General features: G+C 40.0%; 2 protein-coding genes and 1 long non-coding RNA gene across 3 annotated transcripts; all 3 read left to right on the top strand.

The window, feature by feature from the left end:
• Nucleotides 120–6,245, top strand: LOC109231397 (protein DAMAGED DNA-BINDING 2). Its single transcript, XM_019397052.1, has 11 exons — nucleotides 120–437; nucleotides 525–615; nucleotides 887–1,014; nucleotides 1,676–1,798; nucleotides 1,963–2,051; nucleotides 2,170–2,290; nucleotides 2,851–2,942; nucleotides 4,338–4,467; nucleotides 4,635–4,883; nucleotides 4,998–5,194; nucleotides 5,759–6,245. The coding sequence occupies exons 1-11, from the start codon at nucleotides 222–224 to the stop codon at nucleotides 5,982–5,984; spliced, it is 1,662 nt and encodes a 553-aa protein (XP_019252597.1). The 5' UTR covers nucleotides 120–221; the 3' UTR covers nucleotides 5,985–6,245.
• On the top strand, nucleotides 8,176–10,352 carry LOC109231396. Its single transcript, XR_002068808.1, has 2 exons — nucleotides 8,176–9,653; nucleotides 9,905–10,352. It is a non-coding gene; the product is annotated as an uncharacterized LOC109231396 (long non-coding RNA).
• LOC109231395 lies at nucleotides 32,031–32,891 on the top strand. Its single transcript, XM_019397051.1, has one exon. The coding sequence runs from the start codon at nucleotides 32,131–32,133 to the stop codon at nucleotides 32,767–32,769; it is 639 nt and encodes a 212-aa protein (XP_019252596.1). The 5' UTR covers nucleotides 32,031–32,130; the 3' UTR covers nucleotides 32,770–32,891.

Genomic DNA, 72,089 nt, shown 5'->3' with positions numbered 1-72,089 from the left:
CCTTAACGGCTAAGGACATACCACGTAGCCTCCCGCCAATAAAGAGAAACACTAACGTCGGGAAAAAGACGGAAAACTCCTCAACTGACCTAGGTAATTGAAATTCTTCGAATTTCCCCCTTTGTAAAGTCGGTGTGGTTAACCGCTGGCTTTCTATTCCTATTTTCTGGCCCCCCAAATTCAAATCAGTATCTCTACTCCTAAGTGTAACTGTGTCCAAAATGCCTCCACAAACCAGAAGAAGTTCGTTTCCGAAAGTGGTGATCGAAAGAGACACCGAGTCCGAGGAAAGCTCGTCCGAGGATGAGGCTATTGAAGAAGAAGAAGAAGAAGAAGCTAATGTAGTTGTACCTGAAGAGACAATAGAAGAAGAGGCGTCGGAGTCGAAGAAGAAAGGGAAAACACCCATCACTATTACTCTCAAGAAAGTTTGCAAAGTATATGCCGACCCCCTTTTCTTCTTTTTCAGATTCATGCTCTTTCGGCTTGCGGAATAGTGGGATTTTCATCCATTTTTTTCCCAGGTTTGCAAGAAAACGGGTCATGAAGCAGGGTTTAGGGGTGCCACTTACATTGATTGCCCAATGAAACCATGTTTTCTCTGCAAAATGCCTGGTAATTTCTGAAGGTTTTAGTTAAGACTCTGTGTACAAGTATTTAGGTAGCTTGTATTTTTCTCTTTGTAACTTATTCTAGTTAGTTCTGCTAAAATATTATCACTGTTTCTGCTCGTCTTATGTTAATATATTTTTTCTTATTTATTCCGTTGCATATCTCCTGAATATAATAGTTGTCTGTTTCATGTTTTTTGTGATACTTTACACGAAAATCTTAAATTTTGTTTTGTTTATCTCTCTCTCTTTTTTTTTTTGGGTGGGGGTTGAAGGGCACACCACAATGACTTGCCCTCACCGAGTAGCTACAGAATATGGAATAGTCCCAGCGCCACGCAAGAACACAACTACTTCTTTGGAATTTGTTTTCCAACGCCAGCTTCAACCACGGCTTCCTCCAGTAAGCTTTCTCTTACTGTGCAAAAGATTTCCATAGTTATTGGAGGTGCTATCCTGACATATAATTCCATCTTGGATGTTGTGTCTCAAAACTAATCTCCTGTAGTATCTAATTAACGGTAGAGGTATTGTTGTTTGTCATTAGACATGAATGTTCATACTTCATTGGCATTATTCAGAGATTCATGGATAATAGTAGTTTGTGAGTAAGCTTTACAGTTTGACTAGAAGGTTTCTGTTTCTGTTTTGGGTTATATACTTATCTTACAGATACTAGATTGATATTCTAGCTGCCGGTGATGTACTTTTATCTCATTTGGAACATGGTTCTATTCATTTATACTCCTTCTGTGCTGTTTTTGTTGCATTCTTTCCTTTTTAGTATGTTCCAAAAAATTAGACACCTTTCTATATTTAGAAACATTTAACTTTAGACTTCCTATTTTGCAATGTGTTCATGGTTATTATTTTTCATACACAAAATTTATTTTCTACCTTGGTCTATGGTTATAGGGTAATCTTTCATTGTCACTCCTTGTAAGCTTAAAGAATCAAATTCTTGTTTACTATTGTGCAACATTTTCTCTTCAAGTAGTAGATGTCCAAAATCTGTATCTTCAGTAAAGCTGCTTCATATTTTGCTGATTTGGTTTCTTTAATAGATCAAGCCAGCTTATGTGATCCCAGATCAAGTCCACTGTGCAGTTATCAGGTACCACAGTAGGCGAGTCACATGCTTGGAGTTTCATCCTACAAACAACAATATTCTTTTATCTGGTGATAAGGTGCGGGTTCTTTCTGCGATATAGCTGAAAAGTGTGACTATGAATTGAGGTCACTGTTGCAAGGGTCACATAAATTTCTGGAGGTTAATGCAATATTACTTTATTTTACAGACCCCATTAGTGGGATTTCACTGGGTCGTTGTTGTTGTTGTTGTTGTTTACAGAAAGGCCAACTTGGTATCTGGGATTTTGGTAAAGTACATGAAAAGACAATATATGGGAACATACACAATTGTATACTCAACAACATGAAGTGAGTATTTATCTCTCTTGTTGCATCTTTTGATTCTTTAATGTTTGCAGCTACTTATAGATTTCACCTGCATTACTATGTCCTCAATCAATAAATGAGTTACTTTTAACTCGTGTAGGTTCAACCCGACAAATGGTGGTTCAATATATTCTGCTTCATCAGATGGGACAATAAGTTGCACTGACCTGGAGACTGGGATTTCCTTGTCACTAATGAACCTTAATCCAAATGGGTGGGAGGTGATTTTTCGAATAGAAGCTGTTGTGTGAATTGATTATCTGTTATTTCTGATATTGTGCTTGGACGAGCCTATGGCACATTTTTGAACTACTGTGTCCCCTTTTAGGGCGTGTAGATACTTTTCAGCTTCAAGGACACAGATCATTTCAGGAAATTTCAGCCTTGCTGATATACAGAAAACATATCACATTTACAAATTTGATTCATTTTTACTCTCAAGTTCCGTCTTCCTCTTTGGTTTCCAGTTAGGCTTGTTGTTTAAACCAGCTTGAGTTTTCGCCTGTACTTTAGCTGAATACTTTGAATCGATAAATACATGAGATTAAGTGTGTTCCCTGACTGTGGGTCAAGGTAAACGACATCTTGATGCACCGATTGTGTTTCTAAAAATGCTATCGATGAGATTCTAGGTTCTCGCTAATTACATCACTGAATCTATTGCTTTCAGTTGGGGATAGCAAAGAAAAGGAGAGTGAAATACATGTCGCCAACAAGTAGATTATCGTGAAGTGGTTATATGGTTCTATTGGAGTTTGAGTTACAGATGATTTTTCTGTAGGGACCAAGCCGTTGGAGGATGCTTTATGGGTTGGATGTTAACTCAGATAAAAGTGTTGTCCTTGTTGCTGATAATTTTGGATATCTGTACATGTAAGTGTCTTTTGAACTTTCTGGGGAGGTCAATGTTTATGCTAGTATTGAAGATTAGAATTTCTTTCCCTAAAAAGTTCTGTAGAAATGAAATTCTGTTTTCTTATTTCTCAAAATGACTGGTTTGATGATACTTTGTCATGTGCATTAGGTTAATGTACGTCTCATATATCAGTAACAGAAAATTTTGACCTGATTTTCTGGGCAGCTGGAAATTATTAAGGATTGTTTACTTGTCCTTTGAAAAAATAATTTTCATTAGGTTAGCTGTCACAGTAATTCAAGCAGACTTTTGTGCAGTGTGATTATCATTTGGGCTGTAGCCTTAAAAATTATGTTAATCCTGATTCTTTTACTATATTTGAGGCGGAAAGGATTTTTTTTTGGGGTGGGTGGGGGGGGGGGGGTTTGGTGGGAGGGTGGGGGTTCTGGGGATGAACGGGTAATTGGATAAAAAGATAAGGTTTTCTTATGGGGTAAAGATGATAATGCCGCACTTCTTTTTGCTGAATGCTGCTTTCTGAACTGAGTTATTTTCAGTTCATGTGACAACAACAACAAAAAACCCGGTGAAATCCCACAAGTGGGGGTCTAGGGAGGGTGAGATGTACGCAGCCTTACCCCTACCTTGGAAGGCAGAGAGGCTGTTTCCGGAAAACCCTCGGCTAAAGAAAAAATAAAAAGAAGCAATGGCAACAAGTCTAAACAACAATAAGATAAAAAGAGGACCGAAACCAAGGTAGCAAATAAACGGTAGTAATAGCAATCTAAGAATAAATGGATAACAAACTAACACTAATGCTATGAACTGAGTAAGACAAAGGGAGATACTCGACTACCTATTAATCTTCTACCCTAATCCTCGACCTCCACACCATCCTATCAAGGGTCACGTCCTTTCAGTTCATGTGAATATTATAGAATAATTAAGTAGTATTTAAAATGACCAACAACTACAGATAAATGGTGCTATAAGACACGTCAAGTTTTAAGCTGAATTCGTATGTATAGACTTCTATTGAGTGTTGAATCGTTTACATGGAATATCTGCACAGTGTGGTTCATCTTTTAATTCCAAGTCCTTTGGCAAAAGTAATTTTGTTATCTTTCAGTTGCATACTGTTTGCAATTGAACTTTGAAAACATTTACTGGAAAACTAAGTAAAATTTCAGCCTAGAGGATCAAAAGTAGAAATGTTTGAGGAGAGTTGGTTGTTTGGAAGAAAGATTCTAATTGATGGAACTTCTGTTCCATTTCCTACAACATTGCTTGTCAAAGCAAGAACAGACTTTGCTTTGACTGTATTCCACTACCTACACCATCTTTTTATGTGTTTGATCCCATTATGGTTTTGTATTTGGTTGCATTTGTTTTTATTTGGTGCACATGTACAGGGCTGATATGCGGAGCAATAACATAATAAGCAAACCTACTTTGATTCACAAGAAAGGAACTAAAGTTGTTGGTCTGAACTGCAATCCTCTTCAACCAGATCTATTTCTGAGCTGTGGGAATGATCACTTTGTAAGTTACATTTACTTGATCAGTCTATATGATCTGGCACTTGATTTTCATTTTTGATTCATGTAAATAGCATAAGAGCTCGTTGCAGAAAATACCTCTATTCCTTCTTTATATGCGTTAAATCAGTGGTGATAATTTTTATCAAGTGAAATATTTTGATGCCACAGGCTCGAATATGGGATATGCGCCGCTTGGAAGCTGGGTCTTCTCTTTACAATCTTGAACATAAACGTGTTGTTAGTTCTGCATATTTTTCTCCACAAAGTGGCAGCAAAATACTTACTACTTCGCTCGATAATCGGATCCGTGTGTGGGATTCAATCTTTGGCAACCTTGATTATCCAAGCCGAGAAATTGTTCACAGTCACGATTTTAACCGATATCTTACAGCATTCCGAGCAGAATGGGATCCAAAGGTAAGCATGTGCAGAACTAATTTGTTAATTGCAGAATTCACCATTTAATTCCTGATTGATTTCAAAGTAGAAAAAGTGGAGCAGGTCTATATCAATGAATATTACTTTGTGCAGGACTCATCAGAGTCTCTTGTTGTCATCGGGCGTTACATTAGTGAAAATTATGATGGAGCTGCTTTGCATCCCATTGACTTTATCAACATCAGTACTGGGCAGTTGGTTGCCGAGGTTATGGACCCAAATATAACAACTATTAGTCCGGTGAACAAGCTACATCCACGTGAAGATATTCTGGCATCTGGTAGTTCAAGGTTTGAACAATGATCATATTTATGTGTCTTATGCGGTGATAACTACAAGTAGTGAACGTACTGTTTTGGTTGTTTGTGGCATATGGATGCCACTTTGCTTATATAGAATTATATTATGACTGTTCTCTGTTAAACAACAATAAATTGACCCTTTCCCTGATTGAAATCTTCCTACTGTTTGAAGCATGTTAACGCAGAACATGATTCAAGGTTGATGTGTTGCCGAATATCTTTTCAGATTCTCACATCTTGTTACTATACTTTGCACCCAACATAGTAATTTAAGGTTTCTAACAATTACTTTTCCCATCAATCACTTTGATCCTTCCAATGTTGCATGCTCTATTGTCAATAGACATCCCATTGTCAGTTATTTGAAAGGAGCCCCTTCAACAATCTAACTGCGGTTTTCGTAGTTTACTTTGATTTGGATTAGATTTCACTAGCTATTTGTAAGGGAATATGAGGGATTGTGTATTTGGCCTGCCTTGTGATATATACCTCTGTTGGCTTCTCATTCTAGTAAGCATTTAATATGTACTATTGATTATTTTTGTATTTCAGGTCTCTTTTCATTTGGAGGCCTAAGAAGCTGTCTAACATTGCACAACCTAGAGAAGAAAAGAGAATTTTGTTATGCGGGGAGGCCAGTAAGAAACATACCAAGAAGCATGATCATAACAGTGATGATGATTCTGACAATGATATATTTAGAGGCAAGAATAAGGGCCTCAAGCAGAAGAAACTTCCATTAAAATTGTCTTCATATAGTTCCCGGAAAAGCCGTTGACTTTTGGAACCGAATGACACCTCTGCCAACGATTAAGCGCATTTTTGCGTCCTTTAACTGTGCTATAGTGTTGGAGTACGACGCAGTATCTCGCTGTCCATGTCCCCTTTTGGTTTGTGTAATTCCCGTCCATGCTCCTCGAAACAGCTAATGTTTTTGATTAGTTTAGAGTGTGTGATTGCTGATCTAGTGTCTGTAAGTAGTACTGCAAATGTGATCCGTCGGAATTGGAAATCGCCTTTTTTGGGGTTCTTTCGCGTAGATGTAATTCATGTCAACCAATGAGGGCTGACTAGTGTTTTACGTCGGTTTTTGCTTATAAACCATCACAGTGAACTAGTGTTTGAAAAGGCGGGTGTATGAGGTGGGGCTTTTTACTTAAGCGAGGCGAGGCGTAAGCCCTGAGATGTGCGGCGTAAGCCTCACATATCTTTAAATTTTTTTATTAATTAATTAATAAGGAGAGGAACCTTGGCGTAACTGGTAAAGTTGCTGTCATGTGACTAGGAGGTCACGGATCGAGTCGTGGAAATAGCCTCTTGCAGAAATGAAGGGCAAGGCTGCGTACGATAGTCCTTGTGGTCCGACCTTCCCTGGGTGAGCTTAGAGAACCGGAATGCCCTTTTAATTTATTAATTAATAAATTAACGTAATAACTCAAAAAAGTAAAAAATATATTACTCCCTCTGTTCCAGTTTATGTGAACCTATTTCCTTTTTGGTCCGTTCCAAAAAGAATGAATCCTTTCTAAATTTGGTAACAATTTAGCTTAAACTTACAACTCTACCCTTAATGAGAAGCTTTTATAACCACAGAAATACTCTGGGTCCTATTTGGACTTGTTTAGGACCACAAGTTCCAAAAGTCTTTATTTTTTTTTTAAACTCCGTGCCCAGTCAAAGAGGTTCACATAAATTGAAACAGAGGGAGTACAAGTTTGAGAAAATTAAAAGGATCAAAGAAACTTATAGAAAATAAACTATCTAGTATGGTTTTGCAAGTATAATAAAGTTATTATGAGATAGAACTCAACTATCATATCTTAACTTTCAAATAATTAAAAGACCACAATCTTTTAAAAAAACATATATTGTCAAGCTATATCCTTAAAAGTAAATAATTAATAAATTCTATCTATATTACAATTTAAAGGTCACTCTTTCATGAATAAATAAAAAATTACTTTTAAATAACTCAGCAAAATAATAACATTTAGATAATTTTGAGAGACATAGAACTAAGGCATGAAGACCAGTAGCAATTGAAGATATAGATTTCGACTATTTATTTTCAGAAGAGATATTCAAATGATATTCACCCTCACAATATTCTCAATTGTTAATTAGATATGTAACACTATTGTTAATTGAATTAAGGAATTTGACACATGATTTGCAAAGAACTGTTGAGCGAGCTTAGCAATAAGCGTTAGGCCTATCTAGGGCGCATAGTTGGGTGGTTAAAGCGTAAGCCTTACAAAACCAAGCTTCACACATAAGCCTAAGGGTATTTTTTAAGTCCCCGGCGGCACTTGTGTTTGCTGTATTCAAAATAAGGTAGTTATTTTGCGTCTAGGTGCCGCGTGTTGTTTCCGAAGGAATTATTGTAGCGATGAATGAGATTTTGTCATAGTGGTGAGAATGAAGTGAAAAATAAAATGACCGTGTAATATCTTGAATTCTAATCTTAAAAGACCTATCTAGATATTCTAGAACTTTGTTGGTAGATAAAGTTACTAGGTATTTCTTGTATATGGTTCTAGAAAAATGTATAAAAATATTTTTTGACAAGTATAGATAGGGAAAGTCTTGACTATTTGTAACCAAGCCAATTCAAGAAGTCTTCTTCAATAACAAAGTTCCCCTTTCCAAAATCTTTTTTCTCCTTTCATAGCTTTCTCTTCTTTAGTTGAATCTTTCAACTTTAGTTATTGATCTTAGTCTAGCAAAAGGTCTTCAAATAATATATTTTTTTATTATTCTCTACATGATATCATAGCCATTGGTTGACTTCTGGATATATTTACAAGGGCGGATTATTAATTAACTCAATTGATATCTTTGAATGGATTTGGGTGGTTATGCTAATGGACTGGGGATATAATTGTTGAAATTAAGAGCTACAAATAGTTGTACATTTTTGTATAAAAATTATACTCTTCTAGAAGGTAGTTAGTTATTCATTTTTTCTGTTAGTCGGTTAGTAGATCTGGTAAGTGTTAGGATAAATACACAGTGTCTTTTGCAAGCAAGACAATTAATCGATGATTTGATTTCATCTGTCTACAATCTGTCTACAATTCTTCTCTGCCTTCTCTATAGAATCGCATCTCCTCTTTCTCATCTTCAGTAAGCTCGCTAATGGCGGAACCTAGGGATGGAATTTAACATGGTATTAAAGCCATGGTTCTTGGCGATTCAAGTAGCGAGCTTCTACATTGATTGAGTACATTCATTTCTCCCCTCTTCTACCCATTTTAGGTCTTCGATTTCTCTCTGGTTGAATTTTCCTAATTCATCAAAATTGTTAGTTTTCTGCACATATGACGAACAATTCACCTCAAATCACAGCTAGATCTTTGTATGCAAACACTCAACAGATCGATTGCAATGATCCGCTGTATGTTCATCCCTCGAATAAACCACGATTGTCAGTCATTCCTCAATTGTTGATTGGAACTGAGAACTACTCAGACTGTAGACGATCTATGGAAATGTCACTCCTAGTGAAGAATAAACTAGGATTTGTTGATGGAGCTTGTGCGAGAGAGTAATATGAAAAAATGCCTTTCAATTATGCCAATGGGATCATTGTAATTCAATAGTTCAGTCTTGGATCCAGAGCTCAGTGGTGAAGGAGCTTAGAAAAAGAATTCTCTATTCCTCAAATGCGTAGAAAGTATAGAAAGCACTTACGAATCGTTTTAATAAGGTAAATGCGACTTAGGTTTAACATATGAACAGGGAAATTAGTTGTTTGATGCAGGGGATTTCAAGTGTATCAGTATACTTTTCTAATTTGAATGATCTTTGGGATGTGTTTGAGTCGATAATTCCTCAACCACGTGACTGTAAAAATTCCAAACTTTTTGTTGAGTTTCTTCGTCAACAGAAACTTATGAAGTTCTTAATGGGTCTAAATGATACCTATGCACCACAAAGAAGGCAAATATTGATGATGCAACCAATGCCTTCTCTGGGCCAAGAATACTCGATGATAATTCAAGAGGAAGGCCAGAGGCTAAGCAATGGTTATGGTGCACAAACTGGGGTTTTGGGAAGTGGACCTGTGAACACTGAGAGTAGCTCTTTTGTTTAAGCAAATAGCTCAAGTGTAAAGTACAGGAAGAATGCAAATATGCAATGTGATTACTGCAAATTGAAAGGACACCAAAGGGACACATGCTATAAACTGGTGGGCTATCCACCGGGATTTAAATTCAACAACAAAAGGAGAGGTGGTTATGACAATCACACATCAGTAGCACATAATGTGAGTGTTATGGAAGAAACTCAGTACGTAGGAAATGCTGGAAATGGGATGACAAATGGTATGGTTAATGCAATAACTCCAATCTTCACACCTGAGAAATATCAACAGATTATCAAAATGCTAAGCAAGGAGAAAGGACTAGCGGAATAAAAAGGATCAACAGAAGTAGCCAACATGGTAGGTAATTCAATTACTGACCAAGTTTAGTGGATTACTGATACTGGAGCCTCCAATCATATTGCTTCCTCCTTAGATCTATTGTCTTGTCCTAAGCCTATACCTCCCTTCAAGTCTACTTCAGTATATTTACCAAATGGACATAGTACTAATATTATACACACATGATCTTATGCTTTATCCAGTACTCAAACACTACATGATGTGCTTTATATGCCTAAATTCCAGTATAATTTGTTGTTTGTTTCCAGATATACAAGAGAATTAAAGTTTGTAGTCGCTTTTTATCCTATTTTGGTCTCTTTCAAGACCTCTTCAGTGGAAAGGTAAGGGGGATTGATAGCCTCAAGGATGGACTCTACATCCTCAATCCTTCAAAGCCTGCTGCTCTTCCTGTCTCCACATGTATGACTACTTTACCTAGCCTTCCTCAAGTCTTTGTTGGAATCAAAGACTTGGCCATTCTCCTCATTCAGTTCTATGAAAATACCTACAATAAAGACATTGTTTTCTAGTTCAGATACATGCAACTGTCATGTTTCTTCACTAGCTAAGCAAATTAGGTTACATTTTCCTACTAGTACTTCAAAATCAAGTTGTACATTTGAACTTGTTCACATGAATGTATGAGGTTCTTGTAGAGTGTGTACTGTGTACCTACAATGGCAATATATACTTTCTTACTCTTGTTGATGATTATTCGAGGATGACTTGGACTTTTCTCTTGAGAATGAAAAGTGATGTGTATGTAGTTCTGTCCAATTTCCTTCGCTTAGTAGAAAATAGGTTTTCTTCTGCTATCAAGACTTTTTGATTCGGCAATGGCTATGAATTTTTTTTAATTCTCTTTGTTCTACTCTGTTTAAAGCCAAATGAATTATCCATCAAAGCAGTTGTGTCTACACCCCTTAACAAAATGGAGTTGTAGAAGGAAGCATAGACACCTCCTTGAATTAGGTAATGCCCTGAGATTTCATGCTGCACTCCCATTGAAACTCTGGGGTGACTGTAATTTATCAACTACCTATATCATTAATAGATTGCCTAGCAATGTTTTACATGGGAAATCTCCCTATGAACTATTTCATGGTTCTTCTCCCAAACTTGATCACATGAGGACAATAGGTTGTCTTTGTTGTGCCAAAAAACCTAATCTTCATGATAAATTTTCACCAAAATCTGTACAGGTTGTCCTCTTACATGATCGCGGTTGTACTTCATGATCGCGATGCAAAAAATATACTGCCACAATTTCCTCTAAGCATTCACGGCACTCCCCCTCACAACCGTGATGAATATCTCTGTCAGACCTTCGCGAATGCGGTTCAACATGCGCGAACGTGAAAAAGAACTTATCGAGAATGCCCAACCCATCTTAACATTTCGCAAACGAAGAGACCTGGACGCGAACGCCAAGAATGCTAGTTACTAACAATATGCGATCACGGCTTCATATTCACAATCGCAAAGAACAAGTGAAGCACCAAAAAATAGCAGAAACCAGTCGAGCCAAAATGTTTCGAAACTTGTTTGAAACTCACCTCGAGCCCCTCAGGACCCCGTCCGAACATGCCAACAAGTCCCAATGCATAACACGGACCTACTAGAGGCATCAAATTACACATAATAACATCAAAACTACGAATCATCGATCAAGATCAATCTCTTAAGTTCACAAACTTCAAACCAAACGTCCGATTCAAGCCTAACCAATCCGGAATGAATCCAAAATTTTCATAAAAGTTCCAAATGACATATTGAACCTATTTCAACCCCTGTAACACCAATCTGAACCCAATAATATTGAATTCAACTCCAAATCAAACCTATGAACTTTCCAAGCCTTTAAATAGCTAACTTTCGCCAAATAGTGCCGAGACCTTCTAGAAACATTCAATTGAAATTTGGGCATATGCCCAAGTCCAAAATCACCATCCAGACATAGCGAAATAATCAAAACTCTAATCTGGGGTCAAATTAATAAAAGTCAAACTCGGCCAATTCTTCTAACTTAAAACTTTCAAAATGATAATCATTCTTCCAATTCAATTCCGAATAACCTAAAAAGCAAAACCGACGATACAAACAAGTCATAATACATCATACAAAGCTACTCATGCCCTCAAACCATTGAAGGAAATGCAAATGCTCAAAACAACCGGTCAGGTCGTTACACTATCATGAACAAAATTTGTGCCTAATATCCTAGCCTCGCCAGTCTCAAACCAACCAACCAAAGAATGACATCGCCTCCCATATAATGCCTCATACGAAGCCATCTGAATGATCCACTGATAGCTTTTGTACACAAACTCTACTAATGGAAGAAATTGATCCCACTAGTGTCGCGACCCCAAAATCCACCTTGAGGATGGTGATGGCATCTAGTCTTTAAAACTAGGTAAGCCTAACACATGATTATAATAATAGAATTAAACAACTTAACCGTTAAATATAAACTAGAATATGCCATAACATAGACATAATGATCAACAGTCATACATCCCAAAACCGGTAGTACGGAGTCATAAGCTCTACTGAAAGTACACTAGGAATCTCCAAATACAACACTATTTGGGAATAAAATAAACAGTAGCAAAAGAGAAATAGAAGGTTACTCCGAGGCCTGTGAGCAGACATGCAGGTGTACCTTGAAGTCTCCACAACAACTTTAATAATCACCTCACTAACGGCCAACTCTCTCTAAGGTACCTGGATCTGCACAAAAATATGCAAAAGTGTAGTGTGAGTACACCACAATAGTATCCAGTATGTATCAAGACTAACCTCGGTAGAGTAGTGACGAGGTTCAAGTCAAGAAACTCACTAGACAATAACCTGAGTAGAATATAAATATAAAACGAACAACGAGAAGCATATCCAATTAAATAGCAACAAAGAACATGCAAGTGGAAACACAGTATAATTTACCAAAGCATGTAAAACCGAAGCAAAATCATTTAAGGGATACAATTATATGCTCAATTCATCAAGTTGTTCCAACAAAAGAGTAACATCAAGAACACCCCAAAGTTGCAAATATCATAGTCACAAATCCCCTTTATGACGACGCGTGATCTTCACATTTAAAACATTTTTCCCTAAATAGCTTCACGTGCCATAAGCCCCCTTATCTCTCCGCGTGAGCATCACAATGAAGTATTTCTCCTTACTTGCACCACACGCATAAGCCCCCTTATCTCGCCGCATGCACATCGATATACACACCACCCTTATGTCACCAAATGCGCATCTCAATCATAACACAATAACCAACTGCACCACACGTGCACATGTTCCACAACATTGACCAAACAACAATACCAATGCCACCATAATACATAGCCCAGCTCTCAAAATAATGTATACAAGAATTTCAACAACAACACAAGGTACGATGAGTGAATCAATAGTGAAACGTGTTTAATCTAACAACAACTTCAAACCAAGTCATATGAATAGCCTAAGAATCTAATCCGGTCAATTACATACATAAGCTCCTGTACACACTCGTCACCTCATGTACACGTCTTTCCATAGAGTATAAATAATTATGATGACCAATAGGTCATTTTGAATATTAGCACTTATTTTCATATTTCGAGACCTCTATTAGCTTTATTTTATATTTCTTGATATGCGTGCACAGCCCAGGTTGTTTGCCAGCAAGTTTTTACGTAAAAAGTTGTAGAAAATATGATTTTTGGCCTTAAAGATAACTTGAGCTGAATATGGCCAACATTTTTAGTAAACGACCCCGAATTGGTGTTTTGATGATTCTAGTAGGTCTATTTTGTGATTTTGTACTTGGCGATATGCTCAAAATTTAATTCAGAGGTCCCTAGGTTAATTTGACTTGTTTTGTCGAAAGTTAGCAATTTGAATGTTGGAAATTTCGTAGGTTTCATAGTAGGTTGACTGTGTCGTTATCAGGTTTGGATTTTGGTTTTGGAACATGGAATAGGTCCATCTTGATATTTGAAATTTGTCTGCAAAAATTGGTGCAATTCGAAGTTGGTTTGATAGGATTCAGACGCTTGGTTGTGATTTTAGAGGTTCTTGAGTTTTCTTTTGAATTTCATACATTTTGATATCTGATTCATGGTTTTGGATGTTATTTTTGTGTTTTGATCAGTCGCGTGAGTTTGTATGATCTTATTACACTTATGTGCATGTTTGGTTTGGAGCCTAAGGGGCTCGGGTGAGTTTCAGATAGGCTTCGGACCATTTTTGAACTTGTAAAATTGTTGTTTCTAGTGTCTGGTGCATTCTGCTTCTTGATTGCGAAGTTTCTCTTGCGATTGCGGAGGGGAAACTTGGGCTAGGGATGGTTGCTATTAGAGAATGAGAAGCAATGGGGGGCTTATCCTTCGCTAACGCGACAGACATCTCGCTAATGCGATGCCTTGGGGTGATCTAGGGGAAAGGAGGGTGGTTTCTCTTGCGCATGCCGACTAGGGTTCACGAACGTGAAGGCAGGATGGGAATTTAGCCTTCGTGAATGCGAAGAGGACCTCGCGAACGCGATGGTTGGCTAGTGCTCTTCGCGAATGCGTCTGGTTCTTCACGAGTGCGAAGAACACCTGACGCCCAGGTATTTAAAGTGTTGAAAGTCGGGATTTGACCATTTTTCACCATTTTTGAAGGCTAGAGCTTGACCTAGAGGTGATTTTGAAAATATTTTCATCCCTAATTTATTATTTAGTGATTTTTAACTAGTTTTGATGTATTTCCATAAAAAAGACCTAGAGCCCTCTTCTTTTCCTAGACCTAAGGCCTAGCTAAGAACCTAGACCCCAAGAAAACTGCGCCTCCCAAAAGAAAAGGATTTCGATCGTGTTTATTCTTCTCCTACACATAAAGCTGAAAATTAATTACACTATTTAAGATAAACCTACACACTTTAAGAGCAAAATTAACTTGACAAAAACTAAATTCAACTCCCATGACCCAGATACAAAGCCATTCATATGAAACAAATTCATGGAAAATATAGACCAAACAGACAAACACAAATTCATTTAAATTCACTTGGACACGACAAGCAAGGCAGTAACGATTTCAAGGGCGGTAAACTTTCTCTTTCTTTTAGTGCATGCACATTTCGTACACTTTACTAATTACTACCCTCACGTGCCTTTTGTAATATTGCCATTAAATTCATCCTACTCCTAATGAATTTATTTTAAAAAAAAGACCAAATGATAAACCCAAAAATGACATAAAAGAAGAATGATAGTAAAAGGGATAGAAAACAAATAACAAAAAGCGAACAGAAATCTTGAAAGAGATTAAAGTTATTAAGTAGCCATTAGAATATAGAGTTAATGAAGATTGTACTCACAACTGGAATTACTTCGTTTAACAACATTACAAACCACAAAAACGCTGCAAATTCATCACATATCTAAGAAGAAGATCACAGAAACGTTGTACCTTCCATGGCCTTTAACGATTTCTGTCTGGAAATACAAGTAAAAGTCGGCGACCGGAGACCTCAACGGAATTACGACCAGACCTCGAAACTCGCCAGATCTCTCGTGTAATAAGCTCTAGCTGTGGTGGAAATGGTCGCTGATTTCAGTTGTTAGACGAAGAAGGAGTTAGCGCTAGAAGGGTGGTCCTTTGTTCTCCGCTATGGCTGCTTTGTATGTGTAGGAGAAGAAGAGGGCTGCTGGTCTTCGAATTACAGGGGTCCTGGAGCTCGGCGGTGGGGTCGAAGAAGATAATCTTCAGGTGGGCGGAGGTCCTGTTCAGCGGCGGATTCTCAGCCTTTTCCCAGGCGTTCTTTTTTGTGTCCCCCCCCCCCCCCCCCCTTCCAGCTCTTTAGGCATTACTTTATAGGTAGAGTCTAGGTTTAGGTGTATTTTTGTGTATTTTGCCAATTAGTCCCTAGGTCTTTTTGTGTTAAGTCGTTAGGGTCTTTTTTTATTTGTTTTTGTTCCAAAGAAGAGAAATTAGGGATTTCTCATATTTTAGTACGTAAATATTTAATTTAGGCCTAATATAGCTATTTCAACTAATTTTTCCTCTTTTACTACAAGAAAATGAAAATTACAAAAAAATATTTTAGTTAACGTATCTTTGGTAAATTTAAATAAAAATAAATATACAAAAATAGTTTATGTTTTATAGTATAGTTCAATTAATTAAAATTAGTTTTATATTTTTATATTATAATTGTACATAATTATAGAAGGAGGAATTAGTTTTAGGTTGGTTTATCCCGTCTTTATAAATCTTGTAGTCCATTTTTTTTAGTCTTTGGCTCAATTTTCTAGCCCATAATCCCTAGGCCCATACCCCTAAGCTAATCCCTACCCCTATATAATAGTACCTACACCTAAAAAGTAGACCTACGCCCTAAAAATATAGAATCCGCCGTTTGTAAAAGAGGGAAGGAGAGTCAGCCGTCTTTTTTTTTGGATTGAAAAAACTTAACACCTAAAAATCTTATCAAATCGGCTGTTTTGAAAAAGAAAGGAGCGACATCACAAAAGAGAGACGACATAGAGCATTAGCTTTTGGACGGAAACAACACCCATTTTAGTATTTGGGACTCTCTGTTATTGCTCTCATAGAAATCGGTCCAAAAGGTCCTCCACAACAAGCCATTTTCATGGTTGTTTCACCATTAATTGTTGAGTAACATCGAGTATCGTTCGAGTGCTCCGGTCGGGTCAGAGGCATGAATTGATTTTCAATTTAATACAAGTTTTTTGTCAACATTTCGCTTTTCGGTGTCGTACTCGAAAGCATTTTTAAATAAAATTCTGAAGAAATTTTGGTTTCAACAGAGGTCCATTTCTCAAACCCACTTTATTTCAGCTGATTATGTTAGTTTGAAGAATAGCTCTAATTAATTTGTGACTCTTCTGTGATAGCATGTCTTTTCTTTGTTTAATCGTTCAGTTGATGTTACTTAACCATTAATTTCCATGATGCTTCTTAGTCAGTTGGTTGCTTCGAAATTGTGTAGACAACGGATGAGTACATCAGGAGATAGGATTGATGACATTGACATGATCTTATTTAGTTTATATTAGCTTGGAATTAAATTTACATCGTAGCTCACAATTTTTTCATATTAAAACGTTGGTTGGTTTGTTGATTCGAAGAAATAGTTTGTTGTATAGTTGATTTTATAGTTGGTTGAAGTACTAGATTTGTTGAACATGGACTAATGATTTCATGGGCTTTTTGTCTATTTAAATTTGTTCTATCTTTCTTGTTGTTTTTGTTTGATGCAAATTACGTAGAAGGCTAGAGGCTAAGCTTGAAGGCAGGTTACTGCATAGTCCATTTGTGCAAGTGATAGTATTTATTTTAGTGAAGAAATGTTGAAAATAGATGCTGCAGCAACTTCACCTGTTAAGCATCGTTGAAGTCGTGACATAGTTGTGATTTGTAGTTAATAAAATTCGGGGGTGCATTTTATATAACCCGATTACAACAACTTCGAATAATAAAACCCTTTAGGAATCGAGGTGTGCCATTAGTTGAATTTTTCATGGCCCTCGCAAACTTGAAAGTGCGTAGTTGCTTTAGGCGCGCTATTTTAAAAATTACCTTCCTAACTCGGGTGCACATTTATGTGACCCAAATCCAAATCTCAACGTTGAATAAAATGTGTTATAGACTGCGGGTGCATTTATGTGACGCGGTTCGAAACATATTTTAAATGACGTTGCAATCTTCCTTTAATTAATTAAATAAAAAAGCGGTTAAAGAGTTAAAATTGCAAGTAGGTTCAAAATGTTCTAAAATCAGATAATTAAGCCGAATATAACAGTTGAGCGACCGTGCTAGAACCACGGAACCCGGGAATGCCTAACACCTTCTTCCGGGTGAACAGAATTCCTTACCCGGACTTCTGGTTCGCGGACTGTTTAACAGAGTCATTCTTTTCCTCGATTTGGAATTTTAAACCGGTGACTTGGGACACCATAAATCTCCCAAGTGGCGACTCTGAATCATAAATAATAATCCCGTTTCGATTGTCACTTTAATTGGAAAAACTCCCTTTATTATACCCCTTCCGGGGGCATAGTGAAAAAAGGAGGTGTGACATCACCTATTGATTTTTAATCTTTGATCTATGAATTTCATTGTAGAAATTAGGAATTTTGGGTAGAATTTAGAGATTTTGCAAAATTGAGATGTAGATCTTAAATTGGTCAGATTTCAAAACAAATCACATAACCCGGCTCGGGGGTGAATGGATAATCGGGTTTTGGTCCGAATCTTGGATTTTGACCAAGCAGGCCCGGGGTTGACTAATGTTAACTTTTCCAAATTCATTAAAGATTCAATCTTATTCACTCATGGGTAGTTTCTAAAGCTTATTTTGAATTATTTAAACTATATTTGGCTAGGTTTGACTGGTTTGGAGGTTAATTCTAGAGGAAAGGCCGTGGTTGAGTGTTGATTCGATTGCAAAAAGAAATAAGTGGTGTGCCTAACTTTGACTTGACGGAATTAGGACTTGTTGGTCTACTTGTTATGTGAATTATGCGGGGAAACAACGTATATGTGAGGTGACGAGTGTATATGTGACGTCGTGGGGGTTAAAGCCTGCGTGATTGGGCTATTTACTTCCATGCCTTATTTTATTATATGTTATATCTTATTACATGCTTTAGTTGCTATATGTTCTTACTTGTTATCCATGTCTTACCTGTTATTGTTGTGTAATTGTTACTTGTTACGATTTGTACATTTCTCACCCAATATCTTCTTACCTGTTATACGCTTCTAATGGTATAGATTGTATATTTTCGTTGTCTCATGCTCTACTTTCCTTTACCATTCTTATATTACTTGAAGTACTTTATTATATTATTCCATTTATGTGAGTCACCTAGCTATTTTGGTATTATTGTTTTGCCAAGGTTTGGGATTTCAAAGTATTGGTTATTCTCCGTTTGTTTTGGTAGTTTCTTATTGTTACGCATGTTTCATTTCTCTTTGGATTGATATTACGGAAATAATGGGGTTGAATTATTTATGCCGATAAATTGATATTGGGGGATTGGGTTACACTCCGCAACGATATTGAAAGGAATTGATATTGGGGGATCGTGTTGCACGCCGCAACAAAACAAGAAATAATATGATGTTGATATTGGAAATAAGATGTATGTTGTAAAAGATATTGTGTTGAAACTTGGGATCGGGTTGTACGCTGCAACGGATTTAATATGTTGTAGTTGTTTGTGGTTGTTGAGTTTATCTCGGTATTGTAATGTGAGATTTGAGATTACGTTATTTTGGGGCTCTCTGGTAGTTGACCTTTGGGTCCGTTTCTTTAAGTTTACTGTTTTATTTCTATTCATGTTATTATTGTTTCATACAGGTTATTTGTGAGTGACTTGCCATAGCCTCGTCACTACTTCATCGAGGTTAGTCTCGGTAATTATAGAGTACATGTAACGACCCGACATGCCATTTTGACAATTAGCGTACCGTTCGGTGGTTTAAGGTCTCAAGCGTCTTCGTATTGTGTATTATAACTTGCGTGTATGGTTGAGTTATTTCGAACGATTTGGGATTAATCTGGAAGAACAATTCTTGTTTTAGAAGCTTAAGTGAAAAGAGTTGACCGTGGTTTGACTTTTGTGTAGACAACTCCGAAATGTTGATTTGATGATTCCAATATCTTTGTATGATGATTTCGAACTTAGGCATGCGCCCGAGTTTTGATTTGGAGGCCCGTAGGTTAAATTGATACAATTCGGCGATAATTGGATGGTTGAAGGTGTGGAAGATAGAGAGGTTTGACCGGGAGTTGACTTTGTTGATGTGGGGTTCGGATTTTGATTTTGGGAGTTGGTATAGCTCCGTTGTGTCATTTGGAACTTGCATGCAAAATTTGATGTCATTCTGGGTTGATTTGATATGATTCGGCGCGAGTTGTAGAAGTCGAAAGTTCTTAAGTTCATTAAGTTCGATTTGAGGTGCAATTCATAGTTTTGACGTTTTTGATGTGATTTGAGACCTCGAGCTGGTCCGCATTATTTTATGGAACTTGGTGTATGTTTCGACGGGTCCCGGGGCCCCCGGGTGTGTTTCAGACGAGTTTCGGATCATTTGGATCATGTTGAGTGAAGCTGTTGTGGGAAGGATCTGGTGTGGTCGCACATGTAGAACTTTGGGTGCAGGTGCGACAGAATTGGCGTAGAAACACATTTTGGGTAGGACAGGTAAGTCCTCAGATGCGGAGAATGGGTTGCATCTGCGAAGCGCAAGAGCGGATTGTGAGGCGCAGAAGTGAAGGCGTCTTGCAGAAGCGGAAGGTTCATCGTGCCTGCGATGTCGCAGAAGCAGACATGTTTTCCGCATGAGTGATAGTGGGGCTTCGGTGGTATTTTGCAGAAGCGAGTTTTTGGTCGCAAAGGCTATGCTGCAGAAGCGGCTAGTGTTTTGTATATGCGAAAAGGTCTGGGCAAAAGCATATATTCGAGGGTTTGATGATTTATTCACATTTTTTTAGTTGGGGAGCTCGGTTTTGGGCGATTTTGGAGGGGTTATTCACTTGTTTGTTTGGGTAATTGTTCTTTATTCAGAATCAGTTATATTTCATGATTCTATAATTATTTTTATCATTATATTAGTGAATTGAATGAAAGAAAATGAGAATTTTTGTAAAATCTTTCAAAAATGTAAAATGAGGAATTTGAAGGATGATTTGATATCAAAATTTGATACTTTTGGTATGGTTGGACTCATATCGGAGCGGGTGTTGAAATTTTGTGCATTTTGTCAGGTTTCGAGGTGCGGGCCCAGGGTCGGCTTTTTAGTTTTCATTAAAGATCGAAGCTTTATTATCTGGAACTGTTTTCATGGTTTTTATTTATGATATTAAGTTATTTTGACTAGATTGAGCCGTCCAAAGGTTGTTTCACACGAGAAGGTCATTTTAGAGTATCGGTTTAGCTTCTTTGAGGTATGTATCTTGTCTAACTTTATGTGTGGGAACTACCCCTTTGGATTTGAGTCGCTTGTACTATTTCTGTCATGTGAAAGGCGTGTACGCGAGATAACGAGTATGTACTCAGGCTTATATGTGGAAATTTACCGATCTAGACTCTTGGGCATCTTTTATGTACTTATTTGGAATTGTTAGCATATGTTATATCTTTTATTCGTCATGTCTACTATCATATGCTTTATTTGAAGTAGCCGTAACATGTCACATTCTTTACTTGTCGAGTTTGCTCTTATATCCTTTATTTGGAGTTGTTACCACTTTTACCATTACATGATTTCTTTTATTGTTGAGTTGCTCTTCGTTGATTATTATTACGTGATATCCTTTGTTTCCAATTTATTCTCATGCCTTTAGATGTAGTACTATCTCGTGTCATTTCTTTCTTTGTTAGATAAATTCTTAAACCTGGCATAACCAACGTCATCGTCTTGGCGTGACAATAAAGAATAGCATGATGAGGCGATAACCAGTCCATGCCCAAAATAACATCAAAATCTACCATACTGAGCAATAAGTATTATCGGCTCTGGTCTCAAAACCACCAAGAACAACTAAACACGACTGATACACATGGTCAACAACAATGAAATCTCTCACAGATGTGGACACATAGATAGGAGAACTCAAAGAATCACGGGATATACCCAAATACGGAGCAAGTAAGATGATACATAGGAATAAGTGGAGCATGGATCAAATAAGACTGATGGATCTCTATGACAAATCGAAACAATACTTGTGATAACTGAGTCAAATGCAACCGCCTCCATCCTAGTCGGAAGAGCATAACATCTGGCCTGGCCTCCCCCTGTAGGGCGACCTCTATCCACCTGACCTCCACCTCTACCTAGCTATACAGGTGGAGTGGCAACTGGTGTTTTAACCACGGCCTGAGAAGTCTGGGGACCATGAGGAATACGGGGAGCCTGGGTAGTCTATGGAGGTGCACCCCTCCTCAGTCTGGGGTAGTCCCTCCTCATATGATGAGTGTTATCACACTCAAAAAACTCTCGGAGGGCGTGGCTGCTGAAACTAGCTCGGTCCTGGTCGGCTGGACTATCCGCTGAAAGCACCCCGTGCAGTAGGTGCACTAGACAGTGGTGGTGCATAATGAGCAACCTGAGGCTTGGGAGTAGCCGGAATACCGCTAGAAGCCGGGAGTGTTGAATGAATACGGCGACTCACATAGCCTCTATCATGACGGGCTGCAACTGGGGCACATGCACCACCATATGTGCTAGAAGCTCAAGGCCTCTTGGCCTCCTTCTCCTCTCTTTCCCGGTCCCACAGACCTTCCAATTCTCCGAGCGATCTCCACCACCTATTGGTATGGGGTATCAGTCTCTAACTTTTGAGCCATACTGAATCTATTACTGTGGTTGAGCCCCTTGATAAATCAACGGACTTGCTCTCTAACTGTAGAAACTAAGTCTGGTGCATGTCTGGACAACTCGCTAAACCTGATAGCATACTTTGATACGGTCATAGCACCCTGGCACAACTGCTCAAACTCTGCACGCCATATATCCTGAAGACTTTGGGGAATAAACTCTCTCATGAATATCTCTGAAAACTGAGCCCATATGAGTGAAGCTGCCTCAGCCAGACTACCCAACTCATACGCTCGCCACAACTGATAAGCCACTCCCTTAAGCTGGAACATAGTGAAAACAACCCCAATCGACTCCATAATACCCATAGTATGGAGGATATAGTGGCACGTCTCATGAAAACCCTATGCATCCTTTGAAGCTAAACCGCTAAAAGTAGGAGGGTGGTACTTCTTGTACCTCTCGAGCCTGAGCTGCTCCTCCTCAGATGCCGCTGCGTTGACCTTGGGCTAAGCTGGGATGACCGACTGCACTGGTATGACCTCTGGGACCTGGTCAACCTGAACCCGCTGCTCTAGGGTATGAGCGGTGGGAGTCTGTGCCCCTCCCCCGACCTGAGATGTGGCAGGAGCAAGTGGAATGAACCATGCCTGAGCTAGAGTGCCAAACATGCTCAAAAATTTGGCGAGGGTCTCCTGAAGTGCAGGGGCAGTAACAAGCGTCTCAGGTGCCTGCCCTCCAAGTAGAGCTACTTGGGCTCCTTTATAGCAGCTCGGGCAGGTACTCTGGATGCACTACGTGCCCTTCCTTGGCCTCTTCCCCATCCTCGACCTCTCGCGACTCTAGCAGAGGGTGCGGGTATCTGATCATCCGATCCATTTGTGCGTGTCCTCACCATGTGTGAGATAATAGAAAGACAGATATTTAGAATTTCGAAGTCAACAAATTTGCACGATAAGGAATCAAAGAAGTGAAGCTTTTCCTAACAGTTCAATAGCCTCCTGAAGATAAGTACAGACATCTTCGTACTGATCCGCGAGACTCTACTAAACCTGCCTGTGACTCATAACACCTATGAACATAAAGCTATGATACCAACTTGTCACGACCCCAATTTTCCTCTGTAGGATGTCGTTATGGCACCTAGTCTCTAAGACTAGGTAAGCGTAACATACATGCAAAATATAACTGAAATAACGAATAAACTATCAAATACCCAACCACTATTATAAAGAAAACTCCGCAACTCATCATAGACAGACTTCCAAAAATATGGTGAATAACAAGTCACAAGCTCTATAAGATGGAACTGAACATTCTTATACATCAGTGTCTATAAAAGGATAAGAAAAGAAAATAGACTAGATAGAGGGTGACTTCGAGGCCTGCGGACGCAGTTGGTATACCTTGATGTCTCCGAAATTGGGCTCGTCTCACTGGTGCCTGGAGTGGTAGGAGGTACTTGGATCTGCACAAAAAGATGTGCATAAGCGTAGCATGAGTACAACGCAATGGTACCCAGCAAGTGCCAAGCCTAACCTCGGTAGAGTAGTGACGAGGTCAGGTCAAGGCCCTACTGAAATAAATAAGAAACTGAACAAGTATATAACAATGTAAGAATGATAACAATAGAAATGAGACGATAAAGCAATATACTGAGAATAGCTACACTGAACAAAGACAAATAATGCATCATGGAAGGAAATAAGGAATGCTGTGACACGAAACAAAGCAACAAAACACAAGTGAAGTAATAGAAAAGTATCAATAAGAATCACTACCGAGGTACTGCCTTGTAGTCTTAAATCACAAAGCATTTCACAATCTTTCCTTATATCACCGGGGGAGCCTTGCATTTAGTTGTTAAAATAATTTTTCTCGAAATAACTTCCCGCGTTTTAGCCCACCTTATCACACCACGTGGCTTTAGGTAGTTCCCGTACTAGCAACACGCGTATCAAGCCCACCTTATCTCACCGCATACGTTTCAACCCCAAAACCATATACCACCACATGCGTATCAATATCACAACGTATCACAAATCGTACCTCAAGTGCACAATATCACAACTTTCCAAAGAAATCAACAATAATGGTGTTTTCACAATAAATAGCCCGTGGCTCAACCACAATATGCACAGAAGTCTCAACAATAGCAATCGAAGGTTAATAAATCAACAAGAATGGTATTTCATAACTTTACAACTTTGCCTCAATGTGAATCACGACCTTCATAACTCAATACCAATTTCAAAAACAAAATATCCCAAGAATAACAACTTCAAGTAAAGAATTCTACGGGTAAATTATGAATAAGGAATAGGGGAAACATTACTTCGACTAAACATGTAAAGACAATTAGCAAGTAAGAGATAAGACAAGTAGAGCATGTGAAGATATACTAATGATGATGAATATAACATGTTAAGGTAACTCAATTAAGGCATGAAAGGAATCCAAATAGCTAAAACCGGTCAAGTTCCACATTTAACCCGTGTACACACTCGTCACCTTGCGTACACGACTTTCATGTATCACAATTAACACAAACCAACACCAATCCTAAGGGGTAATTCCCCCACACAAAGTTAAGCAAGACACTTACCTCAAAACACGCTAACTCAATCCACTAGTAGGCATTTCCCTCGATTATCAAACTCCGAACGGCTCGAATCTATCCAAAATAACTTCATACCATAAATATAAACTATAAAAAACTATTCCAAACAATAAAGTTACGATCTTTAAGGAGAGATAAAAAAATCAACTCAAAAGTCAACCCCGGGCCCACGTCTCGGAACCCGATCAAAATTATAAAACTCAAACACTCATTCGATAACGAGTCCAACCATACAAGAATTACTCAAATCCGACCTCAAATCTCCTTTCAAAACCGAAAAATTTAGTCTAAGAAGTTTTTACAAATTTCCAACTCAAATCACTAATTAGATGATGAAAATAACAATGGATTCATTAAATATAGTCAAATCTGGGTTAGAATTTCTTATCTTGATGAGTTGCTTGAAAATCTCTCGAAATATCTCCACAAACCGAGCTCTCTAGGTCCTAAAATGGACAATGAAATCAAACCCTAAAAATTCCCTATTTCTACCTAACGATTTCGCTTTTGCGGGCCAACAGCCGCTTCTGCGGCTCCACACCTGCGAAAATTCCATCACAGGTGCGACAATGATATAAGTCCTGAAAATGCGCTTCTACGGAGATCCAAGCGCACCTGCGCCCACACTTCTACGACCAATGGCATGCTTCTGCGAGCCCGCGTCTGCGGAGCTTCGACCTCATCTGCGGGTCCTTCCCCAGCACACTCAAATCCGCTCTTGTGATGCCCCCTCCGCAGCTGCGTGTCCGCTTATGCGGATAGACGACCGCACCTATAGTCCCACCTGGGAAGGTCCAACCTCGCTTCTGCGGCTTGTGGGCCGCTTCTGTGGTGCCACACCTACGGCCCAGAATGCCCATGTGCGATCGCACCAGACACAACAAAGGTTCAGCAATGCACAAGTCCAAAATTTGATTCGCATTCAATCCAAATCACACCCTGGGCCCCCGGCACCCTGTCCGAATATATCGACAAGTTCCAAAACACATAACAGACATACTCAAAGCCAAAAACCACATCAACCAACATCAATTCTACAAATAGCAACCCAATTCAAGCTTATTGAAACTATGAACTTCTGAATTCCAAAACTAATGTCGGTTCATAATAAAACAACTCCGATTGACTTCAAATTTTACACACAAGTCATAAATGACACGACGGACCTATTCCCTCTTCCGAAATTGGAATCCAACCCTGGTATCAATAAGGTCAACTCCCGATCAAACTTTCCAACCTTCCAAACCTTCAACTTTTTAACTTTCACCAATTCAAGCCGAAACGACCGACGGGCCTCTAAATTAACATACGGACACCCTCCTAAATACAAAATCACCATATTGATCTATTGGAACCATCAAAACTTTATTCTAGAGCCGTCCACACAAAAGTCAAACTATGGTAAACTCTTTCAACTTAAGCCTCCGACTTACGGACTATGTGTCCTATTTCACTCCGAAACTTACCCGAACCAAAACCAAATATCCCCGACAAATCAAATAACCACAATATAACATAGAGGAGGCAATAAATAGGGGATCATGGCTAAAATACTAAAAACGACTGGCCAGATCAGTACATGTACGACTTCGAAATCAAGAACCGGGGCTACCCTATTTTCTTTTGTCTACGGAGTCGAAGCCTTAATACTAGTCGAGGTGGGAGAACCAAGCCTCGGGTTCCAGAATGCGACCAAAGAGTCAAATGGCGAGGCCATGGTCACGAGTCTAGAACTAATGGATGAAAGGCAGGAGGCCGCTCTGGTCCGGTTGGCCGCCCAAAAGTAGTGAGTAGAAAGGTTTTACAACTGAAGAGCCAGCCTCCGACACTTTCAAGACGGGGACTTGGTGTTGAGAAAAGTAACACTACACACCAGGAACCCGAATGGAGAGAAACTTGGCCCGAATTTGGAAGGACCATATCAAATAGTCGTAATAACAGAAAAAGGCTCATATGAACTCGAAGCGGGAAACGGCGTACAACTACCAAGCAACTGGAACGTGACACACTTAAAGTGGTACTACTGCTAAGGTACAAACCCAATTACTTTTTAATCATGTTATAAATTGGACTAACGTATGCAGGTAATCAGCTAAGGACAGATGTGGCTATTAGGTCTGAAAGCACGTGTTGCACTCTTTTGCCCTTGAATCGGTTTTGTCCCGAAGTTGGTTTTTCGGCAAGGTTTTTAATAAGGTAATAGTAAAGGGTTCTACCTTATATTTGAAGATCGGTTTCAAACAAGAATCAATGATCGTTTGCTTCGGGTCAACAGTATCCGAGCCCTCACGAGTTCGACCTCGAATACTAGGGGCCATTACCCTTGGATTAAGATCTTTAGCAAGGGAAAAAGAAAATTTTATGTGTTAAAAGCTAAGGCTTAGTTGTTAGGATTAATTGTAAGGGCCAAACGGTCGTATGAACCATGCCCACATAGTCCCCTTTAGCCGTAGCACAAATTTTTATGCACCTTCGATCATGTACCTTGCATACTAAGCAATGAAATAAATTTCTACTTCCCTTACACTTTGTTACTGCACATTTTGCTTCTTCGATCCTGGATACTAAACCCCATGGGCTACCTCTACTTGGGGACTATCAAGCCCACGGGCTACCCCTACTCGGGCACTATCACCCGATGAAAGTTTGGACGACCCGGGCTACCGAATCTTAGAGGCACCGAAACCATTAGGCGGTGCCCAAATATAAAATGCTATGGCCACCTAACAATGGCTCGGAGATGTATGAAGTCCGTAACTAGAAAGTAAGACCCTTACGAAAATTCCAAAACCTACCAAATGGTTACCCACGACAAAAATCGCGTCTTAAAATACTTAAGCATCTTAAAAACCTTCGGCACCGAGGGTTCGAAGACATAAGTAAAACAAAGTTTCCAATGAATTCGGGCTACGTTCGAACCTCCAAAAAATGGATGCTCTAGAACCATATCCGATTTTATGCTAAGGCATCAAAAAGAATACGCAAATAAAAATTACAAGAAGATGCAGGAAAAGTAAAGACATGGTATTGCCAAAGGGAAATTTTTTTATATACTCCAAAATATATTCACAAAAGCCCGATAGAACGACCTCAAATAAACAAAAAAATATATATATACATAAGGAAAAACTAAAAAAAAATAGTCTTCACCGAGGCCTGACTCGTAGCTAGAACCGTCGGAACCCTTAGAGACCTCGTAGCCTTCGGGACCCTCAGGCTCGTAGAGCTCCTTTGCCTCGGCCTCGAGCTTCCTAACTTCTTTAATCTTGGCTGATAGGTCAAAACCTCGGGCATGGATCTCTTCGAGGGTCTCTCTCCGGGATAACCGCTTTATATACTCAGTCTTCATCTTTAAGCGGGTCTCGGCTACCTCCACATCGGCCATGTACGGAGCCATCATTTCCTCAGCATCAGTAGAGGTTGCATCCAATTTGGACCTCAGTGCCGCGTATTCTTGTTCGAGATTATCTTGTTATGTGATGGCCGAGCTCAGCTGTGCCCGATGATCATCATTCAGCCGAGACCACTTATCACCTTTGCCCTTCGCCACCCAAAGTTGGTTCTCGACCGATGCTAGCTCCGCTTTCATAGCTTCCTTCTCCAAAGCCAGCAGGTCCATCTTACCCTTCCACACTTCGTTCGCGGCCTTGACCTCGTCCATCTTAGCCCGAAGCTGTTCGATCAAGCATATCTTCTATTGGACCTGCAAAGTTGTGTTATTAGTCACAATATCTAGCTGCTCGTTTTTAGCCTCAAAGATCTTTACCTTCTCAACCAGATCGGTGTGTTCCCCTTTCAGGGTCGAGACCTCTCTTTGAGGTTTTTCTAGCTCGGCTTGAAGAATTGAGAGGTCTTTGAGGGCCTTGTCCTGCTACTCACTATGAGCCATTTACATGTCCTTCTTCCAGACCTACTCTTTGAGCTCGAACTCGAGCTAGCTAATCTCCAAGAGGTACCGGAGGAAGCTTTCATAGTGAAGCACTGAAGCTCGTAAAACAATGAAGTTAGTAGAGGACATCAAAAACCAATGTGAGATTCACAAAGGAGTACAAAAGGGTTGATTCCATACCAGGTTTAGCACCTGTTGTGCCTCGTTGAATAGGCTCGACGTGCCCACTTCGTTCATCTTTACCTGGTCCTCCTCGGTCACTAGACACCGGAGGTAGTTGGCTACGCCCACCGGAGCAGACAGGACCCGAACATCCTCCAAGATTGTGAGAACAACCATTCTCTAGCGCTCGGGGTCTGTACTCGGAGTAGGGAATTACTTCGCTAGTCTTGGGCTCAAACTTAGCCTGCTCGCGCCCGAGGTCACATCCTTCTTCGAGACCTCCAGGTGACCAAGACCAGAAAAATCCTCCAATGTAGCCATATCCATGTCTTCGAAGAACGTGTTGAGGGCGTCATCTGGGCCCTACGCCACCTTGCCTGACTTCTCTTTACCCGCTTGGGCCTCTTCAAGCATGGACGCGGTATATGAGGGTGTCTCCACGATGTCAATGACACCGGTTGCCTCCATCGGAACATGAGCTGCTTCTTCGGAGGTTGCAATCTCCGTCTCTCTTTATGGTTTTGAGTTAGAGGAGGATCGACCTCATGTTCCTCTTTCTGGACATCACCTGCTCCCCCTCATTAAGGGTCGACCCATGAGTGACGAAAATGTCATCATATTCGGGTTCGTCCCTGAGTCGGTAGAGAGAATAGGGTTCCGGTACCCTGGACTTGGTGCTCTGTATGGGCTTCCAGACCCGGATGGTCAACTTCTTCTTCTTCTTCTTCGCCTCAGCGTCTGGGGAACCCGAGGACTTTCTCTTCTTCTTCTTCTTCTTCTTCTTCTTCTTTTAATATTCTTCTCCTCCTCCTTCACGGCATCCTCGGGCTGCCCCAAAATGGATGAATCCTCGTCCTCATCCAACGGCCTATGTTCGGTGGCCTTAAGAAAACCTGTAAGAAAAGAGAAAGGGCTATCACTATGTAAGTTAAGAGAATGGTGATAATTATTTAGGGAAGAACCTCACCATGAGAATGGGCCTCCCATTTTCCCTTTGAGAGCTTGTGCCATGCGCGCTCGGAGTACAACATCTGCTTGAAGATTCCCTCGATCCACTCCTTGAATCGGAGGATTGCATCAGGAACTTGGGCAACAACTGCACGACCACAAACGCGGGCAATGAGAGAAAGAATAAAAGAAAGGAATACTCAAGAGAGACAATACTTACGGGATGTGTTCCACTCCTCGGGGAACAGCAAAAACTCGGGAGGGATCAGGTCTTCGCTTTTCACCCGAACGAACCTCCCCTACCAGCCTCGGTCTCAGTCCTCGTCGATGCTCAAGAAAAGATCCTTACTTGCTTGGCGAATGATCTTGATCAGCCCCCCTAAGAAGATTCGGGGATTGTTTAGGCGGAGTAGATGGCCGAGGGTGAATCGAGGGGCTTCAGTATTATTCACGAAATGGTGTAAGAGGATCACGATCCTCCAGAAGGACGGTGTATTTGCCCAAGGCACACCTCGTACCTTTTGTAGAAAGCAAGGACTACGGGGTCCATCGAGGCGAGCATGAAGGGGCATGTGTGAACACTCAAGTACCCCTTCACGTGAGTAGTAATATCGTTATTGGGCCCAGGAACAACGTCCTTACCCTCCCATTTACAGTTCGCTCGAACTATGGGTAGGGTTTCTTTAGTGACGGAGCATATGTATCTCCATGCTCCCTCGCCTCGGTCTTGTTGACTAGAGGCCCTCTCGACCTTGAAGTCGTCCCCGATAGAGCAGCCCCTAGGTATGAAGCTTTTCATGGGAGGCTCCTGAGCCACTTCAAGAATGGGCCACCTCGGCATTTGCGGTCGGGTGGGAAGATGAAGGAGTAGCCTGCTGAGGCATTGGCTTAGAGGTTTTTGTCATTGTGATCTAGGAAATATGAAGGTATGAAGATTTGAAGATGGTATGAAGGTATGAAGGTCTAGGTTGAAGGTTCAAAGAAGATGTATAGGGATTAAAGATGAAGATATGAAGGCTCAAAGAACAATGTATGAAGAGTTGGAGAAGATAAAAGCTGTTAGAGAGTTCGAGGGTAAAGTCTGGAATCGGAAAATCGAAGAAGTGAAAAAGGTTGAGGATTTTATAGGGGAAATAATAATCAATGCGTGACGTTTTGCATTTGAAAGCAGCCAGCCAGTGGATGACACGTGTCTGAAGTAAGAACGACGTGACTGATGGGACGTTTCGATTTACCCGTCATCTTAGTTGTAATGTACGAAGGAAGGAACTGGAGTTCATCTATCGTTTTCCATTATTTCGGCAAACCTACTATCCGAAAAAATAAGGGAACTATCTGTACATGTGTAAAATCGGGGTAAGTGCACACCCCGATTTCTCGGTGAAGAAAACGGAAGAAGGGCATAGATGCACGAGACTGAAATTGAGGTTGGGAACCCTTCGATATCGAGACCCATGAAAGGTGAACAATGTGTTCATCATCGGGGCATGATAAAGCAACGCTCCCCAGACCCCGGACGATTTTTAAAACCTCAGAAAATACGGTAAACGGTTACACACGACGGATTGAGGGCCGTTATATTCGTACTTGACCGGGTATCACGTCGCAGATCTCACTCGATGTAACACGCGAACCAATGCAATACAAATTCATTTTCTGCTTTCTAGCCACTGCAAAAGTTCTTATTTAATTGTTTTGTTCTTCATTCACAACTGGCTCGAACCATGTGTCCAATCGAGGGCAAAAATTACTGTTCAACCTAGGTTCGGACTAGGCGATAACATTACAACTGGTTCGATCATTTATTTTGTCTTTAACTCGTTTATCTAATATTCTTGATTATTTGTGTTGAATCAATCCACTTATTCTTAAAACCGCTTACAAATTTAATTGTTATCTGATTTAAGGGTAAACAATATTTTTTACATATTCTGGAGATATACTATGAATGTTTTCTACATAAAATGCATAAATAAAAACATATATAGTATACCATTGTTATATTTGTATGATTAAATATTTTTAATTAATTTTTGTAACTAGTACTAAATTTATCTCAGACCAAGAAAATAGGAAATAATACATTTAATAGTGTTTTATGGTAATAGGAAATTTAGGAATTGACATATTTAATGGAGTGATTTATGGAAAGATGGAATCCCGGTGGGGATTGGTTGGGGTCAGTTTCTATTATGGAATGTAAAAATTTTGCTGCTATGTTTCTTATAAATTGATTAGTATGGCTGGGATTCTGTAAAAAGAAAAAAAATATAAATAAAAAACTTTGTTTTGGTTCTGCACTTATTTGATTACTCTGCTCCAAGTCCATACAGAGTAGTTAGTAGTTGTAAGATAGCTGTTAAAAGGAAATGGCAATGTGGGCTGCCGGCATCCTTCATTAAATCCAGTTTACTTTTTTCTCAAAAAAAGTAGAGTATCCGCGCTGGGCATTTAATTGATGCATTGCACACGCATACCCGGGTCCCTCTATTACGTGGTATAGGCATTCTCGGTCGGTACACTACTAACTTCCCAGAATGGACGTGGAATCAAAACAAGGCAACAAATTCTCCGGAATGACGCCGCCTCTAAATAACGGATCCTCCAAGAAGAGAAGAGGAAGAAATTACTGCTTCAACTGCCTAGCCGTCCTTCTCCTTCTGGGCCTTCTCTTTCTCATCTTGGGCCTCACCGTTTTTAAAGCCAAAAAGCCCGTCATCACTGTCAACTCCGTTTCTCTACGGGATATGGATTTCTCTGTCGACATCGCTAGGCTCCAAGTTCACCTCAACGTCACCCTTCAGGCCAACCTTTCTGTCAGAAATCCCAACCGGGTCGGGTTCAAATACGACTCTACTTCCGCCATCCTAAAGTATAAGGGCCAGGTCGTGGGAGATGCCCCTATTCCGACAGGCGAGATAGGTTCCCGTGAAACGCGTCCGATGAATATTACCCTCACTGTAATGGCCGATCGATTGCTTTCCAATTCCGGTTTGTATTCCGATGTCCTTTCCGGTTCTGGTACGTTACCCCTCACTACTTATGTGAAATTGTCGGGGGTGGTCCGAGTTCTGTTCAAAATTCACGTGAAAACTACCACTTCTTGCGATTTGTACATCGATGTTCTTAACAGGAAGCTCGCCAACCAGACTTGTCATTATAAGACCAAGCTATGATTCTCTCTAGTACCACATTACACATGTTGATTCGTTTCACTTGTTGGATCAACTATGTAATTTGTCGGGATGACATTTGCTATTGTTTTTTCCCTTTGTTTGGTACGTGCAGTTTGTAAGTAGCCGTCTTCTAAGCTTAGATTTTTATTTCAGAATACTAAGTACTAAATATTATGATAAATCAAATTAATAAATAGCTATAATAATAATATAGAATAAACTAACAAAGTAAAAATTGATAAAGTCTGATCCTTCAAGTTATAATCTTCTTCTTATATAATATGATCTTAAATAGTAAAACTGATGATATGATAGTATTCGAAATATAAGATATAGTTGTTTTCTATATATATCTGAACAAATTCTATTATTTTGTTGTAAATATATAAAATGTATAGCTAAGTCTATTATAGAGTAGAATCCGGTATCTATGTCTAATTTAAATTCTTCTAGACTTGAGGTAAGGCTTCTAGCAAATCCTTCTGGATGAGTATAGTTATTATGATTAATAGACATTAACAGTAATATTGTTTTTGAAATATTTACTGGTTTAGTAAAATAATTTTACTGGTACGGTAAATTTAGTGCTGTAAAAAACGTTAAACTCTTATGTTGTAACATCCTACTCGGTACTCTCTCTCTTATTCTGTAGACCTATATCGTTACAGTATTATCAAAATTATGCCCTGAAATTACCCCTTCTATACTTTTTTTTTTTTATTTTATTCCACTCTGTTCATCACTTCTTTCCAATTTTTTAAAGAATTAATCTTTTCTTAACTCTTTTTTCATTAACTCCACCCTGGCCACGGTTAAACATATATACCCATTTTTCGTTAATGTTGGGTTTGACTTAACCGGTTTCTCCTAGGAATTTATAGGTTAATCCATCAAAATTATTAAGAAATTGGAAAGATAACCATATACTAAGAGTGGTATATATATATATATATATATGTATATATATATATATATATATGTATGTATATATACCTACTAATAATTGAGGAATAATAAATATAAACTATACATAATAACATAAAACTGTAAAACAGGGGTAATATCCAGAAACATAATTTAGATAAAATGAGTAACTTACATGTTTACAGGAGAGAGATTTCCTTTTCGGGAAACCCAAAAAGTTTACTGGACTTGGGAATTAAGATCTGGCACACACAAGCATAATGATTTATTTATTTTACAAATTCGAGGTAGAAATTGCTAAGGCATACATAAGGAAATATTTTACAAGGTATATTACAAGATGTTTAGAGGATGGTGGGTGATGAAGGAGAGGATTTTGGTGGCTTGGCTTTCTTGAGAGTGTTCTTTCTCTTGTAGTTGTGTCTTCTCTTCTTCTTTCTTTCCCTTTTTATAGCTAAATTTTTGAGACGGATTTCAAAATGGACTCCAAACCCTTCCAGAAATCTTTCTTGTCTAGCCTTGTAGGGTACTTCATTGGGCCCCATCTTCACATGGCTTAGGCAGGGATTTCTTTAGTGTTTGTGACTATTTTCTTCCACTCAAATTTCAGCTTGTCTTGTAGTACTACCTTTTGTCACGTCTTCTTTTCTTTATGTCACTTCTTCTTTTTCTATTGTCTCCCGAATTATTGCTCTTTGTCTTTGTTGCTCTTATTTTTTTATTTATTTTTTTTAACTGAGATCTCGCTTCCTTTTACGTGTCTAAGTTATGTAGAGCTATTGAATCAAAGCTCATTCCAGAATCATCTTCGTATGGATCTTGGGCATCTTGATAATTTAAGTGGTCTTCATTATCATCATCTTCCCCTGAGCTTTGAGACCTTTCTGGACTTCTTTCTGGACTTGGATTAAAACTGGGACTTTTGATCATATGTTTGTCTTGCTTTTCTTTTTCGTGAAAGAAACTTTCTAATGTCTGTTTAATTACGCTTTCTATTTTCTCTTTTTTTTTAGAAATTATACCCTTCTTTTTTAATGCTTCTCCCTGTGTTAGTGTTCTAGGTAGTCTTCGTCTTGATGAACCTTCATCTTCACTTTTTGGCAAAGTGACAGCCATAAACGGATTTGATATGTCTTTACCGGTTACCGTTTGAACCGGACTAGCTGTATCATTATCCGATACAGTAGATTTTGCTGCATTCATTGGGGAATGCACACCCTTCTCATCCATTTTTTCTTGAGATGGAGAACTCTGTTTTGGACTACTCATCTCAGTGTCTTGTTGAGATATAACTTGAGTCTGGGATTGTGTCAATTCAAATTATAACGCATGTATTCTTTGTTCTAGTACCTTCATTTGCTCCATAAGTCTTGTTTTTTCCTGTGCCAAGATTTCATTCTTCTGGTTTATTCGTTTGAAGGCTTCCGTCATTGATGAGCAATGATCACAGAATATTATCTTGTCGTTGTCCTTTTGGATGTTATATTGGGGAATTTTTTCTGGGTTTTGTCTGAGTGCTGGGGAGATATAGTAGTTTGGTCCTAGTATTCCTCTTGCATAGTCTAATGCTTCAGTGAAGTCATTGAAACCTTTAAAAAGTGGTTTTTCTATGTTTTTAATAGAGTCTAGTACTTCTAACCATGTCTGAAAAATGCCATTTGTCTTACCATGTATAACTACATAGTATTTAAATCTTTTTTCTTGATTTTTGTCTGTAAAATACTGTCCTAAGGCATTAAGAGCCGCTATAACATATTTAGTGTCTTTTTTATTATATGTTATCCATAAGTTATCAATTAAACATCTTTGAGGTCTATCTATGACACATTCTGGTAATACTCTAAACGATATGTTTGATGGTGGAAAAAATATTAAATTATGCTTTCCAAAACTTATTCTATCCATATGAGTTTGTTCTGCAAAAGATTGTGGCTTAAAATGAAGATTACCTAATACTGTCTGCAAGTATTTATCTGAGGGTGAGGCTTGAATGCCCTTCCCTTTGTCTTCAGTCTAGGGAACTGTTGGTCTCATGCTGTACATGTAAAATATTTATTAATTAACAGTAATTTTAAGCCTGCTTAACTGATCTGCTAAATTATTATCTTTTCCTTTAATATGTTCAAAAACCAAATTATATATTGATATAGTATCAATAAAATTTAACCATCTTCTTCTACTACTATTCTTTGCATTTATCTTTTGGTGAAACTTAACTATAGCTTCACAGTCAGTTCTAATTGTTACTTCTTGTTTATTCAATATGTATAATTTAAAACTATTTAATTCGTATATTACAGCTAAAATTTCTGCATCCATACTACTCATATTTCCTTTTTCTCTATATTTACCACTTTGGTAAGCACATATTTTTTCTGTATTCCTATCACTATAATTATTTGGTTTTGCTTTCAAAACTGCTCCCCATCCTTCAAAACTCCCGTCTGTTTCTATAATTAAGTAGTCTGTTTCTAATGGCATATTTAAATCAGGAATATTTTTTATTTTTTCTTTGATTTTTTGTACTAATTTAATGTCTTCTATGTTGAAATGTTTTTGTCCTGTAGACCCTGTTTTAGCATATAGTGGTCCTGCTATTTTTCCTAAATCTTTTATAAAATTTCTTGCATAATTTACTATTCCTAAAAACTTTTGTAGTTCTTTAGTATTGTCTAATTTATCTGGCATTTCTAGAGCCTTTTTAGCTATATGAGGTTGTAATTTAATTTTTCCATCCCCTAAAACTACTCATAGAAAATTGATATAATTTTTACATAGTTCCATTTTCTTTTTACTAATTATTATTCCATTATCTACAAATAATCTAAATACTGTCTGTAGATGTCCTAAATGCTCTTTAATATACTTACTAAATACTAATATATCGTCTACATATACTAAAACAAATCTCTTATATTCTCCAAATATACTGTCCATTTTGCGTTGAAAAATTGGTGGAGCTGTTTTTAGTCCGAACGACATTACCAACCATTCGAAATGCCTTTCTGGACAAGTAAATGCTGTCCATTCAATACTTTCTTCATGCATTTTTACTTGCCAATACCCTGATTTACAATCAAACTTACTGAATATCTTTTTTCCTTGTATTCTATTTATTAGTTCTGTTTTGTCAGGTAACTTATATCCGTCTGTTTTAATGTTATCATTAAGTCTCTTATAGTTTATTACCATTCTTGCTTTTCCTCTTATGATTCACTGTGATTTCTAACCATGAAGGCTGCTGACCTATGTCTAGAAGTAGATCTCCTTATCACTCCTAGGCTCATAAGTTCTTCAATTTGATTTCTAAAGTCTTCTAAATCTTGATTTGTAGCTTCTATTGAGGCTGTTTTAATTATATATTCTGGGTTAATTATATCTAATTTACACATAACTTTATTATTTTCCCAATGTTTTAAAGGTTTTTCTCCTATTATTTCTATTTCATCTAATATTTTTATTATATTATCTAGATCCTTTTCATTTTTTATTATTCCTATTTTTTGTATTCCTGTTTTAAAATTATATAACTCTGTTTCTATATCTATTAGAGTATAGTCTTTTTCTAATATATCTTTATCTTCATTTTCTTCTAGTATTAAGGTTTTAGATTCTTCTTTAATCTTACAACATGTATTTTTATCTTTACATTCCTTACAACATTCTTTCTGATTTTCTTGTAGGTTTTTCTGGTTTGCATTCAATCGTGTCCTTATCCTGGTTGCAGTTTCTATTGTTTGTACTGGTGTATGTGTAATATTTTTAAAAAATATTACTCCATCCCTGCTGAATAGGCAGCTATCATTGTTATGTATTATAAAACTTAACCCTAATACAAAATCTACATTTATATTTAAGTCTCTTACCCATATTTTATCTACCTTGTAGCTCGGTTTATAGAAATCTAAACATGTGTTTATAAAGCTAATCTGGGATTTATCTACATAATGTCTGTATATATTGTGGGTTCCATCCATCTGCATAGCTGACCATTTTGCATTTGGATTTTGTATTACTCCCTCTCTTTTATACCATCTTTCTTCTATTTCTCTTCCTAAAACTCCTGGGAGTTTATGAAATAATTTTTTACCTAAATCTTGATCAAAAGCATTTCCACTAATAGTACAATAATAAAAATAATCATTTAAAAACTTTTTAATGTGAAACCTATGCCTCCGACTTATAGACTCGAGGGTCCGTGCTAAGCCTGAGTCCGGGCAAAGTCGAGTTCGAGCCCGGTGGACCAGATTCGAGCTCGAAGACAGAATGTGATAATCGGATATAGAAGTACGAGGAGCACCGGGGGCAAGTATGCTCGATCCCGAAGTAGTACCGTTATGAATTTGTAACAAAATGAGCTAGATTCCTGCCACGTCCCTAAGATCATGACACAAATCCCGGAATAGGATTGTACGATTCCGTACTAGGCGGTTAGATAGCTATATCAAGAATATTCCCTACTGTAAATAGAAATATCCCTTATTTAGGGTTCCCCTATTATATAAAGGGGACCCCAATCATTTGTAACATCTATCTAATCATTGAGAAGAGAATATACTCTTCTCTACTTTTTGCCTAATGTTCATCAGAATCTTCCTTTTGCTCCACTGCTCTTACTTTACTTTTCTTTCTTTATTGTTCTTACTGTTCTGAACCCACCTCAAGGTCAATAAGCTCGAGGTTACTGCTGCCGAGTTATATTGGTTTGATTTACTTATTTCTTTCACTTCTACTTCATATTTCTTGATTGCTAATTGGTATTGAATCTAATCACGTATCTACCACAAATCAAATTTAATTGTTACTCGTATTTTCGAGGTAAACATATATATATATATATATATATATATATATATATATATATATACACACACACACACACACACACACACACACACACACACATACACATACACACACAAATATCTTGTCATCCCTGCACTCTTGCCTTGGTGATGGATGCACTGACACGCCATATTCAAGGGGAGGTGCCTTTGTTTATGTTTTCGCTGATGACATAGTGCTTATAGATGAGACGCGAGGCGGCGCCAGCGAGAGGCTTGAGGTGTGGAGACATGCCCTTGAGTCTAAGGGTTTCAAGTTGAGCAACACTAAGACGGAATACCTAAAGTGCAAGTTCAGTGCGAAGCCGAGAGAAGCAAGCATGGATGTAAGGCTTGAATCACAGGTCATCCCCAAGAGAGACATTTTTAAGTATATTGGGTCGGTTATCCAGGAGATGGGGAAATCGACGAGAATGACACATACGTGTAGGGGTTAGGTGGATGAACTGGAGATTAGCATCTGGTGTAACGTCCTAATTTTTATAAAATATTATATACGTTAATTGACTATTTTTTTAATCATGTGTATGTTGTTTAAAATATTTTCAACCTTTCTTTAAATTTAAGTTTTCATGTTATTTAAAAGTTATTTTGTTAAAAGAATTAATTTTCTTTTATTTAATTTATATATGTATATATATATTTGTATTTAGTTCATTAGATACTTTAGAATTTCTTGCTTAGTTAACTAATGAAAAATTATTTACACTAGTGGCAGACCTTTTAGAAGATGTAGAGATTTTCTAAGGGCCAGTAAGGAGAATAGAAAGAAAAAAAAAATATCTTATGGAACTAGTATATATATTTTACGAAAGTAATGACTATTCTTTATCCATTCTACGTAAAATGGGATTATAGTGTAAAATGGTAAAGCATAATCTTTTAACCCCTAGATAAAAAGAACTTTCTAGGATTTTTCTTTGAGGGGATGTGGGGGTGGTGGTGGGGGGGGGGGGGGTCGACCCTTATCTCTCAAAGTCTTGTCCTCCTTCTTCATTTGAAGAGCTCAACACATATACATGCAACTCATTTACCATCATTAAAACTCAAGTTTTAAAACATTAATACCTATTTTCCTACCTATTGAAGGAAGATTTGGATTTTACCTTCAAGAATGAAGATGGGTTAAGCTTATTTTTGAAACCCTAGGTTTTGGATTTTGTGGAGAAATTCTTTCAAACTTGTAATGAGTTTCTTACTCTATTTATCTGTGAATTAATATATCTTTTGCATGGTGAATTTTAGTCATTTAAAATCAGAAATCCCGTTTTTTGAATCGGATAGCAGTTACTGTTTTAGGCATAACTTTTTCTCTAAAAATCGGATTGGGGTGATTCGAAAGGCTATAAAAAGATAAGAGATATATCTACGATTGTTATAAAGACCAAAATATCCAGTTCTGTGGTTTACTGCCTCAAAAATCTGCTGCAATACAGGGTTGAGCTGCTGCCCAGATTTTCTCCTTAAGAATTATGAACTGTGGAGACCCATTTAAACACGAATTTTGTTTATATTCATCATGATTTAGTTTATATATTCCTAAACTCCAGATTAAGTATATATTTGATTATATATTTTAGGTAGAAGGGACATTCGTATTAGCTAAGGAGGTTGACATAATGGCTTGACTTGCTTTGAGGATATATATTTCCTTAATATTTGGTTGAGCTTTACAAACTTGAATTATTCATTTGCTTTATTTTGTTGGAGTACTTTGAATAGCTTGAGTCTTTGTAAAAGTTTCCTTTACTTTAAGTTGTTATATTGGTTGTTCCTATTTTAGTACGCTACTTTATATGACTAATTTAGAAGGTATGTCTTCCGAAATTTTGATTATTTGTCTACCGTGGAGGGTTAAGTTTTGTAGTTGAGTTAATGACATATTAGAATTGCTATTGATTGAAGTGTTTGTAAAACTCATTCGCTCGCCCACGTATGCGAGTTGCTTGAACATTATTGCATTCTTGTTAGGACTTTGTGCTTCTTGAGATAGTGACTTTGTCACTATATTGGCATTGCCTCTTGATATTATTCGGATCTTGCTCCATCTTGACTTTGGATTCACATTTCATTTTACTATGGACCTTTGTCCATTTTAAGTATGAGTGAGAAAGTTACTTTCAACATGGTTCTTGATTCTCTTGATTATTGAGTTTTGACCCTACTTGATTCGGGACTTCGGTCCTTCTTGTTATATTTTCATGCTTGATGTGATTGCAAGACGTATATGTTGAGTGAAATTGACTAATTAACTAATTGATCGATTTATGGAATTAACTTGAGAAGCTTTCTTGATACTTGGGATATGAATGTTAGTATTTTGACTACTTCTTGGTTAAATATTTATTCTCGACAAACATTGTATCCCCATTATGAAGATTTGATGAACTTTTATCGATGAATTTCTTTGTTGTACTTTTATTGATACATAACTAACATGTTAACATGTAGAATTAGCTTAACTTATATTTCTAGGTTTCATATGATCTATATATTTTATTATTGGAATTGGAGAATTTAATGGCTCCAAGTCTAAAAGTTATGTGCCACTAAGATCTATGGTAATCGATAGTTTGTTACTACTGTAGGTGATGTATCGAAAGAGTCTTGAGGATGGTCATACAAGTAGTCTCCTTGGAAGCTTAGATGAAGATCATAACTGCATAAGCATATATAAATTTTTAGTACTTTTGAAGACTTGTACATGACGCATAAGGCACACTTAGATATGTACTTTTGAATGAACGTTGGATTATGACTCTATTATTTGGTAGCTTGATTTGTGAATGATTCGACTATATTGGCATCGTCTTTGCCCAAATCTTGTGATATGTTTAATTTGGTACTTGCATTGGACTTGAGAGACTTTTCTTGTTTGTATTTGATATTAAGAGTTAAATTGCATGCTTAGAATGAGTCTTGAACGTTGTAGTATTTAAAATATTCCTCTACTAGTTATCAATATTGTCAAATGCTCATTTAAGGTACCCTTAAGATCCGAAGCTCAGAACAGCTCCAGAAGGGAGCTTTACCTCGCTTAAGTGTGCTTCTGTGTAGGCAAGGCACTAAGAGGTGTGCCCTATTGGCCATGAGTTCTATCTTGAATTGAGGATACTATCGATAAATATAATTTACAAACAAGTATATTAGTTATTGAGGAAAACATTATAAATGAACTTGTTTCTTTTTTCTTGAACTACAGATAATTATTTTACCTTTTTCCTTCATTACGCCTTTTTACTAAAGCCCACACTTTAGTTGCGCTTTGCGCTTTAAGCGGCAATAGATCTAAAGCGCTTTTTAACTTTTCACCTCTAACAACACTACTAGTTATTTGATACAACCTAAGGTATTGATTTAATTCAAACAGGTGCTGCTCACTCTTTTTAAAATAATATTCTCGTACTTTTAAAAATTTTGTGAGATTTTACTACATTGAAATGTTTTATTTGAACCTCGTTCACATGGGCCTATTTTCGCTAATAGATCATGATAATAATATGTGTAAATTAGTTTCAAATAATAATTGCTAGTAGCTTATCTTGGTTTTTTTTTTGAAAACGTGGCAACCTCCCTAGGGGTGCCACATCTGGAGTCCTGTGTGACATGAATGTGCCACCGATACTCAAAGGTAAATTTCATAGAGCGGTAGCTAGACCGACCATGCTATACGGGGCTGAGTGTTGGCCAGTTAAGAACTCACATACCCAAAAGAAGAAAGTAGCAGAAATGAGTATGTTGAGGTAGATGTGAGGGAACGCTAGGATGGAAAAGATTCAGAATGAAGATATTCGGAAGAAGGTGGGCGTGGCTCCTATGGATGCCAAGATGCGAGAAGCTGTCACGACACGAGTTCGCCCCTCTCCCCCGTGAACTGTCGTGACGGCATCTAGTCTCTACGACTAGGTAAGCCTATTAATTTACGAAAAATGGAAACGAAAGATAAAACAACCCAAAAACTGCGAAATAAACATAAATAAAACGTCTGGGATGCCGCTCGGCATATATAAATATAAGCTCTCAAACTGAATCAACTCCCAAAACCCGGAATCTCATGAACTCACAAGCTGAGAAGCACTACATAAGGTTCTAATTCCAGAATGTCTAATCAAAAGAAAGTACAGAAGATCTATATCTAACAGAGGGAATAGAGAGAGAGAGAGAGAGAGAGAGAGAGAGAGAGAGAGAGAGAGAGAGAGAGAGAGACTCCTCGGTCTGCGGACGCAGCAGATATACCTCAAAGTCTCTGAAGGTCGCCTCGCCTCACTAACAGTATGGCTGAGCCGATGAACCTGGATCTGTACACAAAAAACATATGCAGGAAAGGGCATGAGTACACCATGACGGTACCCAGTAAGTGCCAAGCCTAACCTCGGTCGAGTAGTGACGAGGAAGGTCAGGGCCCTACCGGTCATAAATATATATATATAAGGAAATGAAACAGTATGAAGTAACACAGGATAATAAGAATAACAACAATTACAACAGAGAGAAAAATCACAGAAAGAATATAGCTCCACACAAAGATAGCAACCGGGGATCTCCTAGGATATCGTCCTATAGTCCCCAAATGTAAATATCCAGTGGATCTCCTGGGTGTCATCCCGTAGTCCAACTCATAGTGCGTAGGGGATCTACCGAAATACCAATCAGTAGTTCCAAATGTAAATATCCAGTACAGGGGGAATCTACCGGGTGCAGTCCCGTAGTTCCAATGTAAATGTGCAGGGGAATCTACCGGAATACTGATCCGTAGTCCCAAGTAAACAGGCAAGGGGGATCTATCGGGATATCGCTCGTATCCCAAAGTAAACACACAGCAACATCACGAAGAACATCTAATTCTATCCAATTTCATACCAAGGAAAAACAGGTATTTCTAACCTAGCATGCTGCACAGAATTCAAATAAGGCAGTTTGACCAAGTAAAACAGTTAAGTCACTTAGACATGCTTCCCTAAGCTAACAGTAGGCTTAAATCACAAGTAGTGTACAACAAGGAAGAAAACACAGTAATAGTTATTTGATGAAAACATGATTCTCAACAATTAGCACATGTACGCACTCGTCATGTCACGACCCGAATTTCCACCCTCGGGAGTCGTAATGGCGCCTACTAGTGAAAGCTAGGCAAGCCAATATTTCAAATATTTACCTTTTTCTCATTTTTAATCCTTTAACAGTTATGAATCAACATTATATAATCAGCGGAATTAAACAAGCGGAAGAACAAATTATAACCATTAAAATATCACCAATACAATTCCTTAAACATAGACTACACAGGACTGGTGTCACAATTTCACAGACTTTTTAAGAGTACTACAAATAAAGGTTCGAAAGAAAAATACAAGTTGTTTCAGAAATACATAGAAGAAACAGTATAGGAAGATAGAAGGAGATGCCAAGGCCCGCGGACGTCTACAGGACTACCTCGAGTCGCCTGTTGGATTGAAGGCAGCAACCTCACAGCGGTCCAAACGCTCTGATGTCAGTATCTGCACACACTGCAGAGTGTAGTATCAGCACAACCGACCCCATGTGCTGGTAAGTGCCTAGCCTAACCTCGGCGAAGTAGTGACGAGGCTAGGACCAGACTACCAAATAAACCTGTGTAGTTAAATCATATACAGCGACAAATAAAAGCAGATATTCACAGTTAAAGATGGGGAGGGGAAGACATGCTACGGGGAGTTTCAGATACAACTAAATACCAAAGAGGAAGGTAAAGGAACCATAACTTAGTTGCCAATAATAATGAGGAAAACAAACACAGTATTCACTTTCATTTCTTTCTCGTTGCAGGCGTGCAACCCGCTCCCATTTCATGTGTTACCGTTGCAGGCGTGCAACCCGCTCCCATTTCACATGTTACCGTTGTAGGCGTGCAACCCGCTCCCATTTCATATATTACCGTTGCAGGCGTGCAACCCGCTCCCATTTCATATATTACCGTTGCAGGCGTGCAACCCGCTCTCATTTCACATATTACCGTTGCAGGCGTGCAACCCGCTTGCATTTCAGATATTACCGTTGCAGGCATCAACCCGCTCCCATTTCATGTGTTACCGTTGCAGGCGTGGAACCCGCTCCCATTTCATATATTACCATTGCAGGCGTGCAACCCGCTCCCATTTCATGTTTCAACACCAATCATAGAAGAATCCCAGCAAGGGAACAATAATACAACAACAACATCCCAGCAAGGGAACAATAATATAACAATAACATCCCGACAAGGGAACAAGAATATAACAACAACATCCCGGCAAGGGAACAAGAGTATAACAACAACATCTCGGCAAGGGAACAAGAGTATAACAACAACATCTCGGTAAGGGAGACAATATCATAAACAATAACATCCCGGCAAGGGAACCAACCATGATAATCATCATATTACACATGGATAAATCACAACGGAGTCACAACAATTACAATACTAGACTCACGGGCATGCTTACACCGATGTATAGATACTCATCACCATGCCTATATGTCGTACTCCACAATTAACACATAGCAAATACGACACAACTCCTAATCCCTCAAGCTAAGGTTAGACCAAACACTTACCTCGATGCCACGAATACAATTCAAGCCTCAACTACCTCTTTACCTCTTGATTCCACCACCCATTCGCTTGTATCTAGCCACAAGTTACTTAACTATATCAATAAATGCTAAATGAATCAATTCTAATGCATGAAAATAGATTTTCTAGAGTTTTTCCCAAAAAGTCAAAAACAGAACCCGAGCCCACATGGTCAAAACCCGAGGTTCGAACCAAAACCCGATTACCCATTCACCCACGAACTCAAATATATAATTTCTTTGGAAATCGGACCTCAAATCGAGGTCCAAATCGCCAAAATTTGAAAAACCTAAGTTCTACCCAAAACACCCAATTTCCCCCATGAAAACCTTTGATTTTGAGTTGAAATCATGAGAAAAGATGCTAAAGATTAATAAAAACGAGTTAGAAATGACTTACAATCGATTTGGAAGAGTACTTGTCTTTGAAAAATCGCCCAAAGGTGTTTAGGTTTTGAAAGGGTTTGAAAAATGGCTGAAAAATGTGTCTAAGTTATGATTTTGCAGGTTGCAGATGTCGCAATTGCGACCAGGGTTCGCAATTGCGAACCCTTCAAAAGTCTGCTTACTTCGCAAATGCGAAGATTTTTGTCGCATTTGCGACCAAGTAAAATTCTAGTCACCTTCGCATTTGCAAGGGACCATTAGCAAATGCGACATCGCATTTGCGACATGAACGTCACATTTGCGACCAAAGCAGCCCAGGTCGACTTTCGCATTTGCGATATTTTTTCGCATCTGCGAGCTTGCATTTGCGAGCCAGGCTTCGCAAATGCGAAGCCTGCGGACCTGCAACATACCAGCAATTTCCTAAGTGCAAATTTCACTCCGTGGCCAATTCAAAACTCCCGAGCCCTCGGGGCTCCAAACCAAACATGCACACCAACCTAAAAATATCATACAGACTTGCTCGTGTAATCAAATCACCAAAATAACATCAATAACTATAAATTGAACCCCAAATTCATGAAATCATCCAAGAACACCCAAAATTCCAATTTCTCAACTTTATGTCCATTTTATACCAAACCAATCCTGATCCTTATCAAATTTTACAGATTTAACCAAATTATTATTTCAAACTTGTACCGGGCTCCGGAACCAAAATATGGGCCCGATACCATTAAATTCAAACATATTCATTTCCAAAAACTCATATATATTTTAGAAAATAATTTTCTTTAAAAATTCATTTCTCGGGCTTGGGACCTCGGAATTCGATTCCGGGCATACCGCCAAGTCCCATATTTTCCTACGGACCCTCCGGGACTGTCAAATCACGGGTCCGGGTCCGTTTACCCAAAATGTTGACCGAAGTCAACCTAAATTCATCTTAAAGGCAAAATTTATCATTTTTCACAGATTTTCACATAATGGCTTTCCGGATACACGCTCGGACTACGCACGCAAATCGAGGTAAAACAAAAGGGAGGTTTAAAGGCCTCAGAACAGAGATTTTTCTTTCAAAAATGAGTGATGACCTACATCCTCCACCTCTAAAACAACCATTTGTCCTCGAACGGACATAGAAAAAAAGTACCTGAGTCGGAGAAAAGATGGGGATATTGGTTCCGCATATCGGACTCTAACTCCCAGGTCGATGCCTCAGCAGGCTGACCTCTCCACTGAACACGAACAGAAGGGTAACTCTTCGATATCAACTTACGAACCTGCCGGTCTAGAATAGCTACCGGCTCCTCCTCATAGGACAAGTCCTTGTCCAACTGGATAGGGTTGAAATCTAACACGTGGGATGGATCGCCGTGATACTTCCGAAGCATGGACACGTGAAACACTGGATGCACGACTGATAAGCTTGGCGGCAACGCAAGTCTGTAAGCCACCTCCCCCACTCGATCAAGAATCTCAAACGGGCCAATGAACCTAGGGCTAGGCTTGCCCTTATTTCCAAATCTCATCACGCCCTTCATAAGCGATACTCGAAGCAACACCCGCTCGCCGACCATGAATGCCACATCACGAACCTTACGGTCGGCGTAACTCTTTTGCCTGGACTGAGCTGTACGAAGCCTATCCTGAATGATCCTGACCTTGTCCAAGGCATCCTGTACTAGATCCGTACCCAACAACCGAGCCTCTCCCGGCTCAAACCACCCAACCGCCGACCGACACCGCCTACCATATAAAGCCTCACAAGGAGCCATTTGAATGCTCGACTGGTAACTGTTGTTGTAGGCAAACTCTGCTAAAGGCAAAAACTGATCACGAGCCTTCAAAGTCAATAACACAAGCTTAGAGCATATCCTCCAAAATCTAAATAGTACGCTCGGACTGCCCGTCCATCTGAGGATGAAATGTTATGCTCAACTCGACCCGTGTGCCCAACTCACGCTGCACTGCTCTCCAGAAATGCAAGGTAAACTGCGTACCTCGATCAGAAATGATAGACACGGGCACACGGTGAAGACGAACAATCTCCCGAATATAGATCTCAGCTAACCTCTCAGAAGAATAGGAGACTGCCACAGGAATGAAACGCGCTAACTTAGTCAGCCTATCAACAATAACCCACACTGCATTGAACTTCCTCTGAGTCCGTGGGAGCCCAACAACAAAGTCCATAGTGATACGCTCTCACTTCCACTCGGGAATCTCAATCTTCTGGAACAAACCACCAGGTCTCTGATGCTCGTACTTTACCTGCTGACAATTCAAACACCGAGCCACATAGGCAACAATATCATTCTTTATCCTCCTCCACCAATAATGCTGCCGCAAATCCTGATACATCTTAGCGGCACCTGGATGAATAGAGTACCGGGAACTATGGGCCTCCTCTAGAATCAACTCTCGAAGTCCATCCACATTTGGCACACAAATACGACCCTGCATCCTCAAAACTCCATCATCTCCAACTGTAACCTGCTTGGCACCTCCATGCCGCACTGTGTCTCTAAGGACAAGCAAATGAGGATGATCATACTGCCGATCTTGGATACGCTCAAATAATGAAGAACGAGCAACTGTGCAAGCTAACACATGACTAGGCTCAAACACATCCAACCTCACGAACTGATTGGCCAAAGCTTGAACATCCAAAGCAAGCGATCTCTCACCGACCGGAATATACGCAAGACTGCCCATACTGGCTGACTTTCTATTCAAAGCATCGGCCACCACATTGGCCTTCCTCGGATGATATAAGATGGTGATATCATAGTCTTTCAATAGCTCCAACCACCTTCTCTGCCTCAAGTTTAGCTCCTTCTGCCTGAACAAATACTGTAGACTCTTGTGATCTGTGAACACCTCACATGACACGCCATATAAATAGTGCCTCCAAATCTTCAGCGCTTGAACAATGGCTGCTAACTCCAAATCATGAACTGGATAATTCTTCTCATGAATCTTCAACTGCCGCGAAGCATAGGCAATGACCTTGCCATCCTGTATCAACACCGCACCAAGTCCAATGCGAGATGCGTCACAATAGACTGTATATGGCCCTGAACCTGTGGGCAAAACCAACACTGGCGCCGTAGTCAAAGCTGTCTTAAGATTCTGATAGCTCGCCTCACACTCATCCGACCATCTGAACTGGGTACCCTTCTGGGTCAACCTGGTCATCGGGGCTGCAATAGATGAAAACCCCTCCACAAACCGACGATAATAGCCTGCCGAACCCAAGAAACTCCGGATCTATGTAGCTGATGTGGGTCGAGGCCAGTTCTTGACTGCCTCTATCTTCTTCGGATCCACCTGAATACCCTCTGCTGAAACAACGTGACCCAAGAATACAACTGAACTCAACCAGAACTCACACTTCGAAAACTTGGCATACAACTGACTATCTTTCAAAGTCTGAAGAACCACTCTCAAATGCTGTTCAAGCTCCTCCCGGCTGCGGGAATAAATCAAAATATCATCAATGAAGACGATCACAAAGAAATCCAAATACATCAAATCCATGAAAGCTGCTGGGGCATTTGTCAATCCGAATGACATCATCAAGAACTCATAATGCCCGTACCGAGTGCGGCTGTCTTAGGGACATCGGATGCCCTAATCCTCAACTAATGGTAGCCAGATCTCAAGTCGATCTTAGAAAACACTTGGGCACCCTGAAGCTGGTCAAACAAATCATCAATCCGCGGCAATGGGTACTTATTATTGATTGTGACCTTGTTCAATTGCCGGTAATCTATACACATTCTCATTGATCCGTCCTTCTTCTTAACAAACAACACCGACGCACCCCAAGGCGAGACACTAGGTCTAATAAAGCCTTTAACAAGCAAGTCTTGCAACTGCTCCTTCAATTCTGTCAACTCAGGCGGGGCCATACGATACGGCGGTATAGAAATGGGCTGAGTGACCGGAGCCAAATCAATGCAGAAGTCAATATCCCTGTCGAGTGGCATACTCGGCAGGTCTAAAGGGAAAACCTTAGGAAACTCACGAACAACAGGCACAGAATTCATAGAAGGAACCTCAGCACTAGAATTACGAACATATGCCAAATAGGCCAAACACCCCTTCTCAACCATACGCCGAGCCTTCATATATGAGATAACACGACGGGTAGAATGACCAGGAGTCCCTCTCCATTCAAGATGAGGTAAACTTGGTAAAGCTAAGGTCACAGTCTTGGCATGACAATCCAAGATAGCGTGGTAAGGTGATAACCAGTCCATCCCCAATATGACATAAAAATCAACCATGTCCAACAATAACAAATCTACTCGAGTATCAAGGCCCCCAATCACAACTACACCAGAACGATGAACACGATCTACCACAATAGAATCACCCACATGTGTAGACACATAGGAGTATGTAGATCCTGGATCAAATAGAACTGAAGCATCTCTACTACAAACCAGAACAACACCTGTGATAACTTCATCGGAATCCTTAGCCTCAGGCCTAGCTGGAAGAACATAACATCGGGGTTGGGCCCCACCACTCTGAACTACATCTCTGGGACGGCCTGCTACTGGCTGGCCTCCACCTCTAGCGGCATGACCTCCACCTCTAATACCTCTACCTCCACCTCTAGAATCTCTACCTATACCCCTAGCTGGCTGAGCGAGCTGTGGAACACTCGGTGACTGGACCATGGCACGGGAACCCTGATGCTGAGAGCTGCTCGATGCTTGAGGGCAAAATCTAGCGATATGACCCGTATCGCCACAAGTATAACAAGCCCTCGGTTGCTGAGAATGCTAACCCTGACGACCTGAATGACCACCCCGATAACTCTCGAGCGGCGATGCACTGAAAGGAGCTGGTGGTGCACTGTAGGACAACTGATGCGAATACTGCATATGAGAACCACGGCCACCTGAAACATCGTGAGAAACCTGAAGTGCTGACTGAAAAGGCCTAGGAAGGATGGCCCCTACCGAAAGAATCTCTGCCTCCAGATGAGGCACAGCTGAATCTGTCCGAATGACGCGGCCTCTTGTCAGACCCCTGACCACCCCCCTGTGATAAAACCATCTCAACCCTCCTGGCCACATTAGCCGCATCCTGAAAGGAAATCTCACTCCCCGTTTCCTTGGCCATCTGAAGTCGAATAGGCTGAATGAGTCCCTCAATGAACCTCCTCAATCTCTCTCCCTCTCTCAGTGGGAAGTATAAGGAGAGCATGATGGGCCAAATCAATAAACCTGGTCTCGTATTGAACAATCATAAAACCCTGCTAGAGACGCTCAAACTGCCTCCGATACATCTCTCTCTGAGTGATAGGAAGAAACTTCTCCAGAAATAGCTGAGAAAACTGACGCCAAGTCAGAGCTGGTGACCCAACTGGTCTAGCCAAACAATAATCCCTCTACCAAGTATTAGTGGATCCAGACAGTCGGAAAGTAGCGAAGTCGACCCCATTGGTCTCCATATCCCCATGTTCCTGAGAACCTCATGACAGTTGTCTAAATAATCCTGGGGATCCTTAGAAGATGCACCGCTGAAAGTGGTAGTGAAGAGCTTGGTGAAACCTATCCAAACTCCACAAAGCCTCCGAAGACATAGCTGATCCATCACTTGTCTATGCGGCTGCTCGGTTGAAGAAGCGGTACGTGACCTCGCCATCCGCGAAAGAACAAGAGTAGAGGGTTCACTTTAGCATTAAGAGAACAAAATTGCACGATAGGAAAGAATAGATGTGAAGATTTTCCTAACTCTGTAGCCTTTAGGGGATAAATACAGACCGCCTCTGTACCGATCCCTCAGACTCTACTAAGCTGTCCGTTAATTTTGAGACCTAAGTAACCTAGAGCTCTGATACCAACTTGTCACGACCCGGATTTCCCACCCTCGGGAGTCGTGATGGCGCCTACTAGTGAAAGCTAGGCAAGCCAATTATTTCAAATATTTACCTTTTTCTCATTTTTAATCCTTCAACAGTTATGAATCAACATTATATAATCAGCGGAATTAAACAAGCGGAAGAATAAATTATAACCATTAAAATTTCACCAGTACAATTCCTTAAACATAGACTACCCAGGACTGGTATCACAATTTCACAGACTGTCTAAGAGTACTACAAATAAAGGTCCGAAAGAAAAATACAAGCTGTTTCAGAAATACATAGAAGAAACAGTATAGGAAGATAGAAGGAGACGCCAAGGCCCGCGGACGTCTGCAGGTCCTCAAGTCGCCTATTAGATTGAAGGCAGCAACTTCACTGCGGTCCAAATGCTCCGATGTCAGTATCTGCACACAGTGCAGAGTGTAGTATCAGCAGAACCGACCCCATGTGCTGCTAAGTGCCTAGCCTAACCTCGGTGAAGTAGTGACGAGGCTAGGACCAGACTACCAAATAAACCTGTGCAGTTAAATCATATACAACGGAAAATAAAAGCAGATATTCATAGTTAAAGATGGGGAGGGGAAGACATGCTACGGGGAGTATCAGATACAACAAAATACCAAAGAGGAATGTAAAGGAACCATAACTTAGTTGCCAACAATAATGAGGAAAACAAATAAAGTATTCACTTTCATTTCTTTCTCGTTGCAGGCGTGCGACCCGCTCCCATTTTATGTGTTACCGTTGCAGGCGTGCAACCCGGTCCCATTTCATGTGTCAACACCAATCATAGAATAATCCCGGCATGGGAACAATAATACAACAACAACATCCCGGCAAAGGAACAATAATATAACAACAACATCCCGTCTAGGGAACAAGAGTATAACAACAACATCCCGGCAAGGGAACAAGAGTATAACAACATCGCGGCAAGGGAACAAGAGTATAACAACATCCCGGCAAGGGAGACAATATCATAAACAATAACATCCCGGCATGGGAACCAACCATGATAATCATCATATTAGACATGGATAAATCACAACGGAGTCACAACAATTACAATACTAGACTCACGGGCATGCTTGACACCGACGTATAGATACTCGTCACCATGCCTATACGTCGTACTCCACAATTAACACATAGCAAATACGACACAACTCCTAATCCCTCAAGCTAAGGTTAGACCAAACACTTACCTCGATGCCACGAACACAATTCAAGTTACCTCTTGATTCCACCACCCATTAGCTTGTATCTAGCCACAAGTTACTTAACTATATCAATAAATGCTAAATGAATCAATTCTAATGCATGAAAATAGATTTTCTAGAGTTTTTCCCAAAAAGTCAAAAATCGACCCCGGGCCTACATGGTCAAAACCCGAGGTTCGAAACAAAACCCAATTACCCATTCACCCACGAACTCAAATATATAATTTTTTTTAAATAAGAGCTCAAATCGAGGTCCAAATCCCCAAAATTTGAAAAACCTAAGTTCTACCCAAAACACCCAATTTCCCCCATGAAAACCTTTAATTTTGAGTTGAAATCATGAGAAAAGATGTTAAAGATTAATAAAAACGAGTTAGAAATGACTTACAATCGATTTGGAAGAGTACTTGTCTTTGAAAAATCGCCCAAAGGTGTTTAGGTTTTGAAAGGGTTTGAAAAATGGTTGAAAATGCGTCTAAGTTATGATTTTGGCAGGTTGCAGATGTCGCAATTGCGAACCCTTCAGAAGTCTGCTTACTTCGCAAATGCAAAGATTTTTGTCGCATTTGCGACCAAGTAAAATTCTGGTCACCTTCGCATTTGCGAGGGACCATTCGAAAATGCGACATCGCATTTGCGACCAAAGCATCCCATGTCGACTTTCACATTTGCGATATTTTTTTCGCATTTGCGAGCCAGCAATTTCACCCCGTGGCCTACTCAAAACCCACCCGAGCCCTCGGGGCTCCAAACCAAACATGCACACCAACCTAAAAACATCATACGGACTTGCTCGTGCAATCAAATCACCAAAATAACATCAATAACTATGAATTGAACCCCAAATTCATGAAATCATCCAAGAACACCCAAAATTCCAATTTCTCAACTTTAAGTCCGTTTATACCAAACCAATTCCGATCCTTATCAAATTTTACAGATTCAACCAAATTATTATTTCAATCTTGTACCAGGCTCCGGACCAAAATACGGGCTCGATACCATCAAATTCAAACATATTTCATTTCCAAAAACTCAAATATATTCCAGAAAACAATTTTCTTTAAAAATTCATTTCTCGGGCTTGGGACCTCGGAATTCGATTTCAGGCATACGCCCAAGTCCCATATTTTCCTACGGACCCTCCAAGACCGTCAAATCATGGGCCCGGGTCCGTTTACCCAAAATGTTGACCGAAGTCAACCTAAATTCATTTTAAAGGCAAAATTTATCATTTTTCACAGATTTTCACATAATGGCTTTTCGGATACACGCCCGGACTGCACACGCAAATCAAGGTGAAATAAAAGGAAAGTTTTAAGGCCTCGGAACACAGAATTTTCTTTCAAAAATGAGTGATGAACTTTTGGGTCATCACACGTCACCTTACGTACAAGGCATTCATATATCAACAATACCAAATCCTAAGGGGAGTTCCCCCCGACCCCCCCCCCCCCACAAGGTTAGGCAAGCCACTTACCTCGAACCAGCTCAATCAACTTGATATCACGTTCTTGCCACGAGTACCCGACTCCGAATGGCCCAAATCTATTCAAATTAATTGCATAATTTAAATATAACTTCAAGTAGCTAATTCAACTAATAAATTTGAAGCTAACACGCGAAATTGGGAAAATCGCCCAAAAAGTCCCCCGGGCCCACGTCTCGGAATCGGATAAAATACGCAAAAACTAGCATCCTCACACTCTCACGAGTTCATACATACCAAATACATGAAAATCGGACTACAAACGACCCCTCAAATCCCCAAATCCAAGTCTCCAATTTCAACCCAAAACCTCCAATTCTAACCCTTATTTTTCCGTAAATTTCTTGCCAAATCAGTAGAATAATACCATATAAACGAGTTTGGGTTCCAAAAATCTTCCCTCCTTGAAGCTCCCTTGAATCCTCTCTCAAAAACCTCCCAAAAAGCTCAATTCTCAGATAAAAATGGTGACAGAATAGGCTAAAATCGCGACAGAAACCTTATATAGGTTCTGGCCCAGGGTTTCCGCATCTGCGGCCATTTCCTCGCACCTGCGGACCCGCACCTGCGGTCCCAGGTGCGCATCTGCGAAACTTCACTAATATGCACTGGCCACATCTGCGGTCTCGCAGGTGCGATAAAGCACCCGCACCTATGACTCCTGATTTTCCTTCCTCTGGCCGCATCAGTGATTGGCCGCACGCTTCTGCGGGCCCACACCTACGGTCCCCAATCCGCAGGTGCGGTTATGACAGCACTTCAGCAGCTGAAGCTGCTTCCAAATCTCCCAATTTCTTCCGTCAACCTTCCGAAACCATCCCGAGGACCCTAGGACCTCAACCAAAAATATGAACAAGTCATGTACGACTATTCAAACTTGTACCAACCCTCGGAACACTCAAAACAACGCCGGAATACCAAATCACCCTCGGATTCAAGCCTAAGGATTCCAAAACTTCCAATTTCCGCTTTTGATAAAAAAGTCAATCAAACCTCGCCCGAATTACCTAAAGTTTTGCACACACGTCCCAAATAACACGACGGACCTACTCCAACTTCTGGAATTCCATTCCGACCCCAATATCAAAATCTCACTATCGAACAGGAAACTTCAAAAATTCGACTTTCGGCATTTCAAGCCTAATTAAGCTACGGACCTCCAAAACACAATCCGAACATGCCCCTAAGCCCGAAATCACCCAACGGAGCTAACGAAACGGAATTCCATTCCGAGGCCGTCTTCATACTGCTTCGACTACGGTCTAAATACTAAAGCTTAAGCTCTCATTTAGGGACTAAGTGTCCCAAAACACTCCGAAACTCAGAACGAATCCTCCTGACAACTCATAATAGCAGAAACAAACACGGGGAATGCAGTTAATAGGGGAACGGGGCGTTAATTCTTAAAACTATTGGCCGGGTCGTTACATCCTCCCCCTCTTAAAACATTCGTTCGTACTCGAACGAGCATAGAGACATACCTGAATTGGTGAAAAGATGAGGGTTACGGCTGCGCATATCCTGCTCGGTCTCCCAAGTCGCCTCCTCGACCGGTTGACCCCGCCACTGCACCTTCACTGATTCAATGTTCTTTGACCTCAGCTTTCGAACCTGTCTGTCCAATACCGCCACTGGCTCCTCAATGTAAGACAGATCCTTGTCCAACTGGACTGAACTAAATCCAACACGTGCAACGGATCACCATGATACCTCCGGAGCATCGAAACATGAAATACCAGATGAACTCCTGCCAAGCTGGGAGGTAAGGCAAGATCATAATCAACCTCCCCAACATGTCACAATATCTCAAAAGGACCAATAAACCTCGGACTCAACTTCCCTTTCTTCCCAAATCTCATAACGCTCTTCATAAGCGAAACCCGAAGCAAGACCCGCTCTCCAACCATGTAGGAAATATCACGAACCTTCCGGTCCGCATAACTTTTCTGTCTGGACTGGGTTGTATGGAGTCTTTCTTGAATCACCTTAAACTTCTCCAAAGCATCCTGAACCAAGTTTGTGCCCAATAATCTAGCCTCGCCCGGCTCGAACCAACCCACCGGGGACCTACACCGCCTACCATACAAGGCCTCATACGGTGCCATCTGAATGTTGGACTGGTAGCTGTTATTGTAGGCGAACTAAGCCAGTGGCAAGAACTGATCCCAAGAACCTCCAAACTCCATCACACACACACAGAGCATATCCTCAAGAATCTGAATAGTGCGCTCGGACTGTCCGTCCGTCTAGGGGTGAAATGCTTTGCTCAACTCCACCCGAGTGCCCAACTCATACTGTACGGCCCTCTAGAACCGTGATGTGAACTGAGTACCTCTATCTGAAATGATGGAAACTGGAATACCATGCAGATGGACAATCTCCCGGATATAAATCTCCGCCAACCTCTCCAAAGAATAGGTAGTACACACAGGAATGAAGTGTGTGGACTTGGTCAGCCGATCCACAATCACCCAAATGGCATCGAACTTCCTCAAAGTCCGTGGGAGCCCAACAACGAAGTCCATGGTGATCTGCTCCCACTTCCACTCTGGAATCTCTATCTGCTGAAGAAAACCACCTGGTCTCTGGTGCTCATACTTTACCTGCTGACAATTGAGGCACCGAGCTACGAACCCAACTATATCCTTCTTCATTCGCCTCCACCAATAATGCTGTCTCAAATCCTGGTACATCTTTGCGACACCCGGGTGGAATACCGCAAACTATGGGCCTCCTCTAGAATTAACTCACGAAGCCCATCAATATTGGGTACACAAATCCGACCCTGCATCCTCAATACCCCATCATCACCAATGGTCACATCTGTGGCATCACGATGCAGGAACTTGTCCTTGAGGACAAGCAAATGAGGGTCATCAAACTGACGCTCCCGGATATGATCAAACAAGGAAGACCGAGAAACCACACAAGCAAGGACCCGAATGGTCTCCGAAAGATCCAATCTCACAAACAGGCTGGCTAAGGCCTGAACATCCATCACCATGGGCCTCTCCGTTGCTGGTAGATAAGCCAAACTCCCCATACTCTCCGCCCGGCGACTCAAAGCATCAGCCACCACATTGGCTTTGCCCGGTGATACAAGATACTGATATCATAGTCCTTTAGCAGCTCTAACCACCTCCTCTGGCGCAAATTAAGGTCCTTCTGCTTGAACATATGCTGTAAACTCTGGTGATCAGTATAAATCTCACAAGGCACCACGTACAAATAATGACGCCAGATCTTCAAGGCGTGAACAATAGCAGCTAACTCAAGATCATGGACAGGATAATTCTTCTCATGTACTTTCAACTGTCTGGGCGCGTAGGCAATCACCCCACCGTCCTGCATCAATACCGTTCCCAGGACAATCCTCGAGGCATCATAATAGACAGTATAAGACCCCGAACCGGTAGGCAATATCAAAACTGGAGCTGTAGTCAAAGCTGTCTTGCGCTTTTGGAAGCTCTCCTTACACTCTTCCGTCCACTGGAACGGAGCACCCTTCTGGGTCAGCCTGGTCATAGGTGCTGCAATGGATGAAAATCCCTCAACAAATCGACGGTAATAACCTGCCAAACCCAGAAAACTACGGATCTCTATTGCTGAGGATGTCTTGGCCAACTCTGCACTGGTTCCACTTTTTTCGGGTCCACCTTTATCCCCTCACTAGATAACACGTGACCCAAGAATGCCACGAAATCCAACCAAAACTCACATTTCGAGAACTTGGCATATAACTTCTTTTCTCTCAAAGTCTGAAGCACTGTCCTCAGGTGCTACTCATGTTCTTCCCGACTCCGGGAGTATACCAGAATGTCATCAATAAAGACAATGACGAATGAGTCAAGATATGGCCGAAATACACTATGTATCAAATGTATAAAGGATGCCGGGGCATTGGTCAGCCCAAATGACATAACAAGAACTCGTAATGATCATACCGAGTCCTGAAGGCAGTCTTCGGGAAATCTGGCTCCTGAATCTTCAACTGATGATAGCCTGAACGCAAGTCAATCTTAGAAAACACACGAGCACCCTGTAACTCATCAAACAGGTCATCAATACGAGGCAAAGGATAATGGTTCTTCACTGTAACCTTGTTCAACTGGCGATAATCAATGCACATACGCATAGAACCATCCTTCTTCGTCACAAACAAGATAGGAGCACCCCAAGGTGATACACTGTGCCGAATAAAACCCTTATCAAGCAATTCCTGTAACTGCTCCTTCAACTCTATCAACTCAGTTGGAGCCATACGGTACGGAGGAATAGAAATGGGCTGAGTGCCCGGCAACAGATCAATGCCATAATCAATATCTCTATCGGGCGGCATGCCTGGATGATCAGCTCGAAACACATCAGAGAAATCCCGTACTAGTGGGACTGAATCAACTGTAGGGGTATCAATACTGACATCTCTCACATAAGCTAGATACGCGTCACACCCCTTCTCGACCATGCGCTGAGCCTTAAGGAATAAAATAACTCTACTGGAAGTATGATCTAAGGTACCCCTCCACTCTACTCGTGGTACACCTGGCATAGCCAACGTCACGGTTTTTGCGTGACAATCAAGAATAGCATAATGGGGTGACAACCAGTCTATGCCCAAGATAACATCAAAGTCTACCATACTGAGCAATAATAAATCGGCTCTGGTCTCAAAACCACTAAGAGCAATCAAACAAGATCGATAAACGCGGTCCACAACAAGAGAATCTCCAACAGGAGTAGAAACATAAACAGGAGAACTCAAGGAATCCCGAGATACGCCCAAATGCGGGGCAAAATAAGAGGACACATAAGAATAAGTGGAGCCTGGATCGAATAAAAGCGATGCATCTCTATGGCAGACCAGGATAATACCTGAGATGACAGAATCGGAGGCGACAACCTCATTACGGGTAAGAAGGGCATAGTATCTGGCCTGGCCTCCCCTTCTAGGGCGACCTCTACCTCCACGACCTCCACCTTTAGCTGGCGGGGCAGGTCGGGTAGCAACTGGTGCTATAACCATAGCCTGGGAACTCTTGGGGCACGCTGCGGTTGAGAAGTCTGTGGAGGTGCACCCCTCCTAAGTTCTGGGACAATCCCTAACCATATGGCATGTGTCGCCACACTTAAAACAAGCTCTGGGAGGACATGGCGGCTGTGATTGGCCACTGAAAGCACCTCGTGCAGGAGGCGCACTAGATACTCGAGGCGCATAATAAGGCTCCTAAGGTCTAGGAGGAGCTGGAATACCACCGGCTGCTAGAAGAGCTGAGTGAACGGGGTGACTCATATAACCCCTACCATGACGAGCTGCAACTGGGGCACAGGCACCAGAATAATGGCCCGACTCTCGAGACCTCTTGGCCTCCCTCTCCTCTCTGTCCCGAGCATGCATACCCTCTACTCTCCTAGCAATGCTCACCACCTGCTAATAAGAAATATCCATCTCCAACTCCCGAGCCATACTAGACCTGATGGTGGGAATGAGCCCCTCAATAAACCGGTGAACTCTCTTACGAACTGTAGAAACCAAAGCTGGTGCATGCCTAGCCAAGTCAATGAAACGGATAGCATACTCCGAGACAGTCATAGTACCCTGGCGCAAATGCTCAAACTCTGCGCACCATGCATCCCTGAGGCTCTGAGGAACATACTCTCTCAGGAACATATCTAAAAATTGAGTCCAAGTCAGGGAAGTTGCCTCATCTGGACTGTCTAACTCATAAGTACGCCACCACTGATAGGCGGCTCCTCAAAGCTGGAAGGTAGTGAATGAAACCCCGCTCGATCCTAATATACCCATTGTACGGAGGATACGGTAGCACTCCTCTAGAAATCCCAGAGCATCATCTGATGCTAGTCCACTGAATGTAGGAGGTTGATACTTCTTGAACCTCTCAAGCCTTCTCTGCTCCTCCTCTGAAGCTACTGCCTCTCCTCGGGATGAACTGGGGCTACAGGCGTTGCCGGTATAATCTTTAGGATCTGCTCAACATGCACTCGCTGCTTAGGAGTGCGGGCGGCGGGAGTCTGTGCTCCTCCCTCGGCCTGGGATGTAGCTGCAGCAAGGGGAAGCAACCCGGCCTGAGCTAGAGTGGTGTACATACTCATAAACTGTGCAAGAGTCTCCTGGAGAGTTGGAGTAGTAGTAGCGGTAGGCGTATCAGGCGCCTGGGCTCCGGTTGGAGCTGCTGGTGACTCCTCTGTAGCAGCTCGCGCGGGTGCTCTCTCTGCACCGCATGAGCATCCTCGGCCTCTACCCTGGCCTCGACCTCTGACGGCTTTCGCAGGGGGCGCGGGTGTTTGGTCACCTCTGGTAGCACGTGTCCTCACCAACTGTGAGAGAATAGAAGATAGAAGTTTAGAATTTTGAAATCCAAAATCTCGCACGATAGGTGTCGATGCCCCCTTTTTCTAAGGCGAAATCGGGTCTACGACACTTGGGAGGACAACTCGTTCCCTTTTGGGAATTGGGTTTTGGAATTGAAGAGTCGCCACCTAATGATTAAAGTGCATTAGGACACTAAAAGGGTTTGAGTTTGAAGAACCAGAGTTTGGGTAAGGGCTAGAAATTATCTCGAGGGGAAGGTGTTAGGCACCCCTCAAGATCCACTAGTGTGGTTCCCGACCATGTTATAATTGTGACTTCACATAATCAAGTAAGCAATTAAGGGCTCAAATAGAAGAGGTTTGCATTTAACATTGCAAATAAGTTGAAATTGTGAGGAAAGTAAAGAGGGTGGAAATTTATGAAAGATTTAAACAATTTCTAAAGAAAAACGAAAAAGGGAAGGGGGTCCTAGGTTTATGATTAATATGGATCACGTCAATGCAACATCCAGTAATCACTCCTCAGAAGAGGGGCTACATGAGATATTAGCGCATCGGTCATCATCTCCATATTCTACCTTTCCCACCCCGTAAAGGTTATTTAAAACGCGTGGGTTGATCACGAATACTTGTTGCGTGCTATTACCCGTCCCGTCCTATAAGTCCTAGAGGGTATTTAGGACCACTATTCCTACAAGGTAAGGACTAGGCTGAACCCTTAGGTTTAAAGGACAAAATACTAAGCGACATACATAACAAATAGGACCGCACATAAGGAAGCATACAAAGACAAATAAAGGCTCACAGATCCCTCCATAAGTGAACACGTAATTAGCACGTCTCAAACACATTTAAGGTCTCAAAGATGGGAGTTTAAAAAAGGGAATAGGTAACAGCAGTTGAGTTAGTAAAAGAACCGTTAAAGCAGGGTTTTGAAAAATACAGTAGAGACTTAGTAGCTTAACTAGATATATGACAGGTATCAAAATAGCACGATTCTGGGAAGAAAAGGTAACCCAGTAATTTGAAAAAAAAAATGTAATAGAACAAGAATCAGAAAGTCAGTGAGAGTAAATAGATGCACAATTTCAAGATTTGTTTCCAGATAAAGAGGGATTTCTAGTAAACAGAGTGAACTTCAGAGAATCAGAACAAGAATGGGAGCGGCAGAGTTCAAATTAAAAGAGGCTGGTTAGTCTTAAACTGGAAAACACACGATTAATCGATTCTTATTAGGCCTAAAGTTTGCCTAGGCATCGTATATATTGCCTAATTGTCTTAAACTGTGAACATGCATATTTGATCCTTTTTTTAGTTTCAAAAGAGGTACACAAACGGTTAGCCATACTTGTATTATTAGGTTAAGCATGCTACTGAGGCGTTTAATAATTTCAACTCAGACAAATATAAAACCCTAAACAACAGGATGTCTAATGCACATAGGAGTTCATAAAACATGATTTCTAAATGCTAATGATTATGAGAATGCAGCAATAGACTTATAACAGTTATTTGCTTGTTATTAACTGATCATGGTTGCAAGATGAACATGATAACAGGCTGAAAGTAAAGAACCTAAAGCAGGATCTCTAGTGTATGAGATGCATGTCCTATACAGGTTATCTATTGCGCAGATAAGTAAATAAAATTCTATAAGCATATTTTCTACCCATTACTTAAACTAAGCATGCATAACCCTCATTTCACTAACCCCAATCATTCGTTTACACATTATTACAAACCAATGATAGCCGAATTACAATGATAATGAATAAAAATAAGAAGTTATTCTATAGGGAGCCTTTAATCAGGCCCAATCTTCCAACCTCACTCCTTTAGAGTTTCACAACCTTGACATGGTCAGGGTGCGGCAAAGCTCCCTAGGGCTCCATTAGGTCCCTGGCCAATACCAGCACCCAAAACACTTACCAAAATGTTGGGACAGGTGTAGTGTGGGATTACCAGCCTTGTGTGTCAAAGTTCAGTGGGCACTCAGAGGCACCCAAAGCAATGCTCACACGAAGGGGGTAGAACCTATCTTCTAAGAGTAGTGTGAAGTGCAGGAAGGAGAGGAAAGTTGATAAAAAAGAGTTTACACAGAGTTGGAGGGTTGCACACAAGGATAATGAGCAAAGGGGACAAATAGATCACATTAAACGATCACCAAAGGATATAGAGACTTAATACAAACTTACTAAGCATGGGTACACAAAATCAAAAGAGTTTAAAGAGACTTTGAAATGGTCAGATTTAGACATAAAAGTAAATAATAACAGCATGTAGTCATAACAGGTAGGATTAGGAACAAGCAGTGGTCATGAGCATACGAGTATCAACAGGCAAAACAGGAATCAATCACATGTTGCACAGCAGAAGCATAAGTAGAAAACAATTAGGAATAGAACACACTGAAGTAGTAATAACCATACTGGTTTGGAACATGGAATTTAATCAGAACATACCAGTAATAAGAGAACACAACAGAATGCAAGAGCCAAGTATAAGCACAATATTAGACTTAGCTTTTCAGCTGGCTAATGATAGTCAGGAGCAGGGAACAGAGCAAAAGAGATAAGTAACACAAGAGAGAGAGAGAGCAATGTGATTACTGTGTGTATTTGTGATATGCAAGGTGTTCGTGTTTTCCAAAAGAGAATGGGGGGTACTTATAGTACTGAATACGAGTAAACAAACAAGGTAGCAGTCCCTAATTAAGGAACTGGCATCAATCATAATCAAATCAGTATATGGACTCCCCTTTGATTAAGGAATCAAAGTCAAACGGTAATAAGCAGTTATTCAAAAGGATAGAAATCACAAAGCATGGTATGATCACATAAGGAAACAGAATAGCATAAAGTATGCAATAAAGACTAGGTACATGATACTCTAATTAGGGAAATAGGTCAGGCAAATCAATCCACATATTTGTGTACACATATAGGGCAAAAATACCACTTTAATTCTGGAAAATAGTTTTCAAAATAATGAACGAGATTGAAAACCTAGGAAATCAGTATTAATCGAGGAAACTACCCCACAAATTAAGGAAGCAATTTTGAAATCAGTACCAAACCATAAGGAAAATATGTAGAATCACAATATAAGGCAAGTATCACAGTCTCAAAGAGGGCTTGCAAGAATCAGTATAAAACCACCATGTAAATAATCAGAGAATCCTAAGCTAAGAACACAGAATGGCAGGGGAATGGAACGTTAGCAACAAAATTAAAGCAAAGAGCACGGAACTCAGAGAAGAACTCAGAAGAACACACAATCGAACAAATAATACAAACACAAACATATAAAGCTAGGGTTTCATCAGACTTAAGCAAAAATGTTTAGAAATAGTACTGAAAATCACGAATTAGTACTCAGAATCAGAAAATAAAGTGATTTTAAAAAGGGGTTCAGAAACCCTAGTTTCAAAAAGGTAACAAAATATTTAAAACTTGAGCAATCGTAAAGATCGAGTAGAGAGTAGTGCAAAACATAAAGGCGTGAGTTAAAAAAATCGTTAAAAAATCAGAGATTCAAGAGGCTTGGGTCAAGTTCAGGGTTTCATAAGAACCAGTGAGAAGTAAGAGAAACCTGGCTGTGAAACTCAGTAATAATGGTGTTCATAGCACCATCGGACCAAAACCCATCGGAGAAAGGCCGGAAACAGACCCAGGCAAAGCTTCAGTGACCATCTCGTATAGTGGAGGATTTTGGGGTCTCAAGGATAGAGGGAATCGGCGAGGTAAGGTTTCACGGCGGCTGGTGGTCGAAAGAGGTGAGGCTGGAGGTGGCCGGAGAGAGGGTGAAGGCCATCAGAGAAGAAGCACCAGAAGGTTCTAGAGAGAAGAAGGAGGGGAAGAGACGAAGTAAAGAGAGATACCGGTCTCGAAGACTGATGGGTCAAAGGGGGGGGGGTAGTTAGAATTTAATTAAGGAAAAAAGATCTGGGCCGTTGATCTTATTTGATCAACGACTCAGATTAATTCGGAGCTGGGCCGGGTTGGATTAGAGATTGGGTTGGGGAGAATTTAATTGGGTATTGGGCCAATTGGGTTAATTTAAAATCTGATGGGGTGGGTTAAAATTGGGGCTAAAATTGCAATAATAATAGGCTAGGTATTAAATAGCCAATTTCTCCCTTTTATTTTATATAAAATAGTAATATGATTTTAAAAACAAATTAAAAGCACTGAACTAATTAATAATGTATAAGTATTAATCTAAAAATACTGGACATGATTTTATAAATGCAAAATGCTGTTAATCGTAATATAGGCTATAATTGCAATTTATGCAATTTAACTTTCAAAAATACCAAACAAACTTATAAAAATATGCAAAAATCACCTTAATAATATCTTGGTGTAAATATGAGAATGGAAATAAATTATTCACCAAAAATGATAATCTGGGAATAATTATTGGATTTTGTACTGCTAAAATAGACAATAAATTGATTTTAAAAATCTTAAAAAGTTAGGAAAACAAAAACCAAAACTCTTGGGCATGCTTATATGTGCATACTCATGCTATTTTGAGAATATTTGAGTATTAAAAATACATAGCGAAAAATTGGGTATCAACAACAGGGAAATCAAATGAAGTGGAATTTTTCTTAACAATTACATAGCCTCTCGTAGATAAGCATAGACGTCTCCGTACCGATCCACGAGACTCTAATAAACCGACTTGTGATTCATGACTCCTATGAACCTAGAGCTCTGATACCAACTAGTCACGACTCGAGTACCCCCCCCCCTCGTGAACTGTCGTGATGGCACCTAGTCTTTACGACTAAAGGTAAGCTTAACAATTTACAGAAAACGGAAACGAAAGATAAAACTAACCAAAAACTACGAAATAAACATAAATAAAACGTTTAGGATGCCGCTCGGCATATACAAATATAAGCTCTCAAACTGAATCAACTCCCCAAACCCGGAATCTCATGAAATCACAAGCTGAGAAGCACTACATAAGGTTCTAACTCCAGAATATCTAATCAAAAGAAAGTACAAAAGATCTATATCTAATAGAGGGAATAGAGAGAGAGACTCCTCGGTCTGGGGACGCGGCAGATATACCTCAAAGTCTCTAAAGGTCGTCTCACCTCACTAACAGTATGGCTGAGCAGATGAAACTGGATCTGCACACGAAAAACATGTGTAGGAAAGGGCATGAGTACACCACGACGGTACCCAGTAAGTGCCAAGCCTAACCTCGATCGAGTAGTGACGAGATGTTTAGGTTGAGAAAAGGTGGTTGAAGTCTGATAGGCTGCGGAGACTGAAGCGGGATCGCTCCTGCTGAGACGGCTGTTGATAGCCGGTGTACCTGCAAATGAATAATACCAACATGTGTTGTGCATAAATTTAAACGTGATGCAAGTTCCCATTGGATCATGAATGCTGTCTTTCGATTGTTAGGATGACGTCTTTGGACCATGACGTCCTGGGCCATGAAGCGTGTAATGAAGGATTCGCAGGCTATGAAATGATGTTCTCGGGCCATGAGGATGATGCCTCCGAACCATGATGCCTTTGAATAATGATATGCGAAAGATAAAAGTGGGGTCCTCAGGCCATAGCATGGCGTTCTCGGGCTATGAAAATGGTGCCTCTGAACAATGACGCCTTTGGATAACTTGGCAATCTTTCAGCCCATGAAATGCGGGGTTTGGCGTTCTTTCAGCCGATGCAAGACTTAAATAAAAAATGGCGATATTCCAGCCGATGTGAAGTGTAAGTACAAATGGCGATTTTTCAGCTGATGCAAGATTTAAATGAAGTGGCGATATTCCAGCCGATGTAAAGTGTAAATGAAGTGGCGATATTTCAGCCAATGCAAGACATAAATAAAAATGGCGATATTTCAGCCGATGCAAGATTTAAATGAAATAACGGTATTCCAGCCGATGTAAAGACTTAATAAAAAATAGCGATATTTCAGCCGATGTAAAATGTAAATATAAATGGAGATCTTTCAGGCGGTGCAAGATTTAATGGCAATATTTCAACCGATGTATAGTGTAAGTACAAATGGAGATTTTTCAGCCGATGTAAAGTGTAAATATAAATGGCGATCTTTCAGCCGATGCAAGATTTAATGGCGATATTTCAGCCGATGCAGTACTTAAATGAATTGGCGATATTTCAGCCATGCAAAGAAGGAGACAGAGCTTAGTCTCAAAAGGCAGAAAGGTAGCCTTATGCGATGCAGAGAAATGCAGATGGAGACAATGCTTAGTCTCGGAAGGCAAAAAGGTAGCCTTATGCAATGCAGAGAAATGCCGATGGAGACAATGCTTAGTCTCGGAAGGCAGAAAGGTAGCCTTATGCAATGCAAGAAATGTAAATGGAGACAATGCTTAGTCTCGGAAGGCAGAAAGGTAGCCTTATGCAATGCAGAGAAATGCAGATGGAGACAATGCTTAGTCTCGGAAGGCAGAAAGGTAGCTATATGCAGGTTGGAAGGCAGAATGGTAGCCTTATACAATGCAAGAAATGCAAAAGGCAAGTAATGGTAAAATCTCTTAGCTGATAGTCGATTGCTATATTGTGGCTGCTGGGGATGTCGTGTCCGGGTAGCAATTGTAAATAGGTGATGATTCTGAGAGTTGTATTCCCGAGAAGTATGAGTGCATAGATATATCTGATTATGTTACGATTTGAGTGCCTGTATCCAAAGAAAAATCGTGAGTTCTAAAAAGGAGGGGAAGGTTAGTTCGTATCCCCATGGACTTTGCTCGTCCTGCTCGGCCCTTGTCTCGGTGATACTGTGCGTATCCTTGGGGTAGCGTTGCTAAACAAAACAATTTTGATAACGGACATGCATGATTTAGTGAAAAATGTAACGTAATCCTATAATTAAAAAAATAGTTTTCTTTTAGATGAACCGACGACTGCGACGCGGTTCAAGACATTGCTGTGAGCACGTGATTTTTGCCCTATATGAATTACTCCCATAAATTCAAAACAAAATAACTTCTTTTCATTATATGCAATTTTATGGATTTTTGTGGGCCAATCTTGAATCGAAGAGGCAGTAGAACCCTAGAGTCACAACAGTAAGTTTTTACAATTTGTTTCTGTTTTCCTCTTCTCTCATGTTGTTTTGAGTTAATTCCATAATTGTTTCTCCTTCACGAGCCTGTTTTTCAATTTCGTCATTAGCTTAGGTATAGGTTTTATTCAAAATGCTCTAGGTTTAGTTTTGATTGTTCATTCCAAGTCGTTGAGTTCTTTCTTCCTTGTTCGATCATTTCTTGTTTGAATCGATGCTGTAGTTTTTAATTTCTAGGTTAATTTTCGTTTTGATTTTTTTGCCAATTCTGTTCTGATTCTGATTATGTGTTGGTTTCTGATTGTTTGTCTCTAATTTTTCTAATTTCTGATTTTAGTTGCGATTATTTGTTTAATTCTTTGCTAATTTATTTTGATAAGTCCTTAATCAATTTTGTTTAGGCTTTGTTTAGTCTTAATCTGTTCGTTAGTGTGCCCTTATTATTGTTTAGTCAGTAATTAGTACTTCTATAGTTCAGTACTTAGTTTTAGTTAGTTTGTTAGGTTTAGTTTAAGTTGATTTGGTTATAGCTGAATTAGAGGTATTTGGTTTGACTATAGGTGAATTTAACTAGGACAAAGAGGGGCTGAGGTTTTAGTTAGGACAATTTAGTACTTTTGGGATTGAATGAAGGGTAGTTTAGGTATTCCTATGTAGAGAAATGTTGTAGATAAAGCTAGAATTTCCTAGACCCTTTTAGAATAGGGTCTTAGTTTAAATTTCAGAAATTTTAGTGTAGTAACTTGAGTAACAAGTCAGAAAATAGAGGACTGAATGAATAAAAACTGAAAAATAAATAGGGACTAAGAGTGTAAACAGAAATTGAGGGCTGTCCTCATCTTTGCCTATAAAAGGCATGACCAAATGCCTTGTTTCACAAGTTTGGAGCCTCAATATTCCCCCAAAAATCTCCTCAAGCTCCACAGATCTGAAATTCAAAATTCAGATCAAAAACTCCTTTTAGATCTTAGCTTTCTTCAAAAGAAAAACCAAAAACAATAGAAAACTGTCAAAAATCCAAAAAAAAAAACTACTGTTCCATTAAAACTTTAGATGAATTTTAGCTATTGATTTACATTTTTAGTTCAGTTCTGGTTGCCGTAGTTTCAGAGGTCTACTGGTTGGATTTCGAGTGGTTTTTGGTCTCAATTGAGTCATTTCGGGTCATTACTGGGTGCTGTACTTCTGTGAAGTGTTCCTGGGTGTTTGAGAAGTTATTTCTGATTCGAAAATTGCTCTTGTTGTTGCTGTGTTGATTGATCCATTGCTGGATTTCTGAAATTGTTCCTGAATTGCTGCTGAGTCCTGCTATTGATGCTGACCTCTCTTACTTCTTCTTTGTATTCTAATTCCTGGTACACATCCTGAATCTATCTCAATGTAGATCTACAGTTGCAATTGAAATGAAGTTGATGCATGGCTCCTGTTGTAGATTTCGACTGTTTTAAATGCTTTGTTATATTTCACTATAATTAATATGGACTGTACTAGACTGTTTAGACTATTAGACTTGTGATTGTTCATCTAAAATTTTAGCCTTAGTCTAGCATAGTTTAATTAATTGTGTTAGTTTGACTTTTAAAATCGGAGAATGTTGTGAACTTGAAACTAATTCTGGCATTAGTGTATATGATCATATCAGTGATACGTTCAGGCCCAGTAAATATTTTTGTAGTGCAGTACTTTAGTATATGAAATCAGTAATTGTAGGCTTAATTATTCAGTACATCTTCGTTGCACTAAGTCTCTGAATTTAGTAAGTGTAAATTGTTTCATGTTAATTCGCTGAATCCTATAGGAATCCGCAGCAATTAGGTAGCTTAAAACACGATCTGAGCATGAAATTGGAGTTTGACAACTAGTAGTTCGTTTGATTTGAATGGATGTACCTTGTTTCCTTTATTTTAAAAATCGTTGAATACCATTGGAACAATGTGAAATAAGTTCAGAGGCTATTAAGATCACATTGGGTTTTCTATTTTGATTTGGAATCCGTTGATGGATCAAGGCTCAACAGCCTGCTTTGATCGAGTTGGGCCTCAGTTCTGCTGAGGCACATCCCAGCTCCAGTCCTAATTTGCTTCTCATTTGGGCCTGTGCAAAGGTCCACAACTGGTCTATAGCCTTTTAAAAAACTGGATTGAAACTCCACCTCTTTGGGCTAATATCGAAGCCCGGTGACCTGAATTTTTCGAATATGTTCATAATGGTTCATTTAGGGCCTTTTTGGAGGCAATACTTAATAGAAAAATCATAGTTCTTTTAGGTTGGCCTTAAAATAAAAACGAGGTGCGCCACGCCAAACAAAATTCATAAACTGCATGGCCCTCTTTAATTACTCCCTAAAATATTTAGAATTTGGGGCGTGCCATTTAGCGAACTTTCATGGCTTCCCGCAAAGTTATCAACACGTTAGTCTCTTTAGGCGCGTATTTAAATAATCTAGTTTCCTAAATTCGGGTGCACATTTATGTGACCCAAATCCAAATCCCAACGAATTTAAAATATTTCAAAAATCACGGGTGCATTTATGTGACGTAGTTCGAGACCCGTTTTAACGACGTTGCAATCTTCTCTAAAAAAAATGAATAAAAGCCGTTAAAAAGTTAAAATTTGCACACAGGTTCATAATTGTATTAAAATCAGATTTTAGCCAAATATGACAGTTGAGCGACCGTGCTAGAACCACGGACATCGGGAATGCCTAACCCCTTCTCCCGGGTTAACAGAATTCCTTACTCGGATTTCTAGTTCGCGACTGTAATACAGAGTGAAACCCTTTCCTCGATTCAGGATTCAAACCGGTGACTTGGAACACCATAAATCTCCCAAGTGGCGACTCTGAATCTTAATAATAAATCCCGTTCCGATTGTCCTTTAATTGGAAAAACTCCTTTATGCCCTTGCGGGTGTAAGTAAAAAAGGAGGTGTGACAGCTCTGGCGACTCTGCTGGGGATACAAACCCAGAACTTCGGTTCAGGGTTTAAGAATTCGAGCTTAGAATAATTGTTATGTTTGGCTTTATCTGATTTTCCTACATGTTTCCTGCTAAATGTGCTAAATGCTTTACCGCTTTGATATTATCTGAACTGTATATAAACTGTGCCGAAACCCTTCTCTTCTCACCTCCGGGGATGTGCTTACTGGTTGAGACTCCCTATTCTGTTAGTGTCATACCCTGAAATAAGAAAGAGGCTCGGACAAGTTACTAAGCCGGACGATCTTGCGGGTCCCCGGTACGTAGTCCCCTCCTCGACTCGAGTTGTCCGCTCGGGTACACAGTCTAGAATATATACTAGTTTTTGAACCTAGAGTAACTTGACCTCTTGCCGGATCCCTAGTAGGAACGCTTATTTGCATCACGTGTATATGACTTAGGGGACTCAACACAGGGGTTGGGTCCGTCTAGGACAGGTGTACCCGGAATAATGGACCATCCTGATGCATCCTACTTGTGCATTTATCTGTTTTGGACTCGCATGCTGACCGGCTTTGAATATCCGGGAAAATTGAAAAAACAAAAAGGGGAAAAGAGAAAATAGCAGTGTAGAGAGTTAATTACCTATATTAGAAAAATCAATGTCCAAGTAGTGCCGAAATTCTGCCGGATTTTTGAGAAAAATGAAAGAACAAAGAAAAGTATTTTTTTAGTTTAGTTAGTTTAGTTTAGTTTCTTTTGTTTGCCAATGGAAAAGAAAAACTAAAGAGTTTTATTTTCAAATAGTTTGTAGAAAAAGAAAATATAAAAAGAGTATTGTTTTCCGAAATAGTGTATTTGTCATTGAAAAAGAGTCTTGTTTTCGAAAGTAGTTAGTTTATTTGCCCGAACTACGCAGGTTTGATTCTCACCGGATGTGAGATACGTAGGCAACCCTCATCGGGTCCAACCATCCCTTTTCAAAAATAGCCAAATAATGTCAAATAAGTCGGGTGACGCCATTCTTGTCAAAAATAAGCCAAACGTCCCTAAAAGGGCGCCGGAAGGCCGTTTTTGCAAGAACAGCCACCTTGGGTCATTTACAACGGTTAGCGGGCACAACCTTAAAATCTTCTTCACGAAGTGCTGAAAGGCCGTATCCGCAAAACCGGCTGCTTGTTTTAAATTGGAAATTTGAACAAAATAGTGTAATTTTTTTTCCTTTTAGGTCAAAATAAGTGATTAAATCACCTTAATAAATGAGCAGGATGAGCACGATTCAAAATGAACCTTTCTCAATCATGACTAAAATCCCTCTGGAGTTGCGTCTATGGTGGAACGATCTGGGTAAAGAAGGACAAGACGAGGTCAAAAAGTATTTGAAAGGGCTTACTGGTTTGTTAGAGATTGTGCCTCGGGGAGACATCATCAGAGCATTGGTCACATGTTGGGACCCGGCACACAACGTCTTCCATTTCTCGGACTTTGAACTCACCCCGACCTTGGAGGAGATAGCCGGGTACATTGGAAATGATGAGGTGCCTTTAAGACAAAAATACTTGGTTGCCCCAAGAACTGTAGCTGTGCACATGTTCTTAGACTCACTGAAGATAAGCAGGACGGTCCACAACAGAGATCTGGCGAATGGCTTTTGTACTCCAC

Source organism: Nicotiana attenuata, chromosome 8, assembly GCF_001879085.1.
Source record: "Nicotiana attenuata strain UT chromosome 8, NIATTr2, whole genome shotgun sequence".
NCBI classification, from domain to species: domain Eukaryota; kingdom Viridiplantae; phylum Streptophyta; class Magnoliopsida; order Solanales; family Solanaceae; genus Nicotiana; species Nicotiana attenuata.
This window is presented reverse-complemented; position numbering and strand designations above follow the sequence as displayed.

Excerpts from the sequence above, each read along its gene's own strand:
- LOC109231397 (XM_019397052.1), top strand. The coding sequence starts at position 222 with ATGCCTCCACAAACCAGAAGAAGTTCGTTTCCGAAAGTGGTGATCGAA. Across the intron at positions 2,052-2,169 it reads TGTATACTCAACAACATGAA|GTTCAACCCGACAAATGGTG; the intron begins GTGAGTATTTAT and ends TAACTCGTGTAG. Across the intron at positions 4,884-4,997 it reads GAGCAGAATGGGATCCAAAG|GACTCATCAGAGTCTCTTGT; the intron begins GTAAGCATGTGC and ends TACTTTGTGCAG.
- LOC109231395 (XM_019397051.1), top strand. The coding sequence starts at position 32,131 with ATGGACGTGGAATCAAAACAAGGCAACAAATTCTCCGGAATGACGCCG.